General features: G+C 45.9%; 2 protein-coding genes across 3 annotated transcripts; both read right to left on the bottom strand.

Moving 5' to 3' along the window:
• Window positions 1–35639: 35639 nt before the first annotated feature.
• Window positions 35640–49350, bottom strand: FBXO4 (F-box protein 4). 2 transcript variants are annotated; one of them, XM_084833149.1, is made up of 7 exons: window positions 48964–49350; window positions 47884–48119; window positions 46418–46629; window positions 42298–42370; window positions 40593–40762; window positions 40326–40501; window positions 35640–38174 (listed from the first exon to the last, which is right to left on the bottom strand). In XM_084833149.1, exons 1-7 carry the CDS (start codon window positions 49117–49119, stop codon window positions 38085–38087), a joined length of 1113 nt encoding a protein of 370 aa, XP_084689275.1. In that variant the 5' UTR covers window positions 49120–49350; the 3' UTR covers window positions 35640–38084. The 2 variants fall into 2 exon arrangements, with proteins under 2 accessions (XP_084689275.1, XP_084689276.1); XM_084833150.1 differs by having other exon boundaries at window positions 48238–49040.
• A 5933-nt stretch (window positions 49351–55283) lies between these two features.
• On the bottom strand, window positions 55284–70787 carry RIMOC1 (RAB7A interacting MON1-CCZ1 complex subunit 1). The gene is made up of 6 exons (XM_084833148.1): window positions 70638–70787; window positions 68757–68863; window positions 66401–66547; window positions 64561–64692; window positions 63204–63318; window positions 55284–55751 (listed from the first exon to the last, which is right to left on the bottom strand). The coding sequence occupies exons 1-6, from the start codon at window positions 70729–70731 to the stop codon at window positions 55465–55467; spliced, it is 882 nt and encodes a 293-aa protein (XP_084689274.1). The 5' UTR covers window positions 70732–70787; the 3' UTR covers window positions 55284–55464.
• Window positions 70788–71256: the final 469 nt, after the last annotated feature.

Below are 71256 nucleotides of genomic sequence, written 5' to 3'. Positions count from 1 at the left end.
AATATTTAGGGATGGACGAAAGGGACTTACCTTGTCCCGCAGCTTGCTTCGCGGTGGGGGGGAGGCGCTTCGGTTCTCCCCCCGAAGTTCAGGTGAGGCGGGGAGGCGCCCCGCCTCGCCCGGCCGAAATTCAGGCCGGGGGGGGAGGCGCCCAATCCCTCGCTGGCGAAATTCAGGCCGGGGAGGAGCGCCCCGTCTCCCTGGCCGCGAAAATAAAAGTAAAAACAAAACAAAAAACACACACCCGTGATAGGCTACGTAACGATTTGCGTAGCCTATCACGGCTAGATTTCCAAAGTCAGCCGTGATAGGCTACGTAAATCGTCACGTAGCCTATCATGGGTGACTTTGGGGGAAAAAAAAAAAAAAGCACGTACGCAAATGGCGGTGCCCCATGGGCGCCGCCATTTGCGTTCCTTATTAGCATTCCCTTATTTTCGCCGTAGTCTACGTAAATATTTACGTAGACTAGACATGCCAAAATAAGGAACGCAAATGGCGGCGCCCATGGGGCACCGCCATTTGCATACGCGCTTCCCCCCCCCCAAAGTCACCCGTGATAGGCTACGTGACGATTTACGTAGCCTATCACGGCTGACTTTGGAAATCTAGCCGTGATAGGCTACGTAAATTGTCACATAGCCTATCACGGGTGTGCGTGTGTGTGTTTTTTTTACTTTTTTATTTTGCAATGGCAGCGGTGGCAGCTGGTCGGGAGACCAGCCGCCGCCCCCACCCCCGCCGAAATGCCGCCGAAATGCCGCCGGGACCCGCCACCGAGAGGGACATTCGCCAAAGGTAAGTCCCAATCTGGGGGGGGCGAGGGGCCGGCGGAGAATTTCCCCAACACTTTTGGGGGGCCAAATGCGTCGGCACTCGGCCTCCCGAAGATTCGTGGAGAAATTCTCCGCCATCCCTAAAAATATTATCTAATTAGAATAATCCTGGTGGGATTTTTGTATCAATAGATATACCTGATCTAAGTTTTTCGACATTACTTCTGTAAGTAAAGTCACGTTTTTGATTTTTATTCCTGGATGTTAATGGAGGTATAAGACCTATTGTGAAGTCAGCTGGCTGGATCAATACATTGATCTTCTACCCAACTCCCAATCTTACAATAATGTAAAGTTGCTGTATGCTAAATGACGCCACTGAGAGGGCGCACAGGTTATGTGGCCATAGTCTTCCCTACTGTGGTGAGATGAAATATATTGTATTTCTATTTAAGGGTGCATTCCTATGCATGTTTAGACAGAAAAAAGTCCTACAACTCCCAGCGTTCCCCAGCCAGCACTGGCTGGGGAATGCTGGGAATTGTAGGACGTTTTTCTGTCTAAACATGCAAGGGATTGTGCTCTATGTTATAGAAATTATTTTAAAGTTTGCATTTATATATTTAAGTTAGCACATGCACATTTTATGCAAATCTCAGTCTTCTTTTTGGTGCATTTCTGCATTTTTGACAATGCAGCAGCCAGCCTGTCCGTCCCTCCATTGCAGCAGCTGTGTAAAGCCAACTGCCTGATGTGGGCAACATCAAATACCTGCCACTGGTTCAGCTAGACCAACCTCTCCCAACCTGGTGCTCTCCAGATGTGTTGGACTACAATTGCCAGCATCCTGAACCAGCATGGTGGGCTGGGGGTGATGGTCACTGTAGTCCAACCCATCGGGGGCCACTAAGTTGGGAGAGGCTGAACTAGACTGACCCCAGCTTCCAACCACAAAGGCCAAGGGAGTGTACAGTCAGGGCTAGAAATATTGAAACAAGGATCTTGGCAGTTGGCCTCTGTACACCACCACATTGAAGTTGAAAGGAAACACACCCAGATGGGAGTGAAGTCAGGACTTTCAGCTGTAATTCAAGGGGTGTGACAAAAGTGGGGCACTAACCATTCCGGAAGTACAGCCAGTGGCATACACACACACACCCATCGTTGGTGGCTCATAAGTAATGGAACGAATGGCTGACAAGCAGCTGCATGGCCAGGTGTGGCCTGTTTCCTGGGTGCCCCATGACCAATCAAGCAGATAAAAGGCCTGGAGGTGGTTCTGAGTGTTACATTTGCATTTGGTAGCTGTTCACTGGAACTCCCAACATGAGGCCCAAAGTGATGTCCATGCAAGTGAAGGAAGCCATCATTAGGCTGAGGAAGCAAAATAGACCCATCAGAGAGATAGCAAAAACATTGGAAGTGGCCAACACAACAGTTTGGAACATCCTGAAAAAGAAGGAATTAACTGGCAAGCTCAGCAACAGCAAAAGGCCTGGAAGACCACGGAAGAAAACTAAAGGGGATGACCGCAGAATTCTGCTCATGGTGAAGAGGAACCCTTTCACAACATTTAGCCAGGTCAAGAATGCTCTTGCGGAGGTAGGCATGTCATTGTCAACATCTACAGTCAAGAGACGGCTTTATGAATGTAAATACAGAGGCTTCACAACAAAGTGCAAACCACTGGTAACACTCAAGAACAGACAGGCCAGATTAGCCTTTGCCAGCAAACACCTAAAAAAGCCTGCCCAGTTCTGGAATAAGATTCTTTGGACTGATGAAACCAAGATTAACTTGTACCAGAATGATGGGAAGAAAAAAGTATGGAGAAGGAAAGGAACGGCTCATGATCCAAAGCATACCACATCATCTGTCAAACATGATGGAGGCAGTGTTATGGCATGGGCATGTATGGCTGCCAATGGAACCGGGTCACTTGATGACCTGACTGCTGATAAAAGCAGCACGATGAATTCTGAAGTGTATAGGGCTATACTTTCTGCTCAGATTCAGGCGAATGCTGCCAAACTGATAGGATGCCGCTTCATATTGCAGATGGATAATGACCCAAAACATACAGCAAAAGCTACCCAAGAGTTTCTCCAGGCAAAGAAGGGGAATGTTCTTCAATGGCCAAGTCAGTCACCTGATCTCAACCCAATAGAGCATGCCCTTCACTTCCTGAAGACAAGAATGAAGGCAGAAAGACCCACAAACAAGCAGCAGCTGAAGGCAGCTGCAGGAGGAAAGGCCTGGCAAAGCATCTTGAGGGACAAAACTCAGCATTTGGTCATGTCCATGGGTTCCAGACTTCAGGCAGTCATTGACTGCAAAGGATTTTCATCCAGGTATTAAAGGTGATCCTTAAGTTTGAAATGATGTTGGTTTGTTCCATTACTTATGAGCCACCAATGATGGGTGTGTGTGTATGCCACTGGCTGTACTTCCTGAATGGTTAGTGCCCCACTTTTGTCAAACCGCTTGAATTACAGCTGAAAATCCTGACTTAGCTCCCATCTAGGTGTGTTTCCTTTCAACTTCAATGTGGTGGTGTGCAGAGGCCAACTGCCAAAACAGTTATCCTTGTTCCAATATTTTTGGCCCTGACTGTATGTAGCCCAGCATTTCAAAAAAACAGCTTCTTCTCATGGGTCCATTCACGTCATGGTTTTAAGTTTTAAATTGTAAGATGTTGTGATGGAATGATTGCATTTTGTGAGCTACTATGGAAAGTATAAAAATCTAAAAATAAATCTGACAGCGGCTTACTGAGCTTGTCGTCATCTTCTTATTACTTAAGTGAAAATGATGCTATATGGCCTTTTCTAAGTCAACAAGCGGTTTCATTTTCCAGTCCCCTTTTAAAAGACATAGTGTTTGCTTTTTAGATTAGAGCAGTAGTGTAGTGGCAAATTCAGAAGTGTAGGGCCCCTTTGTGACAGTCTCAGCCACGCCACCTTCTAAGATTGTACAACCTTGTAAGATATACAGCCTTTAACTGGGATCCAAAAACAGTGCAGCTGAGAGTAAGGAAGTGGTATTTCCATTGGATGTCTGAGAAAAAATGCAGGGGTGTTAATCTTTTTCACTCACTCACACACAAACATTTTAGGTTTTCAAAATATGATACTCTATGGAAGTTTCACCCTCTCAACTCAACCCTCATGGACAGATCCCTTCTCATTTAAACAGCTCCCTTGCACACTCCCTTAGCGCCCCAACATTGCCCATTAGCCTTTCCTAAACTCCTTCATTATATCTCTCCCATCCTGCAACAGAAATGTCCACGCACCCAGCTCTATTGAGCCACGCATACACACACACAAACACACCTTCTTTCTTCTCTCCCCACAATTGATTTTTTTCTGTTTCCCTTCCCTCCACTAGGGTTTGTTTGCCCAGCTACGTGCCAACCTTGTACCAAAAAGTGTAGCTCGCAGAGCAGGTTGCATTTGGCAGTTCTGCTTCTTGTAGAAATTAATGTTCAAGAATTAACAGTGCAATTCAATGGGTGTTTATTTCAAATTAAATTTACAGAGATCTTGGGAAGGCAGCTAAGGCTGCAGTCCTACACACTCTTACCTGGGGAAAGCCCAAGTGACAATTGAACATAGTGGGACTGACTTCTGAGTAAACATGCATAGGATTGTGCGATAAATCCTAAACACTGGCACAAACCAGCCACCTGCCCTGCCCCATAAGTAAATAATGGTGGCAGTGCCGCTGCCCCCCCCCCCGCTGCTGCTGTGGCCAGCAGCAGCAGCCTTGAATGAGTGGCTGGTGTTGCAGGAGATGAGGGCAGTGCGGGGCACACAGGCACGGAACAGGGACGGGCAGAGAAGTCAAGAGCTGAGGAGAAGGGGGGGCAGAGGAGGCTGCAGAGCTCCCTCAGGCGTTTGCTCCCTTTGTCTGGCTGGCTCTGTGTAGTAGATGAGAGGCAGCTGAGAGGGAGCTGCCCGCACTCCCTCTGCTCCCTCCTCCTTCCCTAGCAGGCTGTGACCTGGCTAGGGGCTGCCTTCACATACAGTGCCGGAGCAAAGCCCCGGTGCAACCCACCACCACTACACCACTGGATTAGAGATGTCCCATTAATCTGACCTGACTTTGTTTTATCATCAGTGCCAGTGCAGTCTCATTGTGGAATGGGACATCCCAGGATATCTGTTCTTGCAATTTAGATTTATGACACTAAATTTCATCTAATAAATATGCATCTGGCTCTACGCTACACATGCTGATACCACAATTTATTTGCTCATCTTTAAGAGCACCAAATGTTAGGTGATCAGGGGGAAGGGGGCGGCGTCAGAGGAAAGGGGTCAAGGTCTTCTGGGGAACCTCAGAGTGCCGGATTGCGACACCAGGAGCCAATCTACATGGCCGATTTAATGTGGAGGGAGAACACATCAGGGTTGTTTGTGACAGATGATGCTGTTGCCGTCGCCAATCTGCAGCCAACCAGCAGCTTCCCTCTTGAAAGGGCACATTTTTGGAAAATCCATTTAGTCAGTCTGTATTTTTACTTAAAGCAGCTCCCGGGCGGTTCTGCTGCAGTGTGCCCCATCCCTGGCATTAAATCCTGGGTCTGCCTCTGTGACATGGCTGTGACCTGGCAGTAAGGTGGGGCCACCCCTCCCCCCTTCACTCTTTTTCCCCACTGGCAGTAGGGCGCATAGTCGGCAGGCTGTGTTTCCCATTCAGAATACTGCACTTGCGCATTTTTGAGGAGTCTGGATAGTGAAGTAGTTGCTTTCACCAGTCAGAGTAACTAGCCTGCCTTTCCCATTAATGAAAGCACTACAGTGAGGTTTTAGAATTATGCAGTTGTTGCTTTCGCCGGTCAGAGTAACTGCCTTTCCCACTCATGAAAGCACTACTGTGAGGTTTCAGAATTACGGAGTTGTTGCTTTCGCCAGTCAGAGTAACTAGCCTGCCTTTCCAATTCATAAAAGCGCTACAATGCTGTTTCTAGCCTTCACAATTGCACAGTAGTAGCTTTCGTGATCCACAGTATGCAGCCTTATTTCAAAGCGCAATGGCAGGGGGGAGCCCGGACAGGGGCAGGAAACAAGCCTCTCTCATAGCCTGAGCAGCACCTCTCATCAAGGGGGAGAGGCAGCTTATTGGGGACACACACATACACACTGAGCTTGCTTTCAGCACTTACTGCCCTGCCCTAGTCAGCCCCCAGTCAGTTAAGTTTGAATATGATCCTCCTGGTATGAAATTGAGCAACAACTATACTGAAAATGTGGAGTGGGGTGAAGGTTTGTAGTATATAAAATTCCAGGCATGGAAAGGGAATGCAGACAGAGCAAGGCTGTGATCCTCTGATCTCTTCCCAGGGAGTAAGTCCTGCTGAATACAATGGGACTTGCTCCCAAGTAAAGAGGCATGGGATGACACTTCACGGCTGCAAAACCCGGGCACACTGCCTCCCTTGAATGGCGTGAGGTTTACTTCTGAGTAGACACACACATAGGACTGAGCCTCAGGGATTAAATGTGTATAGAGGGGCTCCTGGTGCCCCTTCTGGCTACCCCTTCTCCTTCTGCTCCATGATCACGTCTGATCGTGGAAGCTAAGCAGGGTCAGCCCTGGTTAGTACTTGGATGGGAGACCGCCTGGGAATTAGGCTTCCTGTAATGAGCAGGGGGTTGCACTTGATGGTCTTGTAGGCCCCTTCAACCCTATGATTCTATGCCCCCTCGCCTTCCCATCTGTGTATTCTTTATTGTGCATGACATATTGCGAATAGATAGCCCGCGGACAGACGTCCTGCACAGAGGGAAAGGGCTGGAGCTGCCTCTCTCTGCTAGCCTCCACTTCCCCAGCCCCAAACTCTTGTTTCTGCAGGAAAGCTTCCTCCCACCCCCTGCCCCCGCACACACACACACACAGGAGGGAGTGTGGACAGGGGTGAGGAACACGCCTCTCTCATTCACTGAGCAGGGTTAATGGGGTCGATGATGTTTAGTTTTACTCCACCCACTGGAATGAGACGTGCTTTCATGTGACCTGTGAAAATGGGTTTTTAGGTGCTGTATACCCCACTTTTCCTGCTTCATGTGCTCCTAACGGACCAAAGCCATTTCAAGAAAATCCGGATATAACCAGAAAGTGCTTCTCATTCTGTTTCCATGTAGATCCCCCCTCCCGCAAGGCAGGCTGGATTTGGCTCTCAGATCTGAGGCTCTGAACCCCTGGTCTATACTATTTAAAAAGGCATCCACATAGCATACATCACCATATTTTGAATGAATTCCATACGTACAGTGATTATGTGGCCTTTGTCAGGTAACTGGTAAAACATTTATCTAGACAGTTGTGTCACTGCAGCAAAACAAATATACTACCTTTGGGTTGTTAAATCTAGATTGGATTAAGTGTGCTAATAACAAAAGGATGAGGATTTTATTCTTATTTTCGTATCCATGCTTCTGCACTGCTTCTCAGCAATTAGATCTCTGCTTTTATTGTTCATCAATATTTTCTATTACTCTTGCTGACGAAAGATAAACAAACCACTTCAGTTTATTTTGCCTTTAGCAGTTACATGAAAATGTGTTTACTTCTAAAGAGCTGAATTTAAGTAATTTGTGACTTGGGAACATTTCATTCTTACTGAGATGGTGTCAGGCAGCCTCAGCAGTCTAAACAATATTTTTCTCTCTGTTTTGAGTTGATATTCTTTACCCAAGAGATAAACAACTACACTTTCTTATATGCTGAAGAGGAGTGATGCACAGTTAAAGTGCAAGTTGATTTTGCTGTGGACCGAAGGTCATAGTGAGCCAGAAAAGAATCCACCAAAAGGGAATAAACCACACTACTTTACAATAAGGTTTAAACAAGATAAATACATATAGGTACATCATACCCCCCAAACACGCTCCAACCCAATTTAAAAGGATGAAAAACATAGCAGCAGCAGCAGCAGCAACAAATCTAAAATTAGTACATTGCTCTGATTCATTTTATGTGCTTGCGAGGATGTAAGCACCAAACTTCTTTTTGGGAATATTGCAACTTCATCTGCAAGTTTCTGGAAGGGGGCAATGTTTCAGTTAGTTAATTCATGGGAATTTGGGCATAGCAGGATCTCTATATAGCCTACAATGTGGTTTCCTGTGATATCTTCCTTTTGCTCCTCCCCTTCCTCTTCTCCACCCCCGACCTCCACCACTGCTATAAGCGCATGTGTTCGCTCTCACTCCTGCCACTGTAATGGAACACAAAATGGACTGAACAAACTATTGAAACCCTACGTTGTACCTAGATTGTATATACAAGAATATTTGTGAGTAATCTGGTTTCTTTTCTTCACTGAAGAAGGGTGTGGTCTCCCTTCCTTGTTCTAAAGTAGCTTCTATGTGCATGTGGGACTGGTAAACACTAATGTTATTTTGCCTTTGTTTGTTTTTCTCTACTAATTGCCTTTCTAACAGGAGGCATCATTAATAAATAATCCCATTACTGGAAACAGTGACCACAGTGCTATCAGATTTAATATATATTTAAGTGGAAAATTGCCAAGGAAGTCCAGAACAGTCACATTTGACTTCAGAAGAGGAAACTTCTCTAGAATGAGGGAACTGGTGAAAAGGAATTTGAAAGGGGGAGTCAAGAGGGTAAAATCCTTTCGAAATGTTTGGAGGTTACTCAAAACCACAATAATAGAAGCTCAGCTAAAATGTATACCACAGGTCAGGAAAGGTATTACCTAGTCCAAAAGGTCACTGGCATGGTTAACGAGCAGTGTCAAGGATGTTATTAGAGAAAAGAGGGCTTCCTTCAGAAAATGCAAGCCTTGCCCAAAGAAGGAAAACAAAAGGGAGCACGAGCTTGCACAAAGGAGATGCAAGCATAAGAGATGCAAAAAAGCATTTTGAGGAACGTATCACTAACAACATCAAGGCTAATAATGAAGAATTATTTAAATATATCAGAAGCAGGAAACCAGCTAGGGAAGCAGTTGGACCTTTGGAGGCAGTTGGACCTTTGACAAAGTTAAAGGAGTACTAAAGGAGGATAAGGAGATTGCAGAGGAGCTGAATGAATTCTTCTCATCTGTCTTCACTGCTGAAGATATAGGACAGATACCTGTGCTTGAACTGATGTTTTCAGGAAGGGAGTCTGAAGAACTGAAGCAAATAGTGGCAACAAAAGATAAAGTTCTCAACCTTACTGATAAATTGAAACCAAATAAATCACCAGGCCCAGATGGTATCCATCCTACACTTCTCAAAGACGTCAAATATGAAATTGCTGATTTTCTAACCAAAAGATGCAACATGTCCCTAAGATCAGCCTCTATATCAGAGGACTGGAAGATGGCCAATGTAATACCAATTTCCAAAAAGGGATCCAGGGGAGATCTGGGAAATTACAGGCCAGTTAGTGTAATGTCTGTTCCCGGTAAATTGGTTGAAGGCATTATTAAACATAAAATCAGTAAGCATATAGAAGGACAAGCCCTGCTGAAAAAGAATCAACACAGCTTCTGCAAAGGTAAGTCCTGTCTCACTAACCTTTTAGACTTCTTTGAGAGTGTCAGTAAACATGTAGACAGGGGTGATCTGGTAGACATCATTTACTTGGATTTCCAAAAGGCTTTTGACAAAGACCCTCACCAAAGGCTCCTGAGCAAATTTAGCAGTCTTAGCAGGTCCTCTTATGGATTAGTAACTGGTTAAAGAACAGAAAGCACAGACTAGGAATAAATGGTAAAATCTCCCAATGGAGGAATATAAACAGTGGGGTCCCACAGGTCGCAAAGTGATGCATGTTGGGGCAAAAAAAAACCCCCAGCATCAAGTATAAACTGAGGATCTGAGCTAGTGGTGACTGACCAAGAAAGAAATCTTGGGGTTATGGTAGACAGCTTGATGAAAATATCAACCCAGTGTGTGGCTGCTGTGAAAAAGGGAAATTCCATTTTAGGCATAATTAGGAAAGGAACTGAAAATAAAATTGCCAAGATCATACTCCACTTTGCTAAGGTGTGACCACACTTAGAATACTGTGTACAGTTTTGATCACTGCACCTAAAAAAGGACATTGTAGAGTTGGGAAAAGTGTAGAAAAGGGCAACTAAAATGATCAAGGGGCTGGAGCCAGCTCCCCTATGAGGGAAGGTTGCCACAGCTGGGATCATTTAGCTTGGAAAAAAGGTGAGTGAGGGGAGACATAACTGAGGTGTACAAAGTTATGCATGGTGTGGAGAAAGTCAATATGGAGACATTTTTCTCCCTCTCTCATAATACTAGAACCCGGGGTCATTCCATCAAGCTGATTGGTGGGAGATTCAGGACAGATAAAAGGAATAACATCTTCACTCAGCACATTGTTAAACTATGGAATTCGTTACCACAAGACGTAGTGATGGCCGCTGTGGAGTTGCTGCCCGGGTTCCGACTTTTCCCCAGCCTCTACCTCTGAAACTGAGAAACAAACCCCTCAGGAAATGACTGCTTTCACTTTGGGACTGCTGTACCCACTGTCCCACAAGCTTCAGCCCTTATACTCTCTCTGGGTTTCAGAGAAAATCAATATGCTTAATTGGGTCTCTCAACTATGGATGTACGAAAGTCACTTACCTTTTCGAAGGGTGACATTCGCGGTGGGGGGGAGGCGCTCCGTCCCTCCCCCTGAAATTCTCCCCTGCCAGCTCTGCTCCGCGGCAACTCCAGAGAGCCGCCGGCCAGGGCTGCCCACAGCCGGACATCTGGCCGCTGGGCAGCCTGCACCGGGACGCAAATGGCGGCCGCCGTAGCCGCCGCCATTTGCGTCCCTGTATTTTGCCGTGATAGCCTACGTAAATATTTACGTAGCCTATCACAGCAAAAAAAAAAGGGAACGCAAATGGCGGCGGCTACGGCGGCCGCCATTTGCATTCCCTTTTTTTTGCCGTGATAGGCTATGTAGTGGCCGCCATTTGCGCCCCTGTCTTTTGCTGTAATAGGCTACGTAAATATTTACGTAGCCTATCACGGCAAAAAAAAGGGAACATAAATGGTGGACGCCGTAGCCGCCGCCATTTGCGTTCCCTTTTTTTTTTTTTGCCGTGATAGGCTACGTAAATACTTATGTAGCCTATCACGGCCTCCGCAGGGATGCAAATGGCATCCCTGCATTAGCCATGATAGGCTACGTAAGTATTAATGTAGCCTATCACGATTATAATGAAGAAGCAAATGGCGGCTACAGATGTGGCTGCCATTCGCAAAGCAGCGCAAACGGCAGCAAGTAAGTGCTCTGTTCCGCGCGCCTTTTGCGGGGTGGGGGGGCGAGGGGCTTTGTTCCACCACAGATTTCAGGGGGCCGAATGCACTGGCATTCGGCCTCACCGAGATCCATGGCAGAATTCTCTTACATCCCTACTCTCAACCCACTACAGGAGAAGTAACCAGGAAATAGATATAAGAAAGGCAGTGGAAAATCAAACAACACATGGGAATTTGGATTTTTAAAAAAACAATAAAGATTTATTTAAAACATGAAATTTATAAGTTATCGTTATTAATCAATGCTTGTCCCTAACTTCTCTACCCCTACTAAAACCCACCACACAAAATCAACTACCTCGATGTTGCTTCTTCAATCCCTAAGGCCCTAACTGACTCCTAACTCTCCTTTCACTCTTTATATAACCTCAGAATCCTCACACACACTCAGGCGCCTCCCACCTTTCACTTACTTTCTGGCATAACTATTTAACTTACCTGAGTTAAATTTAACAATATAAAAACATACATAACAAAACAGGCAGATGTTACAGCCATCTGGATGGCTTTGAAAGGGGATTAGACAAATTCCTGGAGGAGAAGGCTATCAATGGCTACTAGTCCTGATGGCTATAAGCTATCTCCAGTGTCAGAGGCAATATGCCTATAGACACCAGTTGCTGGGGAAGATGGGTGGGAGGGTACTGTTGCACTCATGTCCTGCTTGTGGGTTTCCCACAGGCAGCTAGTTGGCCATTGTGTGAACAGAATGCTGGACTAGATGAAGCCTTGGTCTGATCCAGCATGGCTTTTATTCATTCATTCATTTATTTAAAAATTTGTATCCCTATACAAATCTGTATAGGGATAAAACATTTGTATCTCTATACAGCCCTATATCATTAAGATCTCAGGGTGGCATACAGATAAAATCAATTTAAACAGTATAAAACAATAAACGATTTAAACAGCTAAAAGCATATTAAACCATTAAACAAGCTAATTTAAAAATTTAAAAATCTAAAACAATAAAACAGTTAAAACAGTGTGCAATTTAGGGAATTCAATAAGCCCTCAAAGATTACAAAGAATTTGGTAAACAGCCATGTTTTAACTTGGCTTGGCACCGAAATGAAACCAATGTCTGTGCCAATTGGGCCTCCAAGAGAAGGGCATCATTCCCCAACTGGGGAAGGCCCTCTCCCATGTCTCACCGTAGTGTATGTCTCACACTGATGGGACACAGAGAAGGGCCTCTCCAACAGATGTCAATCCTCAGGCAGGTATATATAGGGAGAGGCGCATCCTCAAACATCGAGGTCCCAAGCTGCTTAGGGCTTTAAATGTCATCACCAGCACCTTGCATTCTGACCGGAAGCATATTGGCAGCCAGTGAATTCCTGTAAAACTGGTGTTATATGATCTTTACGATTATATATGTTCTTAACTTCATAGAAGTGACGGCAAAATCAGCAACCCTATGGATACATTCCTGCCCCTGGCCAGCAAAACACTGTTTATGTCTTCAAGAATTGTTCAAGTCTGTCCTAACAGTTCTTCTCTAATTTCACTTTTTAAGAGATAATGGAGATAAATCCTCAACAACTCTCTAGCTCTTCTTGTTGCGCACTCAAAGAGTACATCAAAATGATAAACCCCTGAGAACTGGCTCTGGAGGAACATAACATAGGAAGAGGGTGAATCTGACAACACATTTCCAGTGCGTCCCCTCCTCAACCCTGGAGCTGGCTTAGAGAATGAAAAGGAAGGTGGCAGTTATCAGAGACACATTGCCTCCCTTCTGCCTGGATGGTTCGAAGAGGGGGAGGAAAAACACTTTTTTAAAAAAGAAAAGCATAAATACAATAAAGTTCCCTTCTCTTCTTTGCAAAACCAGTTATACGATTTAGGGCGGGGCAGGGCGGGGGGAGTGGTGGTGGTATTGGTGGTGAGGCAATGCTTTTCTGATGTTGCTTCCCCAGCCTAGGAGTTTGCTTTAGGAGGGGAGAAGGAAGTAGGCTGTTGTTTCTCCTATGCTCAACAAAACAGAGAAAGGTGTGGTGAGTAGGATGAAGCCAGAACATTTAGGGAGCAGAGCTGCTGGATTAATGAAGGGATGAAGTGGATGCAGGAGACAGGGATGAAGTAATCAAAAGGAACGAGGATGAGAAGGGGAAAAGCTGGCTCCTTCTCCCTCTTCCCCACCCCCCAAACACTCAGTTGATGAAATGTTCTGGTCTTCATAAAAAAAACAGTTCTGGGTTCCCATCCCTCTGTCACAGTCAAGCAACACATTCTGCTGTGATCAAGAATGGGGTCCCAGGGGCTGCTCAACCAATAAGAGAGGCTCCCTCCCCACAATCCCCCCTTTCTCCTTTCCCCTGAAAGTCCAGATGCACCTGCATTTCAGGAGCAAGCCTCATTGAGCAAACTGGGAGTTACTTCTGAGTAGACACACACATGCTTGTGCTGGGAAAGAGGGTGTCACAGGGATGGAAAACCAGCCCCCTTTCTAACCACAGGATCTCTGTAACGAAGGTGTGAAGTAGGTACTTCCTAAAGCAATAAACCAAGCCATGGAGAATCGCAGGTTTGGTAAAGCGCTTTACAGGCTTCAGGGAATCAGTGCTTTAAACTCTGTGTTCAATACAGGGAGATCTTGGTAAATTCTGATGTAGGCATTCAGAGGGCAAGCCTCATTCAGCACAATGGGACTTACTTCTGAGGAGACACTAATGGGTTTGTTATGGAAAGAGAGCACTAAACACAAAGACGGGAAGCCAGCCCCCATTGTAACTTGATGCTCTGCAGGATCTCTATAACTAAGGGTCAAAATAGTTACTTCCTAAGGCAATAAACCAAATAACAGAGAATCAGAGCCTCGAGATCACGCTTTACGGCACTTAGGTGATTGGGCTTTAAACTGTGCCATTTCAATTGAGGGGGATCTGATGTGGGCATTCAGTGAACAAGCCTCACTGAGCACAATGGGAGTTACTTCTGAGTAGACACTATTTGGTTTGTGCAGAGATGGGAAACACAAGGGAAACACCCCTTGACCAGGGTCATGATGAAAGGCACATCCCCATGCCTTTCATCATGAAAGGTCTAGCATACCCAAAGTAAATGCAGGGATTGGGGCACACAGCAACTATACAGGGGAGAACCTGACTTAAGGAAAAGAATCGGACTTTAAGCAGTCTCAGGAAATCTGGCTTTTCCTGATAAGCTCTGGGGTGGCTGCTGGATGCCCATGATGTCATGTATCCCTAAAGACCTCACTACGCAGCCACCTTGGAGTAAATCGCTCATGGAGACACCTCCCCCCGCCCCAGTATCCACGAGGATGCCCTATTTTAAAGCAGGCAAGCAGAATTAACATACAATATTCTAGATGTGGCTATCTTCAATAACAGCCTCTGAAAGGCCATTGACTTCATGGTAGCCACATTGCCATCAGTGAAAATCCTCTGGAGTAAGTGAAGACTAAGAGCAGTGACCATTGACACAGTACAAGATCTTTGCTAAAAATACATCAAACTGGGAAAGGCTGTCTGCAGCCTTTTATCTTGCTGCAAGTACCTTTTCGACATCATCAAAGGAGGCTTCAAACAGAAGATTGCTTTCTGAGGTTAGCACAAAACGTGTGTGTGCGCGCACTCGTGCGTACAGGGTGGAGAGGGGAGTCTTAAGGAAAAAAGAACCAGTAACAGCCAAGATCATTAATCTTTTTTTTATCCCAGTTCCTGGACATAAGCCAATAGTTTCGGAGAGATTTCCTCCTATTTCTTTTTCCTCCCTGGTGAGTGAAGTATCATTTAAGGTCAATGACTGTTAGCCATGAAAGCTAAACAGCAGCTTCTATATTTGGAGACAATCTGCTGATTTTATTACTTTTCAATTACTTATTGGGGTTGGCATCAAGGGTAGGCATAGTTGGGCACTTGTCGAGGGCACACACCCCAGAGGGGCCCACTGACAGTCCCCCGAGTTGCTCCTCCTCACCATTGCAACCTGCTTGTTCACCTGCCTCTCACTCTGGCCCAGGCAAGAGTGGTGGTGACAAGGAGGAGCAGGAGATGCCTAGTTGCTCACTGGCTGTCTGCCTGTCAAGCAAGCAAATAGCAGCAATGATAAGGGGATGAACAGCAATAGCAGCTGGTGACAATAGCGATGAGATGGTAGACTTACTGAGGCAGGGGGCCCATTGAAGGTGGCTTGCCCAAAGACCTTCAAAGACCTGGACTGAATCTACACATAGCAGTTATACTGTTATCATAACTATTGATGTCCACTGGTGTCATGTGTACCAATAGTTATGATAACGGTATAAATGCTATGTGTAGATTCAGCCCTGGAGAAGAAAGCTATCAACCGCTACTAGTCCTGATGCCTCTGTGCTACCTCCAGTATCAGAGGCAGTGAGCCTATGTACACCAGTTGCTGGGGAACAAGGGAGGGAGGGTGCTGTTGCATTCAAGTCCTGCTTGTGGGTTTCCCAGGGGCAACCAGCTGGCCACTGTGTGAGCAGAGTGCTGGACTCTGTTGGCCGTTGGTCTGATCCAGCAGGGCTCTTCTTATGTTCATAACCTGGAGCTGGCCCTGTTAAGTATTTATTTTTATTTATTTTATTTATTGCAATTTGAGGCTGCCCAGTAACTGGACAGTTGACTGGGCAGCGTACAGGTAAATTAAAAACACAAAGTACAAACAACAAACAATGACAAAAACAGCACATAATAAAACCAAGATTAAAAAAGAAGAAAAATGTACAAACGGTGCTGCACATAAAACCGGCAACAAAATAAAACAATACAAAGACCTAAATGTGCTAAAAACGGTCCTTTATCTAAAAGTAGTTCTTATCTATTGCTGAGGAAAAGCAACAGAGGATGATCGCTACCTTTGTGTCCTGATGGTCACAGTTCCAAGGTATCTGGCTGGCTGTTGCTAGGAAAAGAATACTGGCCTACCTACTACATGAGCTTTGGTCTGATCCTGCAAGAAAATTGTTAGGATGAATTACCAGCACAAGCAAAATCTACAAAACGGTGTTTGGACTAGTGAAGTGGCAGTCATATTTGTCACTGGACACAGATTCCTATTCCAAGGAGATGTTGGAAAGTATTATAGGACAAGGAAAAGGACAGGACTCCTGTACCTTTAAGAACTGGGTAGTCATGAAAAGTTTGGCAGTTGTGCCTTGTCAGGTAGGAGTAAGAAAAGCTGAACCTGTTGAAATGGTCTTCTCAGTGCAAATCTTCACATTACAGGAGCCCAAGTCCTCCTTTGCCTCGGCTTTGCTGGCTTCACAGGTTTAGAAGCAATGCAACTTACTGCTGCTGAAAAGTCTGTATGTCAACTAACAGCTCAGTCCTACACACGTCTACTTAAAAGTAAGTTCCACTGAGTTAATTGCAACTTACTCACATGTAGTGTGTCTAGGATTATAGCCTCAGTTTTATACCTCTTGAAGATGCTAAGGCTAGTAAGATCATACTTAGTATGATGCCTCCAGTTAGAAAGGCAATTAGCAGAGAAAAAACAGAAGGCAAAATAGAATGAGCATTTACCTGTTCCACTTGCACAATGGCTATCTTAGAATAATAAAAGGAGACCGCACCCTGCTTAAGTGAAGGAAAGAGAACAGTTTTACTAACAAATATTCTTGCATATACAATGCAGGTAGGGCGTAGAGTTTCAAAAGAGTCTGTTAAAACCATTTTGTGTTTCCATTACACCAGCAGGAGAGAGAGAGCAAACACATGCACTCCCAGCAATGGAGGAGATAGAGAAGGGAGAAGGGAAGGAAAGGGAGGACCAAAAGGAAGAAATAATAGGAAACCACACAGTAGGCTATAGAGATCCTAAGGCTAGCTGTGGTAAAAATTCCCATGAATTAACTAACTGCAACACTGCCCCCTTCCAGTAACTTGCAGACAAGGTTGCAATATTCCCAACACATACAATTTACAATGCACAGTAGAATAACTTCATTCCCCACTTATTCTAGTGGCCACTATTTTCAAGGAAGGGGAAGAGAGAGAGAGAGAGAGAGAGAGAGAAGAATTAAAGAGGCTTGCTTAGGGTACTTCCTAAATGAGGTATCCTATCACGAACAATCAAATTGTGCAGCCATTCCACCTTTTCCTCCATAACTGTTTTTTCTGGTAAGGAAAAAGATGGAAAAAGCAGTGGGAAAATATGGAGGGTTACCAGATGTAGACAGTGATGTCTGACTCCCCCCCCCATAAAAATCTGTGAACCTCATCTGGAAACACCTGTAAAGGGCACACAACTTACTGTGTATGACTGATGATTCATAGGGCCTCAGATGACCCAGGGTTCACCCCTAGGAGAGCTGACCCCCCCCCCCAACACTGCCTTTCAGTGCTGAGGAAAAGTTCCACCATCTGAAATCTGTATGTTGGGTGGCAGTTAAAAGCACAGAAACTTTGCTAAAGGAAAATGTTGGCCACCCTAGTGGACTTGTCCTTCAGTTTTCACAGTTATGTGAACCATGGCGAGGGCTAACGTACACTCATATAAGGTGGGCGGCGGGCTGCCTTTTAAAAACCCTTCCCTTCTTGCTTTGCATGTAATAGCCATTCTAAGTGGCAAGCAACCCCGGCTGTCAGAGGTGTTCAAAATGTGGCCGCAAATGATCTTATGGGGGGAGGGGGAGATGGCTGCCTGTCTGGCTACCAACCCGTTGCTCCACAGCATTTGCGGGCACACTTTGAATGATAGTGTGTTGCTTGCTGAAGCAGCTAGACTCTCTAGCCACTTGGAGCTTTATAGGTAGCCTACAGAAAGGCTACATGTAAAGTAGCCTTCCCCAACCTGGTGCCCTCAATATGGGTTGGACTACAACTTTAAAAATGGCAACTCCTTGCAACAAGAGTCGGTGCATATCCAGGGCTCAGGACTGGTGGCAGTGGGGTGGCGGCAGCGGTAATGGTGGTGGCAGCGACGATGGCAGTGACTCCTGCTCCTTATGGCTCAGGTAAGGAGCTGGAGGCGCTGGTGTGGCTGGGGTGCCGAAGCTCACTGAAGGGCTTTGGAGAGCCCCCAACCCACTTTGGAGAGCCCCCAACCCACTTTGGGTCGCTTTGTGCCCCCTTCGCTTCAGTAGGAGGCTGAAGCAGCCTGAAGCAACCTGCTTCAACTCGGGCCTTGGGCTGAAGCGGTTGTTGTTGTTGTTCAGTCGTGTCCGACTCTTCGTGACCCCATGGACTATAGCAAGCCAGGCCTTCCTGTCCTGCGCTCTCTCCCGGAGCGTGCTCAAGTCCATATTCATTGCATCAGTGATGCTATCTAGCCATCTCATCCTCTGCTGTCCCCTTCTCCTTTTGCCTTCAGTCTTTCCCAGCATCAGGGTCTTTTCCAGAGAGTTTTCTCTTCGCATTAGGTGGCCAAAATATTTGAGCTTCAGCTTCAGTATCTGTCCTTCCAATGAGCACTCAGGGTTGATTTCCTTTAGGATTGACTGATTTGACCTCCTTGCAGTCCAGGGGACTCGTAAGAGTCTTCTCCAGCACCACAGTTCGAAAGCATCAATTCTTTGGTGCTCAGCCTTCCTTATAGTCCAGCTCTCACAGCCATATGTTACTACTGGGAAAACCATAGCTTTGATTAGATGGACCTTTGTTGGCAAGGTGATGTCTCTGCTTCTTACTATGCTGTCTAGGTTTGCCATAGCTTTCCTCCCAAGGAGCAAGCGTCTTTTAATTTCATGGCTACAGTCACTGTCTGTGGTGATCTTGGAGCCCAAGAAAATAAAATCTGTCACTGCTTCCATTTCTTCCCCTTCCATATGCCAGGAAGTGATGGGACCAGATGCCATTATCTTTGTTTTTTTAATGTTGAGTTTCAAACCAGCTTTTGCACTCTCCTCTTTCACCCTCAACAAGAGGCTCTTTAGATCCTCTTTGCTTTCTGCCATAAGGGTGGTATCATCTGTGTATCTGAGGTTGTTGATAATTCTCCCAGCAATCTTAATTCCGACCTCTGATTCATCCAACCCAGCATTTCTCATGATGTACTCTGCATATAAGTTAAATAAGCAGGGCGACAATATGCAGCCTTGTCGTACTCCTTTCCCAATTTTGAACCACTCAGTTGTTCCATGTCTGGTTCTTACTGTTGCTTCTTGACCCTCGTACAGGTTTCTCAGGAGGCAGGTAAGGTGGTCTGGTACCCCCATCTCTTTCAGAATTTTCCACAGTTTGTTGTGATCCACCCAATCAAAGGCTTAGCATAGTCAATGAAGCAGAAATAGACGTTTTTTCTGGAATTCTCTTGCTTTCTCTATGATCCAGCGAAAGTTGGCGATTTGATCTCTAGTTCCTCTGCCTCTTCAAAACCCAGCTTGTACTTCCGGTAGTTCTCGGTTCGCATACTGCTGAAGCCTAGCTTGTAGGATTTTGAGGATAACCTTGCTGGCATGTGAAATAAATTATGAAAGCCATAAGCTATGCTGTGCAGGGCCACCCAAGACGGATAGGTCATGGCGGAGAGTTCTGACAAAATGTGGTCCACTGGAGAAGGAAATGGCAACCCACTCCAGTATTCTTGCCAAGAAAACCCCATGGAACGTATCACAAGGCTAAATTTCACATGCCAGCAAGGTTATGCTGAAGCGGTACACAGTCCTAATATATTTCCAATACTGCTGCTATAACATCACACCCCAAATCTTCAAAATAAAAGCATTGCTTGCTTGCTTCCTCTGGCTAAGATCAAGAATTGGATGTAGGATTGCCAATTGACCGGGAACAATGGGCTGGCCTCCTCCTGTGCCTTTAAAAGCAGCTTGATGTGTAGAACACTTCAAGCACAGAGATAATCATTATCACCTGCTTAAAAGGCCAGTTAATTTTTTTTCTTTTGTATTTTATGTATGTATATTTTTCTGGTAACTATATATCAACCCACCTCCCATACAATTTATCTGTTTTTCTAAAAGTAAAAAACAGTCCTACACACCAAGAGAGAGGAGTAGGTCATCATACACAATCATTTCTTATTTCTGTGCTAAGGAAGGTCAACCTGACATGAAATTCACTTTGTAATTCTGTCTGTTTATATCAATCAAAATCCATCCTTGAGGGTTTCTAGAACTCCTGTAAATCCCTTCAACGCCAGACTACAAGAAAAAATGAGTAGAAAGTAGAATGAGAAGATACTCTTGTTCTATTTGTCTTTGTTTAAAAGTTTTGCATTGTGTGAGGTGGCTGAGCAGCTCCCAAACATTCAGCAAATAACCTAGGAAACATCTGTCATTTGTGGTGGATTGTTTTATAATCTATTCCCCAGGAAGACACTGCATGTGAGGTGTCAAGTGTGTTTGATTGGCAGCAGTAGCAGACATTATTGCAGAATGGTAGTGTTTCTTCTAGTTTGGCCTTTTGTTTTGGGTTGTTGTTTTTTGCACACTGCTAATAGGTTTCTTTTGCCTGATGCCTTGTTCTGACGAATTCCCCTGCAATATATGTTACAATTTCCTTGAGCCCAACATGTGTAAAAGAGCCAGTGTAGTGGTTAGAGTTTTGGACTGGGACTCAGGAGACCCGGGTTCTAGTCCCCATTCGGCCATGAAGCTCACTGCATGACAGCCAGTCACTGACTCTCAGCCTAACCTACCTCACAGGATTGTGGTGAGGATAAAATGGGGAGGAGGATCATGCAGGCCACCCTGGTCTCCTTGGAGGAAAGGTGGGATATAAAGGTAACTAATAAATACAATCTAGGAACTCACCCACACAGGAAGCTCTATCAGGCTGATGAAAATTGCCCAGGAGTGCTTGGAGTGTGCCTAGCCAATCAGTAGTTGGATAGTTTTGCACCTGACTGAAACCCAGAGCAGATTCACTGCCCCACTGACATTGGAGCTACCAGCCTCCACAGCCTGTGTGATCAGGGCTGCCAGTGATGGGAAAAGTCTTACGTGCATAAAGGACGCTCCTCTTTATAGATGTTGTCCACCACACGTGGAACACCAGAGGGCAGGCAGTGCAGGGCAGTTCAGCTCAGCCCTTTCCATGTGATTGCAATTGTGTGTGTGTGTGGGGGGCACACCTGAGTAGGAGTGCATGTGAAAACTGAAAGAAAAAAAATACTGTTGGAACTAATTGCATCTTGTACAGCACTCCTGAATATGGGAGTCTTCCTCGCTTCGCTCTCCATCATAAATATAAAACAGAAAGAGTAAAATCCAACATAAAACTTACATAGAGCAGAACCATTGAAATGAATGGGACCTAAGTTAGTCATGTTAGTTAAAGTTCATGGCCGAGCCAGAACAAATTCCTTGCTGATCATGAGTAGGCAATGTGGTGCCTTCCAGATGTTTTGGACTGCAACTCCCATCATCCTTGACCATTAAGACATAAGAAGAGCCATGCTGGATCAGACAAATTGTCCATCTGGTCCAGCATTCTGTTCACACAGTGGCTGACCAGCTTCAACAGGAAACCCACAAGCAAGACATGAGTGCAACAGCACCCTCCCACCCATGTTCCCCAGCAACTGGTGTACATAAGCTTACTGCCTCTAATACTGGAGGCAGTATTGGCCTTGGCCATGCTCTCTGAGTCTTATAGGTTTTTTAGTCCAGAAAGTCTGGTTGCCTACACCTGCTTGTTATTGTTGCCTGGGGTGTTGGCTGTATTGCCCTGACCTCCAGCCAGCAAAACATTGGCCTGTCTAGGAGTATTGGGGAGAGCAGGGAGAACTAGGTTAATGGTCTGTATCTTGACAAAATGTGTGGATTAAGTACCAGGGGTTGAATTCAACCCTCATGTAAGCAGAAGTCTGCTTGCAGAACTGGACTGGAGTTCCACTTGTATAACAGGGCATCCCCGTCCTCTCCTCTCCCCTGCAGCCCCCATACACCAAATCTGCTCCAGAGGGTTGTGGGACCATCCAGCAAAGATCTGGGTGCGTGTTTGAGGGGAAGCTGCAGGGAGGAGGGGGAAATCCATTCTACCAGCGGTTCCCTTCTGCTGGTGGAATGACACAACTGGGTACAACTGAAAGACAGGAAGAGCAAATCCCTCCATGGAGGCCAGTAAGTAAAGCATTGTTCAAAAACCCAAAGTATGGAAATTATTCCTGGTTTGGGGATTATGTTTTCACTGAGCAGTGCCACTGTTGATGTAGCTGCCTCCATGTGAGAGGCTTGGGGCAATTACCAGATCCCATCTCCCTGATCTTTAGCTTTCTATGTGCAGACAATAATTTATATAGAGACAAATATCCAGTCTAGGAGACCTCCCCTGCCCACCCCACTGTGGTGAAGTGGAACTACCAAGGTTTTCACTTCGGTGGAACAAGACCCTAGAAAAATACTAATGGGTGAATTTAGCCTGAGAGAGTATGAACAACTGTGCCTTGATTTTGTTACCTTGGACACAGCTGTGGCTCAGAATTAATTTGATAAGAGAAACTCAAACACACTGGCTGTGCGTGGCTGAGAAACCCATCAAGGTCTCTCCACTAGTCTAATATGTGGTGGGCGCAATTTCTGAAACGTTTTATTCAATAGCTGATACGGAATGTTATTTCCTGCCCACACAATGTTTTTGACATTGTAGAGTGTGGTGTTTTTTTTTTGTATTTAATGTTGTTGACTAGATAGTGTATTTTAAGTAATTACTCCTAACCATTTCACTTTTTAAAAAAGGCTTCTATTTGCTCAATGGACCATATTTTGTTTGAATGCTTCACTAATTCTCTGTCCTTGATTTTTCTTTCTAAATTGCAAATGACCTTTGCCGGGAGAGGGAGAGGGAAAGTGTGACCCTGTTGATTCTCCTGGACCTCTCGGCAGCTTTCAGCACTATTGACCATGATATCCTTCTGGATAGGTTGTCTGGGTTGGGAGTTGGAGGCACTGCACTGCAGTGGTTTCTCTCCTGCTTGGATGGCCAATTCCAGAACGTGGAGCTGGGGGATAATTGCTCTGTGCCTTAGCAGCTATGGGGTTCAGTGGGGCTCTATTTTGTCCCCCATGCTGTTCAACATCTACATGAAACTGCTGCGGGAGGTTATCTGGGGGTGTGGGCTGAGGTGTCATTAATATATGAATGACATATAGTTTTATCTCTCTGTTACATCAAATCCAGGTGAGGCAGTGGCTGTTCTGTTACAGCAACATCTGGATCACTGATGAGGGACATGATGAACTTGCCAACACATGGTACTCCCGTGATTTCTGCCTCTATATTCTGGTATTTTGCAGACCTGATTTATAACAGCTTTTTTCCTTATTGCTTTGTCACAGTGGTAGCGTTTTTGTTGTAGAGAAACAGTGTGCTCTTTTCACTTGTATCACTGGGAGTGGCTTCAGAATGGGGTTGGCAACCTTTCTTCTCTGCTTTCACTTTTCACCTTGGGTGGGGGGAGTGGCTCTGTGGGGAGGAAATAGGTGTTTGTCCTCTACTGACCAGCTGAATGGTCAGCCATTCATTTTTTTTAAAACAAAAACAAAAATTGAACTTTTCAGTGGTCATGGATACAATTCTTCAGCTGTGAATAACTGCACATTTTTTAAATTCAATTATCTGCAAAAATGGTCCTGCAGAGCTATGTGGCTGTGCACAAAAAGATAATTTTGCAGTCCCACATGCAGCAGGGGGGGAAACCTTGGAGGAGGAGGATCAGTTTCAGAGGTGGATGGAAACTTTGTTCAGCCTTCCTCATCATCTTTTCCCCATCCTCTCTCTCTCTCTCTCTCTCTTTCCACCTTGTTCAATCAAATGGAGAGTGAAATCAATGCCCCCCCCCTTCATTCTTTGAAGAAAATTACATTTAAAGTATCTTTTCAAGCTTTCCGGATTACCTTGCCCTCTCTTTCAGTCCCTTCCCTCAAAAAAACTACCAGGGCCCAATCCACATGGAAATGGCATGAGAAGCACTTTCTGATTATATCCAGATTTTCATGAAATCACCTTGGTCCATCAGCCACACATGAAGCAAGAAAAGTGGAGTATACACTACCTAAAAGCCTGCTTTCCTGGGTCACATAGCACTTGAAATTTCAGCATTGGGTGGGCAGAGTCCAGAGAGTAGAACATCATCAACCCCATAGGAGCTGCTCAGTGAATGAGAGAGCCTTGTTCCCTGCCCCTGTCCATGCTCCCCTGCTGAGGGAACTTTAATGGAAGTGCTGAATTAAGCCCCTATAATTTACCCCCCACCTGTCCCCTCTCATCCACCACTGGGATATTGTGAATGCTTGAAACAGCGCTACTGCACTATTCTGAATGGGAAATACAGGCTATAAACCGTGAATGGATAAAGCAATGACTCCACTATTGTGAATGCTTGAAACAGCGCTACTGCACTATTCTGAATGGGAAATACAGGCTATAAACCGTGAATGGATAAAGCAATGACTCCACTATTGTGAATGCCTGAAACAGTGCTACTGCACTATTCTGAATGGGAAATACAGGCTACATACTGTGAATGAGGAAAGCAGCTACTCTGATATTGTGAATGCCTGAAACAGTGCAACTGCGATACTGTGAATGGGAAAAAGAGGCTAGATATTGTGAATAGGGAAAAAGAGGGAAGGGGGTAGACCCACCCCTTAACCACGTCACTGCCAGGTCACAGGAATAGGCACACCCATGTGCCTAATGTGGAGGGACAGGGCATACTGCAGCAGAATAATGTGGGAGCTACGTTTAAGGAAAAAAGACGCACTAAAAGGACTTTCTGAAAATGCGCCATTTCCAGAGGGAAGCTGCGGGGTTGCTGCAGATTGGCAACAACATCTTCTGTCGCGAATGATCCTGATGTGCTGTCACTCCGCACTAAATCAGCTGTGTGGATTGGGCCACCCAGGAAGCTGACAATACAATCATATACATGTCAACTCAGACATAAGTCACATTGACTTATGTGTGGACAATGCTTTTTAGCAGAGAGAGGAAGCAAGTGTAGTGTCGACTCTGCGAGAAAGGGGAGGGGAAAAAATACCTCAGCATTAATGGCTGTTGCTGCTGCACCCAAGCTGCAGCAAAAGTGAGCAAGGTGCCTGGAAGTGAGGAGCTGTGGTAGCCGTAGCAACACACATCAAGCTCCCAGAGTGGTGGGACAAGGGTGGGGGGATGGGGCAATGGACACAGGGGAACAGAAGAAACTGGTGGCAGTGTTAAAAACAACAGCAGCCCTCTACCAGATAAAGCTATGCGCGGCTGTGCAGGTACGCGTGTGTTAAACAATTTTTTAAAAAAATCCTTGGGGCAGCAGGACTTATCTTACAACTATGTCCCACTTCTCATGCAATGAAAGCACTATAAAGCGGCATGTTACATGAAATGACATTAGAAACCGATAAAACTCTGCTCGTGTGGTCCTGAAAACATGGCCGCCTATTTCTCCTGCAACTGCAGCACTACATATTGCTTTGTGGTGCAGGAAGACATTGTAAGAACAAAAGATACTGTGCAGTATTTATTGACATGTGCCCACAGAGAAGCAGTGGCATCATCAAAAAAATGCTAACACAGCAATGCCTCTGAAACAGGCAATTTTCACCAATTTCCCCTCTGCTGCCCCCCCCCCCATTTTAGACCATCCTCCCAATTCTCTGGAGCAGATTTTCAGGGGTGGAAACAGCACGGGGGGGGGTGAGAATCAGAAAAAATCCCCCCCCCACATTTGATGAGAGCATCCCATGAGAAGAACTTCATTGAGAGCCAGCGTGGTGTAGTGGTGAAAGTGCTGGACTGGGAGCCGGGATCTCCGGGTTCTAGTCCCCACTCAGCCATGGGAGCTCACTGGGTGACTTTGGGCCAGTCACAGACTCTCAGCCCAACCTACCTCACAGGGTTGTTGTTGTGAGGATAAAATGGAGAGGAGGAGGAGAATGTAAGCCGCCTTGGGTTCCTTGCAAGAGGAAAAAAAGGCGGGGTATAAATGCAATCAATCAATCATTGAAGGAATGCTCCTGCTGATGGAGCACTAGGGATACAAGCTAACAGGTTTAAGGTGAGAGAGAGGAAAGCAAAGCAAAACAAAACACAAAAGTCAAGAGAAGGTAATGAGAGTATTAATAAGGATTTTAGTAGCACTGGAAGATAAGAGAGGACAAATTTTTGAAATCTTCTAGAGAACCATCATCAAACCAGTATCGGGGAAATGTGATACATTATCAGGAGAAGGTGCAACATGAACTCTTCTCACATGGACCAGGGCCTCTAATGTTATATTTGTGGCGTGGGTCCCTTCCATGACACACTAGTAAGGTGATAAGTACGCTTATGCATAGCTGTGACTGTGAAAGCCTACATATCTGGAGTGGTTTAAATCTACTTAATTTCAGGTTCTGTGCAGACTACAGAGAAATGTCAGCCTCTTTACTTCATACCAGTCCCTGCTATCTAGTGTGTGCCTACACCCCACTCCCGCCGCCCCATCTATATATTCCCTGGAAATCAACACTTACTGAAATGAGAAGAGGGTCAAACCATCCATCCAACGTAATTATGGAAACCAAATAATTTGCTTCCAATGCCATTTGCTCTTGGCACTACCTGATGGAGAGACCAGTTCATGTCATGTACATTATATTGGTCCTCTTACTATCATTATGCACCTGGGTAACAATTCCCATGAACACAACAGCTTTTGTCAGTAATTGCTTTTTTTAATTGTAACGTTCTCTTTCCTTGTTCTGGCTCATACAGGCAATATACTCTTTAACCAGAACTTCTCATCAAAGCACAAATCGCTAAAGTACAATCTAGTAATCTCTCGTGTTGACTTCAGTAAATAATGTTAAACATTTAGCACAATGGGTTGTATCCAATGTTAGTCTAACTTAAATCTCATTCATTTCAATGGGTCTGCTCCGAATAGGACTAACATTGGCTACAATCCAATATTTGTACTAATATAGGTTCTTTTCACATGCATACCCAGCGAACCTCTGCAAAGGTCAAGGGTGGGCACCCTATGGCTCCCCAGCTGTTGTAGGACTGTAACTCCCATAAGCCCTAGCCAGCATAGCAAGTGGTGAGCCATGCTGGGAGATGCAGTCCAACAACATTTGGAGAGCCACAAGTTCCCCAGCCCCTGCCATAGCTGCTCTGGGAGCCTGGGGTGGGGGGTGGGCTGAAGAGTGGAGCAAAATTATTTAAATGAATGAATAAATGAGCAGTCATTTATTCAGGGAGGGCCAGTTGTGTTGGTCTTGTCCAACTAGTTGGCATTCCACCAATGGGTAGGGCGCCATTTGCTTGGGACTGTCCCCAACCGATTGATTTTGGCTCCGCCCACATGATTTTGATAGGCACGCACACTTGAGTGGCATGGAATTGTACCCTAGAGAAGCAATTCTCATACACGTAGTTGTGTATTTACACATAGTTGTGTGTTTAGGTAACTTCCATGCGGTGCTTGGCCTAATTTCGTGCAACCACAGAGTGAGAGAAAGAAATACATGGATGGGGCGGCACAGAGAGATTGGCAGAGCGAGTGAACGTGTGCATTATCTAATCCTGCAGTGTTGCAAACCCTGCTCATTTTTTACTCTGACCCCACACACCACTAACAGGCAGCCCCCAACAGATTGCCCTTGAGGTATTGTGGCCCTTGACAGAAAACAGGCCTTCTGCGTATAAGGACTTAGCTGTGATAGTGAACTAAGGCAGTAGTCAGGCCCATCATCAAGGGTAGGCATAGCTGGGCAGCAGCTGAGGGCTCACACCCCAGTAGGGGCCCACTGAGAAGAGGCCCCTGGACTTGCTCCTCTTCTTCACCATTGCAGCCTGCTTGTTCACCTGCCTCTCACTCTGGCCCAGGCAACGGTGATCGTGCTGAGGAGCAGCAGCAGATGCCCCTGCCTACTCGCTGGCTGGCTCTCTGCTTGTCAAGCAAGCAAGTGGTCGCCATGATGAGAAAGAGGAGGAGGAGGAACAACAGCAGCTGGTGACAATGGTGGTGAGAAGGGAGACTCCCTGAGGGAGGGGGCCCATTAAAGAGGGGTGTCTTGCCAAAGGGCCCACAAAAAACCTGGGGCCAGTGCTGGCAGTGGTATTCCAGGCTAGGCAGAGATCACTGGTCCATCCTACTATAGGAGTAAACTTGGACTAATACTTCCAAGTATCACTCCAAGGATATTGCCTTCACATCCATCTGTCCCCTGAAGGCCAACTTCTAGTCACCTGAAATTGTACTACTCAAAAGAAGCACCATACCTCTTTGGGGCATTCAAACCAGAACATTTTGCGAACCTAAGTCCCCATAAGCACCCCCTCTCAACTCATCTTCGTGGTCTTCGCTCGTTCTCATTCCTTCCACCTGGACAAAATACTTTAGTCATGGAAACATCCCTTCCATAACACCTCTCCGTCCTCCAACTCTTACTTCTCTTTGCCCCACTAACCCCGTTTATAATTCCCTCACTTTCATGCTCCTAACCCATATATAGCCCAGCAACCATTAATTAACCCATGATCTGCCATTCACCATGTGAATCAGGTCAGTAAATAATGGTTACCTTTCTATGTTTCTGCTTTTTTCCAACCAGAAAGTGACTCACCACAACAGCAAAGCGAGAGAGGACAGAGAGTAGAGGAAGTAAAACAAATGTTTGTTTTTATTAAACAAGCCTGTTGAGACAGTTCCTGAACGATTCTTAATTGGAAGCAAACATTTCTTGCAACACTCGGTCTTTGGACATGCCAAAATTCCATGCTCTGGTGCTGGTGATAGTCTATTATCAGTACTGGGCTTTATCCCCTAAAACAGAGGTGTCTTATCCAAAGCTTTGCTTAAAAAAACAAAAACAAATTTTGTTTAAATGTATACAACATATTATAAACTCATCACATAAAAATATAAATACAATGCACATTCACGGAAAACACTTGATCATAGCAAATTTAAAGTGGGCACACAGCAGCTGAACCACGGGAGAGCCAAATTAAAGGGGGAAAAAACTGAGTAAAAGGAGTCTGCAAAAATGCGGCTTCCCCACAAGTCACCTCTAGGGTGGCTGCAGACTGGCCACTATGTCATGTGCCACAAAGGACCTCCAAATGGTCCCAATCCTCAGCAAATCACCCATGAAGACAGGCTCCAGGTCAGGTACACTGCAGAGGATGCTACAGTGATACCCAGCACCTTCGTTTCTCCAGATGGACTCTAGGGGCCTGTCTTCATGGGCGATTTGCTGCAGATTGTGACTCTTTGGAGGTTCTTTGTAGCACATGATGTCATGGCCAGTCTGCAGCCTCCTTGTTGGCTGGAATGGGACGACATTGTACTGGTGGGATGCTCTCATGGGGAGCCTTCAGATGCTGTTGGGGATGATGTGGTAGCCAGGGGCAGTCTGGACAGGGGCAGGAAACAAGCCTCTGTCATTGGTTGAGCAGCACCTGCCAGGTTGATAATGTTCAGTTCTACTCCCCCCACCCAAACCGGAAGTATGTTGCTTTCAAGCACAGTGTGACCCGTGAAAAGCGGATTTTTAAGGTACTGCACACTCAGCTTTTCTTGCTTCGTGTGTCCCTGACGAACCAAAGCTGATTCTGTGAAAATCCGGGTAACAGGCCAGTGCGCTTCTCATTCCATTGCTGTGAAGATCCCCCCAGGTTGTGCCACATGGGCCCAGAGGCACACCGGGAAAACCAACATGCCAGGTGTGACTGCAGCTTTTCTAACCCGCAGCGCAGCCAAACCCTTTCAAAGTTAAAAAAGAGAAAGAGACAAGGTGGTGGTGCTGCCAGTTAAGGCGGGAGGACGTGACTAAGAGGAAAGAGCCAAGAGTGGCAGGGAGGGAAGGGGAAGAGAAAAAACAAAGAGGGGTGCCCTACTCAGGCTTTCTGTTGCTGCCTACACTAAACATGTGAGGGGGGGTGCTCTAGTCCATCCCACTCCTCAGGTATTTCCATTGCCACTGTACTCATGGAAGGCAACTTTCTGAAGAGAGCTTCCTGTATCTGTGGAGGCTCTTCACCCGATCGAGAACCCTGGTTTTCTACAATTCTCAATAGTGTGGAGAGCCTCTGAAAGACTTTTAAAAAATCCAGTAATTCTAGATAAGGTACAAGGCCAAATCTGCTTAGCTGCAGCAGTGCTTTCTACTAGGGTTGTGCACAGACCGCCCAATTCGCTCTGGATGCTGATTGGGACCTTCTGAATCGGGTCTGCTTCACTTCGGACCGATCTGATTTGCTTCGGATTTGGACCTGAAGCAAGATTCGGATATCCAAATTATTTGGATTTTACATTTTCTCATTGACTCACATTAGAAAACAGAAAAGGCCAGAACCTTTTCAGTTTAAGATAAATACATGACATTTGGGGACCTCACAGCCCCCATGGAGATGATTCAATCTGCCAAATTTCAGACAGTTTGGCCCTGTAGTTTTTGTGCTAGGCATAGATAAAATGTGCTTTTTCCAGCAAAATCTCTCAAAGCAAAGAGCTATAACTTTTCACTGGTTCCACAGAAGTGCATGAAATCTGGGCAACTGGCAGCCGCAATGCAAGTTATTGAATCTCCAAACGTCAAGACAGTTTGGCCCAGTAGTTTTTGTTCTAGGCACAGGTAAAATGTGCTGTTCTCAGAAACTCAAACCAAAGGTAATAAACTTAGGGTACAATCCTGTCGGGATAGGTGGCTGCCTCCGAACTCGGAGGGGACCACCTATCCAATGCAGGGTAGAAGCGTGGAGGGGATCATCCCCTCCACGCTTCAGCCACCCTGCATTTGTGGCTAGACAGCTAGACATTTGCTGTCTAGCCGTGGGAAGGCGAAGCAGGGGAAGCGGCCACCAGATGACACATAGGATGTGTTGTACTGGCATTTCCACCTTCCCTGCCCCGGAACGCCCCCAGGAACGCCCAGTTTTGACCGCTCTGCGCTCCTCTTCCGAGGGCTGTTCCAAGCTGCCTGCGAGGCAGCACGCAGGAGGGGAAAGTCGGTTCTTGGGGACCGAGGTTGGTTCCTGGAAGCGCAGGCTCCGGGGTTGGTTCCCGGAAACCAATGTATCCTATGGCCATCTAGCTGCTGGCTAGCAGCCACAGGATTGCTCCCTAGAAGTTAGGTGTTTAAGAAATGATTAGGAGGAGGTCACTATCCCTAATCTCTGGTGCAGGTTTTTTTTTTGAAGTGCAAAATAACCCCTCTCCCCTAGTACTTTCCTATGCAGCTTCACAATGGATGACCTCAGGCTCTCTTTGGGTGAATGGAATACACATCACCTAGGAAAACAGTAATGGCAGAGTAGGAGAAGGAGAGGCACCTACGGGAAGGGGCGCTGGCCTTTTTTCTTTTCTTTTTTTTAAAGAAAGAGTTGAAAATGGGAAGGGAAGGAATTGAGAAGGGGGGGGGGTGAGCCAAAGAACAAGGCAAGGAAAGTAGCATTAGACTAGTACCTACTACCTACAAGCTAAGGGTGTGTGTGTGTGTGTGTGTGTGAGTGAGAGAGAGAGAGAGAGAGAGAGTGTAAGTGTGAGGGAATACACTGTAAAGAATAACAGAAAAGAGATCTGGGGGGTATTTTTTAATGAAAGATAAGAGTTGAAATGGGAAGGGAGGGAATACAGGAATTGGGAAGGGCAGTGGGGGAGGGGGGCAAAGAACAAGGCAAAGGAGCGAATGTACTTAAAATTTTTTTTTTGAAAATAAAGAATCTAGTAGAAAATAAAGGGAAGACTAATGGGAATAGCTGAATTGAGAAGGGCTGGGTGGGAAAGAAGAATGACAAGTGAAGCTGCAGCAGAACGCACACACTGCACAGATCTAGCTAGCCAACTCTCGCTCACAGAGGAACGAAAGCAGACTGATCTCCTATTATATACAGCATCCCCCCCAACTCCACTACTGTCACTGATTGGAGACTGCTAGCTTAAATTCAAGCCTAACCTGGGAACTAGAATTGCCATTCGCCAAGGCTCACCATTTCCCCCCTCCCCCTTGCCCCCTTCCCTGGACTTTCACAAGTTGATACATTTTAGAGACTGGCTGCCTGGGCTTCAGAACCGCTTCAGAGTAGCTCCGAATCTTCAAGGTGCATCGAGGTGCTTTGGTGGCAAGCTACTTCACTTTGGCTCACCTTGGGGCTATTCTGACCTGCTTTGGAGCTCAATGAAGCCCCCCCAATTTGCTTCGGGTTTCGGATTCGGCACCGAAGCGAACAGCCCTACTTCCTACATCATGTCCCTTCAGGCTATACCATTTCTGATTAATGTCAGATCGAAATGACACTTAGGGGGCAATCCTATGCAGATATGCGGCTGCCTCCGAACTTGGAGGTGTCCACCTATCCAATGCAGGGCAGGAGAAGCAAAGAGGGGATCGTTCCCTCCGCGCTTCTCCTGCCCTGCATTTTTGGCTAGACAGCCGATTTCAGCTGTCTGGCCTTGGGAGGGCGGAGCGGGGGAGGAGGCTGCCGGATGGCATGTAGGATGTGTTGTACCGGCATTTCCGCCCCCACCCCCACCCCAGAACGCCCTATTTTGGCTGCTCTGCACTCCTCTTCCAAGCACGGAGCTTAGGGCTCTTCTGCACTGCCTGTGAGGCAGCGCAGAAGTGGGGGGGAAGGTCGGTTCTCCAGGAACCGACCTTGGAGCATGGGCTCCGAGGTCAGTTCCCAGAAAACCAGATATCCTATGGCCATCTAGCCGCTGACTAGCAGCCATAGGATTGCTCCCTTAGTGGCTAATAATTAGCTAACTCTCCTATAAATGTGTTATCTTCTTGAACCAAGTATTTGCTTATTCATTGTTTTGTAGGAGCCAAGAATCTCTGTTCTTATTTTATTTATTTATTTCATTTCTATACCGCCCAATAGCCGAAGCTCTCTGGGCGGTTCACAAAAATTAAAACCAAACACACAATAAAACAATTTAAAATATATAGAACATTAAAACCACAATATAACAATACAACCACAATAAAAATGTTCTTAATGAACATTTTTGTGAAGTCATTAGTTTTTGCAGTTTTAGTAATCTCCTGAATTTGATGAACAAGAATTTGTGAACTAGCCCTTTTGCCAAGGCTGGGTCATGGGCAGCAGTCAAAGGTGAGCTAGAAGTAGGGTGGGGCACTTATAAGTCACCTCCCCCCACCCAAAAAACAGGAAATGCATCACCAAAAGAGCAAACCAATTTTCATACAATATGCATATGCTAACACACACATATATATATATGTGTGTGTGTGTGTGTGTGTGTGTGCGCGCGCGCGCGCAAATTTTAAAATAATCGCTATAATTTTTAATAGAAATACATCTCACCATACTGTGGAAGATCTGACCAGGTGACCTGTGTGTCTGCTTGCTCAGTCTGCTGCCCTGGTTATAACTGTTGATGGACAACAGTTCTTAATCTTTAAACTGGAATTGAACAGGGAAGTCTTTCAAATAGAAGACACCTTCAAACAGAGGACGATTCTCTGTAAAAGAGCTCACCTGGCCACCCTAGCTTATAGCCGTGGGACAAAGGCAATAGCCACAACCAAAGAGGAAGTCCAAACCAGAAGCCAGGCCCAAAGAACAACCAAAGAGCTGGTGGTCAGGAAGGCTTTGTTGCTCAAGCAAAGCTCAGCTGGAACAGGAAGCCCTCTTATATTACGTCCTGTCCGGGAGAATCGAATGGACAGCCTGGATGGGCGGAATCAGTTCTGGGTCTGAGGTTATTTATTAAGAAACTGCCCCTTGCTGTATGATATGGTCACAGCCTTCATTTCTTTGATTCACCACACAGGACAGCTGTCTACAGATCCCAGCATCTCCAGGCACTCTTGTACATACCAGAGCACAAAATCTATGTGTGCCACACACCACTTCAAATGTAAAGGGTATGAGCAAATAGAATTGGAGGCATGTCTCTTTAAAGATTTAAGCAATGGACCATAGCTTCCAAGGTTGTGTTTTTTTAAAAAAAAAGACACACCCAATGTTACCCCCACCCCAGTTTCCCTCACATTCTAGGTGCATGCAAATTAACAGTGAAGAGGGATTTCATTTCCTAGGGAAGTTAGCAGCTCTGCTGTTCTGGAGATGTTTTAATAAAAAAGTATCAGATTGTTCTAAAATCCATTACTAGTCTAGGATTCTGTACTTCAGTTCTATGAAACAAAGGTGACATCTGGTGGCTGGTAAGCAGACCCGCGCTGCAAATACACAACTTCCTTGGGTATAAATCTATACATTTATGAACTCAATTGACCCTTTTTCTGAATAAACATGCATAGGATTGCAGGGTTATGCACAAAGAGAGAGGTTCTAAGGGTGCAATCCTATGCAAGTTTAGACAGAAAAAAGTCCTACAAGTCCTACAGCTAGGCAGCATAGCTGGCTAGGGAATGCTGGGTGTTTTAGGACTTTTTTCTGTCTAAACATGCATACGATTGCACCCTAAATTACTACATCTAAATTATGTGCTTAACATTTTGTGTAGTACCAAGGGGAAAGGATTATTGTTAAAAAAACAAAGATAGCTGAGCTGGACCATGAAGGAGAAAAAAATCCAAAATCCACAGGCAATACATTTATCAGAACCAACCAAGGTGCCATGGAAGAATGTGCAAGCTTTCAAGTTCTCCAGAAGTCTTCATCAGACATTGCCTAACTGGATTTTTTTCTCATGGACCAGCAGGGCTATCTTATTTTTTATGAACCTTGGAGAATACAGTATTTATCCATTCAGGACAGAATCTACTACCACAGGAAGATTATTTCCTACCACCTGAAAAGGGACTTTTCAGTTTGAGGGCTCCTCCAACCACTAGGCAACATTACACAATTGGGCTTCAATTGACTTTTTACCTAGTGGATCACCTGAAATTAATATCTGGCTTTGCTAACATAGAGACTGCCATGTTTCACTTTACTTCTGCTCTCTGCCTACCCAGGAACTTGTGTATTTCACCCAAGGCAAGAGACAGGTTCTTGATCCATACAGTGAAAAACATTAAATATCCCCATTTTCAAATAATTCACAAACACATTCATACAGAGATAATGAAAACAAATCTCCATGTTAAAGGTTCAGTGGTTCACAAAAACTCAAGTAATGTGCCCATGAAATGCATTCATAATACTAAAACTTAATTAAACTGTTTTACTGTAAGACAACAAGTTGTATACCTACAAATATGAAGAGACTAATCTGAAAGGGAACAGTTTATACGAATATTCAGTTACAGGAGAGATACTCACCTGCCAATGCTGAACAGCAGCCAACAGATTTTAGTGGGTTATCTTCAGCCTTTAAAGGTAGAACTATTTGTTTTAAACAAATCGAAATGGGTTCCTTTCTAAACATGTAGTTTAGAACAATCTAAACTACATGCTTTGATGTAGTCCTAATAACAATCTCCTGACTATTGCCTTATGTTTGGACTTTGGAATGATAATCATTGGAGAGAATGAAGAAACATTTGAGAAGGCATTTCGAGAAGTCCTTGGGTTTTAGGCAGCTGATGGTCCTTTTTGGAAAATAATTGAAAGAAGTGTGGTCAGTTTTTAGTTGCTTACAGGTCCACATCACATGTGCTGGAAGGACAACTATCTACCATGGAAACAGTACTACCTGGCCAAATATGTGAACTGAATCTTAGGCTTATGGAAGCCAGATGACATTTTTTTTTATTTTGTTTTTTCAAAAAGGGCATTTTGCTCCTTTTTTGTTTTACTGGGGTCTGGGTGTTTGACTCTTAGCTTATTTTTTGTTGTTTTTGTCCTTACTGTCTCATCGAAAGCTGGTCCCAAACAGCGAGGAAGTAGGCTTCAAATGAACAGGTAAATAAAGCAAACATTGGCATTGATTACCATTATTTGAAATAGGATTGATGTTTACACACTGTTCCATCAACTTGCTGCCTACTCTTCCAACGCCACACTGCAGATGTATATTACTTCTGCAACCCAGAGGACAATGGCATATCTACACATCAGCTTTCCAATGCAGCAAGGGCAAGGGACGTGTGCCCCCTCCCCAATGTTGTTGGACTTCATCTCCCATCAGCCCCTAGCCAGCATGGCCAATGGCCAGAGATTATGGGAGATGAAGCCCAACAACATCAGGTGGGCCACAGGCTTCCCAACTCTGCTCTACAGGCTTGGTAGAGGCTACAGGCTTCAACATTCCTGATAAAAGCTTCTCCCCGGTACATCCCTACCCAGACAGTGAAAAGATGGTCGTGCACAGCTCACACTCGTTTTCCCCACAAGTATCCCATAAGCTTTGCGGATAAGCAGGGAATTCTGGTCTGTATGCCTTAGCACCACTGAATAAGCACAGTTGGTCACTGAAATAAAACACAAAGATGGTGAATGCAGGAAAACTCTGACCGGGTTTAGATGAGCTGCGGTGCCAGGTGGCGCCATGATGCATACCCAACACCCCACTCGGGGGTTGTTGTGTCATGTAAACCCGGAGAATGTGGGTTAAACAACCCTCACGTAGTCCTAAAATAGAGCTTGGGTTATGCAAGGGTTGCTTAACCCTTGCATAACCCATGCTTGCTGGGTTCACATGACACGACAACTCCCAAGTGGGGGTTCCATTCAAAATGTTGTCCACACGTGCCCCGCAGCCACCCACGATGGGCTGTCGTATCATGCAAACAGCCCCACCAAGTCATAACTTACTGCAGTGGACAAACAATCTTATGAGGGAGTTGGTTAATTTTTAACATGGCCACTTATAGTAAGGAAAATTTATCTTTGCCAGGTGGGCAGACACTTTAGATGACCAGTTTTCCCACATGGTTGTATGTCTACTATGGTAATCTATCACTTGGTAAAGGATCATCTGTATCCTTCCCAACCACTACAGTACATTTAATTATCAGTCTGTTATATTATCCTAGAAGTCCCACTGAGCATGTGCATTACGGCCCAGAATTCTCAGATGAAAACCTTGATACTCCAGTACTGAATACTGCCATAAGCAGCCTAATCACAGAGTTGGAAGGGACCCTTTAGGCCATCCAGTCCACCCCCCTGCTCAGTACAGGATTCCAGTTCAAAGCACCCCGGACAGATGACTGTCCAGTCTCTGCTTATCTCCAATACCTCCAGTGACAGAGAGCCCACCACCTCCCTAGGCAGCTGCTCTGACCGTTGTGAGGTTTTCTCTGATGCTCAACCAAAATCCGCTTAAGCCTGTTATTTTGTGTCCTACAGTTTTGGATGACAGAGAACAGGTTGCGTCCCTCTTTCGTGTGACAACCCTTTAGGTTCTTGAAAAGTGCTACCATATCCCCCCAGTCAGTCTTCTCAAGGCTGAATATATCCAGTCTCTTCTCAGAGGACTTAGTTTCTAGTCCCCTGATCATCTTTGTTGCCCTCCTCTGAACTTGTTCCAATTTATCTGAATCCTTCTTAAAATGTGGTATCCAGAACTGGACACAATATTCAAGGTGAGGTTGGACCAGTGCAGAGTACAGCGGTACTATTGCTTCCCTTGATTTTGATACTATATTTACATTCATGCAACCTAACATTGCATTTGCCTGTTTTGCAGCCACATCACGCTGCTTACTCATGTTCAGCTTGTGATTGACTACAACTCCAAGATCCTTTTCACAGGTACTATTGCCATGCCAGGTATCCCCCATCTTATACCTGTGCTTTTGATTTATTTTAATTCTACCCAAGTCTGGTGTTGCCACCTGATACCCTTTAGTATTCCCCCCCCCAGAACTCAGCACTGGATAACAAAATGTTAGTTTTCCCACAATGCCCTGAGTGACGCTCTGTCTGGGGCCCTGTGGGAAATTAAAATGGCAGCCACCCAGCACTGACCAAAGAAGGGCCGCTACTGGGGTAAGCCCGCCAAGGGAGAGGGGCAACTGGAATAGGCTGACCAGAGGGCATAATACCAAGGCCCCCACTCAAGGATGGAGCTGGCCCTGATTCTGCCCCCCTTTTACGCATTTTTCAGTCTACATTTCAAAAAGCATAGAGTACAATAGAATAAGTCCTTTTTAATAACAGTCATTTCTTCTGAGATTGTATCAAATCAGGAGGAAAATGGTGCCCACATCAAGTATTGCATGTAGTTAGGGCATTTAATTATTGGCCCTCTTAACCATGCCTGATTATTGGGCGTTTTTATGTCCAGTTTGTTCCAGTAGCCACTGAATTCCATCCAACAGTCCGGCTAATGTGGCAGCTTCAGTGTCCTGAACCTGTAAAACCAAAGGGAACATAAGGGTTTCTCCCTGTAGTTTGCCCCCAGCAGGATATGTTATCTAACATGGCTAACAACCATCACTAGATCTATCCTCTATGAATTTGTCCAACCCTTTAAAAAATAAAAATCAAAGCTAGCAACCCACACTACCACATCTTGTAACAGTTACATAACTTAGGCCCCAATCCTATGCATGTTTAGACAGAAAAAAATCCTACAACTCCCAGCATGCCCCAGCCATGCTTGCTGGGGCATGCTGGGAACTGTAGGACTTTTTTTTCTGTCTAAACATGCACGGGATTGCATCCTTAGCCTGTAATCCTGTATTCACTCATCTGGGAGAAAGCCCCAATGAATGTAATCAGACTTGTATCTGAGTGAACCTTCAAATTGGGCTCATTCTGGCGCCAGGTGAAGACCATTTTTGTTTTTCCAGGCGTTTTAGTTGTTTTTTATCTGGTATTGTATTTTAAATTTCTGCACTGCAGCTTGCTTCTGTTTGGTTATAATTTTATTTTCATATTGTAGTTTTAAACTTTTATATTTTATTTTATCGTATTTTATTGTCTTGTATAGTTTTAATTGCTGTGAACCACCTAGAGAGCTTTGGCTATTGGGCACTACGAACATGTAATAAATAAATACAGAGGGGTGGCCACCTCTGCCCTGAGGGCAAAATGCAAGACTTCCATGCCTCTTAATTCAGAATCTCCAGACTCTCCCCAGGCCATGCCACTCACTGGCCTGACTTTGGGCCATTGATATTATTTACTTTGCCCCGCTCTGCCCCCCAACTACAATGCTGATGGAGGGAACCTTGCACAAGTTGGAGGAAGAAGAATGCCCGGAGGCAAATGTTTTCCCTTCTCAATGTGTACTGAACAGGTAAGTCACTCTGCCCACTCATCCTTCTGGGCCCGTCCACTTTTGGCTCTGGCCATACCTACTGCTAGAATGTGGACTCTGACACATTTCAACCTGGCAGATCGCCTTCCCCGATACAGACCTGTGTGATCATTAACATCACTGGAGGAGGTCTTGCTGGTTGCACCACAACCTGCAGACTGCCATCTCACAGCAACCAGGAAACGGGCCTTCTCTGTGGTGGTGCCAAGTTTATGGAGCGATCTCCCCCAAGTCTCCAGGAGGCGCCAACTATAACATGTTTTAGGCGCCAGTTAAAGACCTATTTCTTTACTGAAGCCTTCCCTGAGGGAGTGTACTGCCCAGGCTTTTTGTTTGTAATTATGTGTTGTAGTGGTTTTAAATTGGTTTTCATGTTTTGTCAGGAATGAATCCGAGCATGTGGAGATATTTAGCAGCTCAGATTCAGAATGGGAGCAGCTAAAACAGGGCGAGGCTCTTTCTGTAGTGAGCTCAGATAGGGCAAGGCCTCCTTCTCAAGACCTTGGCACACAGATGGCTCAGCCTGAACAGCCCCCCCCCCCATGAGAACCCAGGTTTGGGGGGAGGAAGAGAGTGAGGGGCATGACTTGAGCGATGCTAGGGTCCATCGCAGAGCAAAGGGGGAAATGTTAGAGGCAGAGCTCAGACGCTCCACCAGGTTGGCTATGCGTGAAAGCCCACGTAAGAGGGAGCCACCGTAAGGGAGGGGCATCCCTCCTAAGCTAGTCTGGCCAAGAAGTTCTTGTTCAGACTGCTGGCAACTTCTCTAACTTCCACTTCAGCTCCTCTATTGATATTCGTAATTGTGTGGAGTAGCTGCTTCCACTGTAGTCTGAGAATTTCCTAGAATTTGCATTTGTAAGGAAGCTGGTCATTAACTAATCAAGTAGCGAGCCTGAAGCCCGATATCCTGGAGTGTGTTGATTGTGAAGGGGGAGGATGAAGGAACATGACCATTTTTATTAATATTTTATATAATGTTTTTATAATTATGTGTTTTAATGCGTATCATGATGCATTTTAATGTTTTCAATTTTCTTGTAAACTGCTTAGAAATATTTTTAAATATGGACAGCGGTATATAAATCTATTAAATAAATCTGAGGTAATGCAGACCTTGACGGAAAAGTGGTTCCTTACTCCTGATGTATAGAATTGTCCTGCTAGCTTCCTGAAGCTTATGTCAGTCAGTTTCACAATGCAAAGGTCAGGGAAAAGATTTAAAAAGAAAGAAAGGTACCATCCACGGTTGGCCAAGCAGATTTAGTTGCAGCTGATGTGCCATGTAAACGCAAGGAATCCTTTCAATCCCAGCAGAGGAAATGCAGGACAGAATAAGCAGAGGCCTCCCCGAAGGTCCGAGGGTTGGATCAAGCATCGCCGCCATCCGAGCAAATTCAATTTGACGGCTGTGTCCTACAAAGAGAGACCCTTGTTTCAGTATCTTCTACCAGCTGCACCAGGGAACATCCTTTGAGAAGTGTCAGCATCATTTAGAAGCCCTTACTTTTATGAGCCTCCGCATCTGCAACATAGATGAACCCATCAATTAGCCCGCACATATTTTTGATGTGTTCAATCAGACTGTATTGTGTTGTCCCATCTACACTGTTCTCTTCATGGAACATCTTGTTGATGGGATTGGTGTCTGCTTCTTTTGCTCTGAGTCTTTCCTTGCTGGAAAGAAAGGAAAGAACCAGTTTCTTCAGGATATTTGAGAAAGCATCTTCTCCCTTACCATCCTGCCTGGTCACTGAGGTCATCAGATAAGCCACTCCTGGTGGTCCTGTGTGGACCTGCAGTCCTTTTTTAAGACTACTCAAGAGTAGATCCCTCGGTGTATTTGCTCCCTCTCTGTGGAACTCCCTATCGCTTGAAGTCACACAGGCACTGACATGGTTTTGTTTTCAGCACCAGCTGAAGACATTTTTAGGGTGCAATCCTATGGGGATAGTGGGCCGCCTTCGACCTTGGAGGCAGCTGACTATCCAGTGCAGGATGGGCGGAGCATAGAGTGAATCCTCTCCTCTGCGCGCCAGCCGCCCTGCATCTGCGGCTAGGCAGCTGATTGTGGCTGTCTCGCTGGGGTGCGTCCAAACGGGGAGTGTGGCCCCCCCTTTGCCTGCTCCGCTGCTGCTCTTATGAGTGTAGAGACGGGGATGAACCGTGCTGCCTACAAGGCAGCAGGGGAGGGGGTGGGGAGTGAGTTTTCTGGGAACCAAAACTCCTATGGCCATCTAGACACTTTCTAGTGGCCGGAGGATTGGGTCCTTATTTGAACAAGCCTTCCCTGCCTGACCAGCCAGAGTTTTATTGGCATAATTTGATTTTAAATATTTTAATTCTGTATTTTGATTCCTTTTTCTTCTTTCTATTGTTCACTGGTTGGGAATCTTATTAGATACAGGATAGTATATAAATGCAATAAATAAATAAATAAAGTGCAGGAAGGAAATAAGACAGAGAAACTGCTCTGAATTTAAGGAATTGAGGACTAGAGCCTTAGGAGGAACAATATGGCCATCTGTTTACATCTAGGCCAGGCTGCAAGCTATGCAAGTAAGGGAGCAATCCTACGGCCACTAGACAGTGGCTAGATGGCCATAGGATATCGTGTTAACTGGGAAATGACCTTGGAGCTTGTGCTCCGAGGTTGGTTCCTGGAGAACTGACCTCCCCCGGTTCCGTGCTGCCTTGGAGGCAGCGCAGAACAGCCCTGTCCTCCGTGCTCACAAGAGTAGTGCGGAGCGACTGAAAAGGGGCATGGCTGGGGGTGTTCCGGGGTGGGCGGAAAAGCCTGTACAACACACTGGATGTGTTGTACAGCAGCCTCCTTCCCCGCTCCGTCCTCCCACGGCTAGACAGCTGCAATCAGCTGTCTAGCCAAATATGCAGGGCAGGAGAAGCGTGGCGGGAACGATCCCCTCTGTACTTCTCCTGCCCTGCTTTGGATAGGCGGTCACCTCCGAGTTCGGAGGTGGCCACCTATCTGAATAGGATTGTGCCCTAAATCAATAATTCACTTGTTCATTTGGGTCTTGGGGAATTGCCATTTGAAAAACATAACCCGAAATCCTTGCTGGGTGCACAGAATGAAACAGGCAGTGTTTTGGACTGGGTCTTGTGGCTTCCTTAATAGGAACTTTCACAGACAGAGCCCTACATGAAACAGGCTTTGCCTCCCCCTGCAAAAACCACCAAACAATCCTTACCTGGTTTTAGAATACAGTGTCAGAATATTGAATTTCTGGCCATTCAAATGAAATGTGACTCCTGATCCTATCCCTGTTTGAGATAAAAAAAAAATAAAAGATCTGTTTTTTGAGGTAAGTTTAAATCTGACATGCCCCGGGGTGGGGGTGGGGATCATAAATGGAATACATACATCATCTAAATGAGTACATCTATTAATAAGTGAGGATCCATTTGTGTCCTTACAAAGGCCAGGATACAAAAAACCACACAACTACTTTAGTGTTACCAAGGAATTGCCTTGTGTATCTCAGGGCTAAACTACATACAATGTTAAATGTGTAGCTGATCCTACGTTGTTGTTTTTTACATCAGTGTAAGCGGGGGTTAAACCTTCCCATCCAGCCGCTTACCCGCTCTTCTCCAAATCCCGCCCCCCATGTGGGGGCGAGGGGCTAAAGAAAGAAAAAACGTGCATTGGTGCTAAATGAAGCCCCCCCCCCTTTAGCCCCAATTTGGGGGAGGGTGAATTTAGGGAGGGAATTGCTGGGTGGGAAGGTTTAACCCCTATTACCCACACATGGTAGTCCCAATCTGGATTGGGGCCCCACACGCTTACACTAAAGTAAAAGAAGTTAGGATCATCTATATGCTATGCATTTAATGTAGCATGTAGTTTAGCCCACAAAGAAACCATTTATCAAATTAGTTAGATTAATTAATTTTAAAACCCTTAGGGCTCAACCCTATGCATGTTTAGACAGAAATAAGGACGGCTGGGGGATGCTGGGAATTGTACGATTTATTTCTGTCTAAACAAGCATGGGATTCCATCCTTACTGTAGTAAAAAGGTGCCACCAGTTAACAGAGCAGAAGAGGTTATATAGCTCATAAGTACTTATAAAAACTGCAGATGGTAAGCACTCTCTTAAATGAGGCATATAAAGGAGGGAATGCCTCTTCAAAAAGGATGCTTGCCACAACAGTTCCTCACATCACCTAAAATTGAATAAAGTATGCTTCTTGCTTCAGAGCTATTGATTTTACTTGTATGCATGGCCGGCTGGGGAATGCTGGGAGTTGTAGGCCTTTTCTCTGTCTAAACATGCATAGGATTGCGCCCTTAATCAGGTAAAACTTTTAAGGGAGCAATCCTTTGGCTGCTGAACAGTGTCTGGGGAGCCATAGGATTTTTCAGACTCCTGGATCCAAGGTCAGAGACAGTGTTCTGACCTCAGATGCAGGAGTCTGAGCTCCAACCCCCTCTGCCTCACAGCTGGCATGGAGAAAACCATGTTGGCTGCCTCTCTGAGGTTGCAAAAATGACCCTGGAGAGGAGGGAAAGGGGGCAGTTCTGTGGTTGAGGAAAGGACTGGGGAGGCTGGCTTACAAAGAATCCTCCGGCCTCCGCAGCCTCCTTCCCTCCCGCTCCGCAGAGTCCCAACTAGATCAGCGAAAAAGCAAAACGCACACAGGAGCAGTGCAAAAGCAAAGACTGACTCCACGCTCCTCCTGCTTGGTAGAGAATGCCTATCAGGCTCCGGCTTCGGAGGCTGCCCGGCATTTCGATAGGATTGCGCCCTAAAGCATGGCCAGCTGGAGCATGCTGGGAGTTGTAGGCCTTTTTTGTCTCAATATGCATAGGACTGCATCCTGGCTCTAAAAATGTTGGGAACTTTTTTGAGATGAGGAGGAGGTTATACTATCAACGTTAAAATCTGCCATGGCACTGAGCGCACTTGAATGCACAGATGCACTCAATGTTTCATTTCTAAGAATGAAAGGTGCTGCAGGCGGCTCAAGGTGGACTGGAAGTTGAATCCCTGCCCTAAGAGTTCTTCTCCCCAGTACTTGGCATGAAGAGGCTGGGTGTTATTGCTCGATGGGCAAAGAAAAGCGTTCTTACAAGAGAGGCAGTCTAGTATATCGTTCAAAAGCATGAGCTGGGAAATCCCAAGTTCAAATCCCAGCTCTGCATTACGTCCTAGAACAGCACATCTGACTAAGACATGCTTTAGGAGGGTTTGTGGTAGAGCACATGCTTTGCAAGTCAAAGGTCCCAAGTCAGATTCCTGGCAGCCTTGTAAATAAGCCAACAACAGTTACTAGCCTGCCATATATACACACACACACACACATATATACACACACACACACACACACACACACACACACACCGTGTTTCAAAATGATGGACCAAATTTCAAAGCAGTGTATCACCTGCATGAAGAGCCGGTACCAATTGCAACCAGTATGGCCTCATGATTAAGTGTTGTCTTAACACACGCCAGACAGTCGTATCAGAGATCGCAAGTTCTCGGCTGGCACGATGAGTAGGCTTGCGCGAGCTACGCTGAAAACTCTCTTGAATTCTTCTCAGGTTTTCCTCTGAGGTGCGTGGTCGCCCTGTGCTCTTCCCCTTACATAAACAGCCTGTTTCCTCAAATTATCGGTACCAACGACGAATGCTCTTTGGCACTGGCGGATCAATGCCAAAACGCCGCTGAAACGCACGCTGCACCGCAATTGCGGATTCAGTCTTGCTGAACTGCAGAACGCGAAGCGCCTTGTGTTGCGGGGTTGCCATTTTGCGAATGACTGAGGTGAGGGGCTGTTTGTGCGCTGAGAGAGGCATCTAGCGGTAATCTTTTGAAACTCTATGCCCCACCCTTGCAAGTGGCAAGAGTTTCATTCATGGGTGGTTCGTGGTTACAAAGATATAGCGATTTCAAATTGGGTCCATCTTTTTGAAACACCCTGTATATTTGCTAGCCTGCTAAAAGGCCAGAAGCTTGTTGTGCTATGCTGACCACAAAGGAGAGGAAGCTCCCTCCTTGGTAGCCAGCTTAGAATGCAAGATACTAGCCTCTTAGTAGGATAGTAGTTTTTTTTTTAAAGGACCTTCTACGCTATGTGGTAGAAGAAGAGGGACAGAGCTGAAAGACGGGCTTCTCTTCCTCCGTATCACCATGGAAACTAAGCAGAACGGCAGAGGAGGAAGTGAGAGATCAATCCTTCCTCAGCTAGTTCACTCATCTGCCTGCATGGAATTCTATGCATTCGCCTGCATGGAATATCCGGCCACCGCCTAGGGCTTTAAATTAATTAATTAATTTCTAACATTTATATGCCACCCTTCATCAAGGGATGCCAGGATGGTGTCAATACCACTCAAACAAACAAACAACCAAATGGAACATAAAAACCATACAATTATACATTAAAAGACAATCAAAAACAACAACTTTTCAATCAATGAGTCAAACAAAAACACAACAATCGGTTTAAAAATAAATTAAATTTAAAATGGTAAAATGTTAAGGCAGAATTTTTTTAAAAAAATTGGCACCGCAAAGAAAAGAATATTGGCACCAATTGTATCTCCTTTGGGAGGGCATTCCAAAGTTGGGGTGCCACCACAGAGAAGGCCATCTCCTTTGTATATGCATAGTGTATGAGCATTTCTACATGAGGCTTTTAGTGCACGCTCGTGACTGGTCACTCACGGAACTTTGTGAGTCCTTTACATGATGTCGTCAACCTCCAGGGTGTCTCCCATACTTTCTGACCTTTATCCCAGTTTTAAAATATTGAGGATAATGCAGTAATAAATGTTAGTCCTCTTTAATGGCCGTGTGAGATTGCACAGTTGTGCTATAACACAGCACTATCTAGTGGCTGTATACTGAAACATATAGAATTTGCACACAAAGATAGTCCTGGAAAAAAAAGCATGTAGGAGCTGATCTTAATCTCACAAAGAATCCGGAAGCAACAGCTCCGGTAAGTTGCAGGATAAAAAGCCTGGTGCAGAGATGCCCTATGTCTACCACTGATAGTATTCAGAGAAGAGACTCCTCTGAAGATTTTAATGCATGGGCAGAATACTATGGGAGAAGCCAGTCCTTCAGTTATTTGGGCCCCAAGCCATTTAAGGCTTTAAAGGTGATGACCAGCACCTTGAATTGGGCTCAGTAGGAAATTGCGAGACAATGTAATTCTAGGTGAGTTGTTAAACAGAAGGTTGAGTTAAAGGATCTTCTGCAGTATGCCCAGAAAAGACCAGGTTCATATGTTCAACACTGTTCTTTTTCTTTGCTTGCTTAGTAAAAACAACCACAAAGGGAAAATTATATTACCGTGTATTTGTCTAGAAGGTATACCAGCTAGTGGCAAAAGTTCCGGACTAGTCATCATTTTGTGCACCAAAGATTCATCCAGATCTTCCAAACCTGGCCCAAACATAGCAAAGCGAGGCTCTGCCTGCGTTATCAGCGACTGTAAAAAGGAAGCCATGGCTCCATAAGTGGATTTCGGACATCTTTTGCGACAGGAGCAGCACTTCTTATACCTTTGTAAATAGTAACAAATGTAATAATAAAACCCGACTGGCGAGTTATAAAAGTGTGGTACATATTTTCTAGCATGATCTATAGACTTGTTAAGTTGAAGGTCTCCACAGACAGCATGGGAAAGTACTCAGTGCTGTAACTCGCTGAAGCTAAGTACAAATGGACTAGATACCCACAAGGATGGGAAAACACTGGGAGTCCATTATAAATGTCCGGGCCCAATTCAAAGTGCTGGTATTAACATTCAACACCCTGAATGCTGGTGTTAACATTCAACACCCTGTCCAGACCCTAAGACTGTCTTCAGGGATCCTTCTCCAGGAGCCCCTGCCAAAGGAAGTGAGGTGGGTGGCTACCAGGAAGAGGGCCTTTTCTGCTGTGGAATTCCGACTGTGGAATGAGCTCCCTAGAGAGGCTTGCCTGGAACCTATGTTGTATGCCTTTCGGTGCCAGGTGAAGACCTTTTTACTTTCCCAGCATTTTAGCACTATAGTCTTTTAGCTCTGCTGTTTTAAATCTGTATTTTAAATCTCTGCATTGCTGCTAGGTTTTATTCTGATTGTACTTTTATATTGTTGTTTTCAGCTTTCATATTTTATATTGTTTTATGCTGTACTTGTGGTTTTAATTTTGTGAACTGCCCAGAGAGCTTCAGCTATTGGGCGGTACAGAAATGAAATAAATAGATAAATAATGACTGGTCTGAGCTTTCCGAGGAAGAGTGGGATATATATTAAACCAAGGGCCACTACGAGGCTGCAGCCCCTGCCTCCCAAGATAAACATCAAGGCAAGGGGGAGACCAACCTGGCCCATACATCAGTCAGATAGGGAGTAGCTGCAGGGCGCTTGTTTTGCCCTTCCTTGCCAGAAAAAAAACACCTAAAAGAACTTTAAAACTAAGAACCGGTGCCTGAGTTTTGTTTTTTTCCTCCTGCCTCCCAATTCCTTTTGTGCCGTGTCTCTTAGACTGTTAGCCTGAGGGCAGCAACTGTCTTATTATTAATCTTTGCAGGCTGCTTTGGGAGCCTTTTTTGGCTGAAGAACAGGGTAAAACTGCTATAAATAAATAGAAATGCTCAGATTTAAAATGACTTAACGCAGGGGTGAGGAACATATGCCCCTCCAGATGTTGTTGGACTGCAATTCCCATGATCCCTCACCATTGGCTATTAGCTTGGGATAATGGGAGTTGCCGTCCAACAACATCTGACAGACTACAAGTTGCCCACTTCTGTGTCAGAGAATACTTACACTGCCATGTAGTCGCACTGGGCACTGCTATGCAGCTCAGCAAAAGATCTATTAAATATGTTTGGATCTGGGAGTGACTTCCAGTCAACAGAGTGCCATGAAGGGAGATCCCGAATGAGAAAATATCTCCACAGTAAGGGATCCTGGACTGTAAGCCTCCAGTACTGATTGGTGCTTCCCAAATTACTCAGATCTTTGGGTGTGAGGAAAGACATGACGTATAACTTCACATCAATCTGCAACAAAACAAAACCCCACAAATCAATCCCTAAGGAAGTTTTAGAATGCAAGAACCCAGTCAAAATTTCCCCTCCCCATGCATACATTTTTCTTCTTCTTTTGAAACAAACTTACTTTCAAACTTGTGCCAAGGTTATTTTAACTAGAAAGATCTGTTGGGTTCTGAAAAACATCCTCCTTCTCGACCTTTCCACAGTCCCCCACGTCAACCAACATTACTCTGGAGTTTGCATCCCCTCATCAGGACCAAACTATACAAGACGTTATTCACAGTGGAGGCTGGTGGCTCGGGTTCCCGTGGGTTGCGTTTCAGTCAGAACTCCAAAGGAGCCAGGCGAGGTGCTGAACCCATTTTGGGGACTGGGACCCCCACACCTTGGATAGCTCCTTTAGAGTTCGGACTGGTTCTGACGGAAAAACCCAGAGCACATTCACAGCCCCAATGAAATCCGAGCCACCAGACCACACCGGTTGTTCATAAGGAAGACTGGCCTTACTGCAAAGGCGGTGGGGGAGAGAATAGCAGGCAGGTAGGAAGCGACTTCAGCAGAATTCCCGCACGGGCCTCTGCTCCCCACCGCTGCCTCACCCGCCGCCTCTCCAAAGAGAAGCGGCCCGGGTAAGCGCGCTCGTCGGAACGCGCGAGTTGCGCAACTGCGACCTTCCCCGAGGCGTGCCGCGGGGCGACGAGCGGCGGCGCCGCCCCGCAGGCTGGTGCGCAACGAGAAGCAGCGGGGGAGGCGCCCGAGGGCCACTCTCCGGCGCTGACTTTTACAGCACGGCAGGAAGCGGCGCCCCGTCGGAATGCCGAGGCGGCCCGGGCGGCGGCGACGTGCTCACCGGCAGGGCTTCCAGGCCGCTGGGCGCCGGCGGCTCCTCCGCGCCGTCCGCCGCTGCCCGTGCGCCCCGAGGCCCCCACTGGCCCCGGAGGAGGCGGAGGCTGCGGCGCAGCGCAGACTCCAAGCGGCGCCAGTCCCCGCCGTCGCCCGCGGCCATCGCGCCGGGGAAAACCGCGCCGCTGCGTCTTGCTGCGCCGCTGGAACGACCCGCGGGCAGCGAAAGCGTGGCGCGTTGCGGCCTTTGGGGACCGGGTTCCTCCAGGGGACGCGCGCAAGATCGCTCCGGACGAGTCGGAAGCCGCCACCCAGCCAAGCGCTCCTCTCCCGGCTCGGCTCAGCTGGCTGCGCAGCGGCAAGGCAGCGGCGCTGGGGAAGCCAAGCCCGCTCCGCCGCGGTTCCGCCAGTCCCCTCCTTCCGGAGCGTCTTCCGTCAACGTCGCTCCGCCTAGCGCTCAGCCCGGGGCCAGGGGTACTTACCCTGGGGTTGGGCAACCTCGAGGCAGTTCTCTGTATTAATTAACCCGGCTGGGGAGGGGAGGTGTATAAAATCCCGAAGTCCCCGCATTTTAGGGTTGCGTGAACGTTGCAGGGGTCCGACGCAACCATCTTTCCATGGGTAGTATCCAGTGTTAGTCCTACGTAGAGTAGAATAAAAAAACGAAGAAGGAAGGCCCTATGCGCAAAAAACATCCCCAAAGGAAAAAATCCCAAAGCGCCATTGAGCATGGACGGCAATAATTACTTATTTGTTGTGCAGATCTCTGAAATACTCATGGACTATATGCAAATTATTTAAAATTTGTACAGATCACTAGAACGTGCGACGCATTTCGAGACATACGTAGTCACAGCTAACTTAAATCCCATAGGACTAAAATTGGATAGTACCCAAGGATTGTCTTTTTTAAACTACTCAACATAGAAACGCGTGGAACCCCTCTTTCTAACGCGGAGGCCGGCTGTGCTACTGGAGGTTTAGATTCTAAACTTAAGGAGAAAAAAACACATTCCAAAGTAGGATTTAAGGTCTCTGGGCAGTTTACCAAGATTAAAACCCATTAAAAATACATTATATGGTTTTATGTAAATGGTTTTACACTTTGTATAAATAGTACACACAGACAACATACATCTAAAAACAATATTAAACAACCATAAGACAAATCCAGGACCTGATTAAAAACTCATAATATGCTGCTGAATGCCTGAGTGAAGAGAAAGGTCTTAATCAGGCACTGAAGGATGACAATATTGGTGCCAGGCAGGCCTCATAGGGGATATAATTCCAAAATAGCGGGGCCACCACTCAGAAGGCTCCCTTGTTGCCACTTTCCAAGCCTCCCTCGGAGGAGGCACCTGGAGGAGGGCCAAAGGTGCTGAACGTTGCGTACTTAGCAAGATGTATTTATTAATCCTCAAAATGCTTTGCATTTGGCCCCCCAAGGTAAAATCTCTAGTTATTCTAATCATTTTATAGATGGGAAACAGAAGTTGCAGTCATGTGTGCACTTGCCTGGGAGCAAGCCCCATTAAACGTAGTGTGACTTACTCCGGAGTAAACATAGAACATAGGAAGCTGCCTTATAGTGAGTCAGACCCTGGGTCCATCGATCCCATTTTACACTTCTTTCTCTGCCCAGTGAAAAGTGGAAACACCCAGGCAAACTGCTCTTTCTCTAGCCGTGTTCCCCACACACTTTGTGATTCTATAAACCAGTATCCCCCCACCCCCAAAACACACCCATTTTAGCCACCTGTTTACAAAATGAAGTTATGTCCAGCCCAGCATGTCTTGCTATGGCTTCCCCTTCCCTGCAGCTGGCTTCTACTTGTTGCTTGCCCCCTATTGCCCAGTAAGCGGATGGGGCTGCATTGCAGAGCTGCGGGGAGGGGGGCCAGAGCACCTGCCTACCTGCAACAGTGGAGGACTTGCGATGCTTTAAAAGTACCTCCCAGGGGCTGCTGTATCTTCCTCGTTTTTTATATAAGCCTCCTCATTGAGGGTTCTTCATGTAATTTGCCACTGTTCCTCTTACTCCACCTCCCCTATCCTGGTGGCCTCTATATGTGTTGGACTACAACTCCCACCATCCCTAATCAGCAAGACCATGAGCCATGCTGGCTGAGGATGATGGAAGTTGTGCTGCAACACATTTGGAGGGCACCAGGTTGGAGGAAGCCTGCTGTAATTTATCCCTTTGTTCCGTCTCCTCCTCCTCTTCCACCAACACAAGGAGACCCTCCAAGGCATCGTCTCTGGTTCCTGGTCCACTAAGGTACTTGTTCTGTACTGCCAGTGGCAATGGAGGGCTGTAATTATGTGGACTGCATTTGTGACCCACAGCCAATGTGGATGTTACCACATCTCCAAAATGAATGTTCACTGAATTGCATAAATTTACACATGGCACAAGCAGACAGCCCACCAAAAGCCTGGGCGGAGGGGGAATTGCAGGACAGGTGACTGATTTGGCATTGGAGTGCCGGTCACACCCGTTTTGAGGGTGGGAGGAAATTACGGTCAACCCACTGGAGGCAGTGGAGTGGAGTCCTCTTTGGGAGGTGTATTTGCATGTCAGTAGGAGAGCGGTGGAATGGTACATAAGCAGTCTAAAAGAAGTTAAACAACAAAGACTCAAGGGGCTTTTACAGATATATAGATGTACTACCACAATTCCTAACAAGTTATAATTGCAGTTTTCACAGAGCAAGCCTTATGGAGACAGAAAAAGAGGAGGTTTCCTGTTTTCAGTAAAGCACATTACATTAATAGGGCACAATCCTATTGAGATAGATAGTTGCCTCTGACTTCAGAGAATGTCAGAGGCAACCGCCTATCCAATGCAGGGTGGCTGAAGCACTGAGGAGAGGATTCCCTCCTCAGAAGGCCGATTTTACCTTAGATGGCTGATTTTGGGCATCTAAGCGCAGCCTCGGGGAGGGGGCAGGAACAGGGCTGGAGACCACATAGGAAGCTGTGTAAAACAGCTTCCGTGGTCTCCTCCCCTCCCCGCCCCGCCCCCAGGAACACCCGCTTTTCTCCCTGTCTGTGCTCTGTGTTACAAGCACAGACAGGCAGCCACCAGGGTTCTCTCCACCCCAGCTACGAGGAGTGGAGTGGGGTGGGGAGCATGGTTTCCTGGCCATGAACTCGTAGCGCTGTTTATGAGCTCGGAGGTGGGAAACCGAAAAGTCCTATCTCCCCCACATGCTGTCTAGGGGACATAGGATTGCTCTTTCCGCTGCTTAGCAGCAGCCTTTTTTCCTGCAGAACACCAGTTTTATTTTGAGAACACATTTTAACACAGAAGCTTATTACATATAATCTGGCCCTTTCACCCTAGTCACATTTAAGATGCTTTTAGGATTTCCAGAGAAGTATGCTACTACAGTGCAAACCTGAATTAAATCTAGCAAGCTTTCCATTATTTTAATTGTCTACTATACCCATGTAAAATAGACTTCGTATCAATAATCTCCTTAATCCTATCAGCTGTATTCATGGGTTCCTGGGGATGGACATGGTGGGGGAATTAGCTTGCATTCTTGGTGAAGCCGCGCTCCAGGCCTAACAGTAGTTTTTGAGACTGTGGGACTTCCCAAGGCTTGAAGCGTACACACAGACAGAGAGAGGGGTGGAGGCTACAATTTGTACTAAGAAGCCTGAAAGCAATATACCTTTCCCTGGGCTGAAGCCCTTTCCTGCAGACAAGAATTAGCGAGCGTTGCGACTCCTGGAGCTGAGTGATTCCAGCGGGAAGGAGGCTAGCCCTTCAGTGATTTCACCATAGAGCCTTTCCTCTGGGAGGACAGACTTGAGTGATTTCAGCAGCAGTGTGGCACCTTATCCCAGGGTGGTGGTGATGGCAGTAAGGCACCTAGTGGTTTCAGAGCATGGCCTCATGCTTCTGGGAAGAGGGGGACGGGGGACTCTGGTTGCTCAAACCTGAGGGTTCTTCCACAGTTCAGAGAAAGGCTGTGACATCACAACTTTGATCAACTAGACAGTGCTCCTTTGCCCTGGAAATAGCAATACTGGCTATGGGATAAAGACTGAGCTGGCGTTTCATCCTGTATTACAAAAGAGGGTGCATGGCTGTACTTGCTGGAAACAAGAGCCCTGCTAGGTCTTTCTTAAGATCTACGTTCTGTTAACAAAAGATGACCTTACACTCTGTCTTAATGACAAGTGTCAAGCCTGGAGTGCCACAACAGGAGCACGTTGCAATTGACCAGGTACCTAACCAGATACCACTCTTGCTATCCAGTACATTCATGTTTTGCTCAGTTTTAACCCCACCCCACCTTTGCCTTTGGGCAATGCATTTTAGGAAGCCCATTAGAAATTGAAACCAAATTGCTTCATCTAGTCTTACATGATTGCTCTCACCCCCATTCTAGGGATGGCAGAAGAATCCGGGGGGGGGGGGGGGAGTGTCTGCTGAAGTTTGTCTTTGGTCTCCCAACAAATATCAGGGTAATTAAAGTACCCAATTAGTACTACATCATGCTTCCTTGTAATATCTGAAGTTTGCTTTTGGAAATCATCATCCCTATCTTCTCCTTGGTTGGGTGGTCAGTAGTAGAATCCAACCACAGTATTTTATTATTCCTTCTCCCACTTATTTTAACCCAGCTTTCAATAGGCCACCCTGTTCATTCTCTTGAATTTCTGGGCAGGTGTGTACATTTCTAACACACAGTGCACCTCCCCCCTCCTTTCTATGGCTTCTGTTCTTTTGGAACAAGTAATATCCTATGTTCCACTCATGGGAGTCATCCCACAAAGTCTGTTATATCTAGTAAGTCATATTTACCTTCTTGCATTGATAGTCCACGTTCATCCTGTTTATTTCTCATTTGCTGAGTATTAGCATAAAGGTATCAAAAACTCCAATGACCTCCCTGCATTTTTATTAAGAGAGTTAATAGGCCTCGCTACAGCTGCTCTCCCAGTTCCTGCCACAGTGCAGGAACCTTTTTATGTAGACCTTACCTCTGGGCTTCCATCTCCATCCCCCACAGGATTCTGTTTAAAGCCCCCCTCCCCACAAGCATAGGACTGACAACAACAAAACTGACAACAGCCTTTAGACTGACTTCAAAAAAACACCTTTCCAAAGCTGTTCAATGGCCATGGTAGATGTGGCCCTTGCTTATGCTTCTCAGGTCCAGCTCTTTATTCCACCAGGCCACACTGCTTCTCTGCTAGAAGTTGTTTCTAGATAGGGGAATGGGGTGTCAGAATTAAATGGCCTTGTAGATAAAGAACCCTCCACACTTTTTTAAAAAGGCGGTAAGCATCAGGCTAATCCAGGCCCCAATATGCACACGGATGTGTGGTGTATTTGTATTGGAAACAATACTTCACTCTTAAACAATAGCCGTCTTTTGCTTTCATTAATTAACAGTGTGATTCACTATTACAGGATCAGAGTAACCACCCTACATACTAACTGCAAACTCATTCTCCGAGGATAGGCCGTTATGTAGCAAAGCAGCATCCATGTACAAGAGAGAAATATCAGCAGGCTGAGCACCCCCTCCCTCAAGATTTACAGAAGTACAAATACAAACTCTCCAGAACTCCCTCTTCCTCCCAAAGGAGAGGTCCATATGGGGCTGTGCTCAGTGGTCACAGAACAAGAGTGTCTATTGTGGAGTAGGGGTGGAACAGAAAAGTAAAGGAGAGGGGGAATAGAATATCCCGGGAAAGGCAGGGCTGGCAGGCTGGAACCCTGAATAGGAGCACTTCACATACAGCAACATTTTATTGCAGTCCCCATTCGTGCTATGCTACATCAAGTAGAAATTCAGCAGTACCCTAAGTGTGGTGGCAAACCAGACATTCTTGCTAAAATACATATGCAGCCTGAACCCCGTGACTTGTGTATTACTGATTCCTGCTGCACCAGCTTCCTGGCGATGTTCTAGCCATGTACATACAGCCAGCTTTATTCCAAATAGCATAAATATTGCCCGCTGGTTCCACATGTTGTAACCAAATGGTTTCTGGATAGCGTGGATGGATTCACTTCCCACAACGTGGCTTCATTTTACTGGCTCAGTGAGTGATGGTAGGGCTTAGGACAGGCTTATCAGGGGACAAAAGCTACCCTAACTAGATGGATGCACAAGCCTAATGTCAAGTTGTTTCACAAATCACAAGGAATCCCAGCAGTCCCTCCTCTATTTTATCTTCACCCCTTTAAAAACAATGTTTCTGCTGAAATTTAGGCACACCTGAACCCCATGGACATCCTAAAATCCATGAAACCAAATCAGAACTGCTCCAGCAAAAAGTCACTGCTTGGAGTAGTTTCAAAGAATCACTGTGCAATTTAATTTAATTTAATTTTCTGTGCAATTTAAGTCAGGACATGCTCGGAAAGGTTCAATTTTTTTTTAACAGGTTCAAATGACACAATTACTTACTAAGGCATATTTTTTTTCAGTTTAATCATGCTCTGCTTTTGGAACATACATAATATGCTTTAAGTCAATTAGGCTGATAACTGTTTAAAATAGTCCAGTATGAGTTTTGCATTTTTTGTATCCCAGTCATGCAATCTTAAGGGTCCTTCACACGCAGCTATATATTTCAGCAACATTTTCTCTCCTGTCTCTCGAAAGTCCAGACCCTTGATGTGTGAGCTGCTGGATGGTTCACTACTCGATTCTGGATCTGTGCTTTGTCTTTCTTCCTTTTCTTTTGCACAGTATTTCAGTCCCCAGTAACACATTTCGCCACAGTACATCATAGCCAGTAGATGAGTATCACTAAATATACCTGCCAGAAGGGGAGAAACACAGTTGGGCAAATATTTTGATATGCAGAGGCCTTTTTCCTTTCGGAGTATTTCACCATCAATCAGCCCTTGAGTCTAACTGCAATTCGCTCTCTCCCTCTCTCTGGAGGAAAAGAGCCCTGGCTATGCCCTCAGCTCCCAGAGACCAGAAGCAAGGATGGGTGAATGAATCTGTTGAGTCTGTTTCCCGCCTCCCAGCTGAGCAGAGCAGAGCAAGCTGCTCCAGCTGGTCCAGGGACTACAGAAGCAAGCAAGCTCCCAGAGAGCGAGCGAACAGGGGGAGCAAACAGGAGTTGGCCAGGGGAGTTGCAGTGGTTGAAGAGACAAAGGAGACAGAGGCTAAGAGGTAAGTGGGCTGCAGGAAGCCCAGGGGGCTGCCCTTTATCCTTCTGAGTGGCTGTGAGCTCACCAGGTGCTTCTGAGAGCTCCAACTGAATTGGGAGGGGGGGGGGTGGCCTGAATACTCCCAGCAGCTGAGTGGGCAGGAAGCTTCAGTCTGTTTCCCACCTCCCAGCTGAGCAGAGCAGAGCAGAGCAAGCTGCTCCAGCTGGTCCAGGGACTACAGAAGCAAGCAAGCTCCCAGAGAGCGAACGACCAGAGTGAGTGAATAGGGGGAGCAAAGAGGAGTTGGCCAGGGGAGTTCAGCAGGGGAGGTCAAGGGGGAGGCCCCTAACATTTTTTTTCATTTTATTTTTTACCTAACTTTTTTCCATTTATTTGTCTTGTAACACACACTTTCACACCAGTGGGACTCTGCTTTTCACCTCTACTGAGTAGAGGAGCAGGCACAGGCTAGTCTAGAACAATCACAAAGCTAGACACAAAAAGGGAAAAGAGGCTATGGAAGGACAAGACTCTCCAGTGGTGGTGACCTGCAAGGTGTGTGCAATGTTTGTTTTCTTGCCTGAGAACAACATGGCCTACACCTGCAACAAGTGCAAGTTGATCACGCTGCTGGAAGAAAAAGTAGGTGGACTGGAGCGGCAACTGTCGACCCTCCGGGGAATAAGAGAACACGAAGAGTTCTTAGACAGAATGGGGGAACTACAGCAGCAAAGGGAAGACCAGAAGCTTGAAGAGCAACAGCAAGATGAGGCAGTGGGAAATGCTGAGGTGAAGAAAAATGGAGTAGAGGATACTCCTTGGAAAAGGGTGACAGTTAGGAGAAGAAGAACTAGATGCCACTCTGCGCCAGTGGAAGCAGTGGAGCTGTGGAACCGATTCCAGGTACTTGCAGATGAGACTGGAGGACAGCCTGCAGAGGAAGAATCACAGGGGAACCTACATGAGAGTGAGCAAGAGGCTGAAGGTCAGTCAAACAGAGGCGATGAAACCCAGGCCTATAACAAGAAGAAGAGAAGAGTGGTAGTAGTGGGAGACTCCTTGCTGCGTGGGATCAAGACCCAGGTATGTCGCGAAGACCCGTGGACTCGCCAGGTATGTTGTCTCCCAGGAGGACGAATTAGAGACGTGACTGAAAGGTTGCCTGCACTCATAAAGCCCACTGACAGGTATCCCTTTCTTCTCATCCATGTGGGAACAAATGATACTGCCAAGCAGAGCTACGAAGAAATCACGTCAGACTTTGAAGCTCTGGGAAGGAAACTCAAGAACTTTGGGGCCCAGATAGTTTTCTCATCCATACTTCCAGTAGTTAAAAGAGGGATAGAAAGGGAATGAAAAAATACTCCGGGTGAATGACTGGCTACGAAGGTGGTGCCGACGAGAGAGATTTGGATTCTGGGACCATGGGCTATACTTCCTGGAAGATGGTCTGTTGGCAAGGGACGGGTTGCACCTCAAAAAGGATGGGAAGAATGTGTTTGGCCACAGCATGAAGAACTTCATCAGGAGGGCTTTAAACTGAATCCTACGGGGAAGGGAGATGTAATGTTGGGGGTAACAATGGATGTAGGCACATGCACTGCAACAGAGAGAACAGCTCTGATAGCGCCCAATAATAGTCTTCAGACACATGTAGGAAGAAAGCCAGACTACGAAGCACATGGTCTTCGATGTCTATATACTAATGCCCAGAGTATGGGAAACAAACAGAACGAACTTGAACTCTTAATACAGGAGGGAAATTATGACTTGATAGGTATAACTGAGACTTGGTGGGATGACTCTCATGACTGGAATACAGCCATTGAAAGATATAACTTGTTCAAAAAGAAGAGGAGGAACAGAAAGGGAGGTGGGGTTGCTGTATGTGAAAAATACATATCTCTGCACAGAAATACAGGAGGATGAGCTTGGTAGCCCCATCGAGACCATCTGGATCAAAATAAATGGAGCAAAGAATAAAAGGAACCTGGTGGTCGGAGTCTACTACCAGCCACCCAACCAAGGAGAAGACGAGGATGAAACTTTTGAAAAGCAAATAGCCAATGTTTTAAGGAAGCATGATGTAGTAGTAATGGGGGACTTCAATTTCCCCAATATTTGTTGGGAGACAAATTCTGCAAAACATGGCCCCTCCAGGAAATTCCTGACTTGTGTGGCGGATAACTTCCTCCTACAGAAAGTAGAGGAAGGAACTAGAGGATCGGCTATCCTTGCCTTGATCCTAACCAACAGAGATGACTTAGTAGATAAAGTAGCAGTTAGAGGAACTCTGCGGGAAAGCGGCCATGTTGCACTTGAGTTCTTGGTTCTAAGGGAAGCAAAAGCCGAGTGTAGTCAAACACGTACCCTGGATTTTAGGAAAGCTGACTTTAATAAACTCAGAACAATGATCAGGAAGGTCCCATGGCAAGCGATTCTAACGAGAAAAGGAGTCCAAGATGGGTGGGAGTTTTTAAAAAAGGAAATTCTCAAGGCACAATCACAAACAATTCCAACAAGAAGAAACGGTGGAAGACAAGACAACAGAAGAAGCCAATGTGGCTTCACAAAAAGCTTAGGGATGACCTGAAAACAAAAAAGGACACATATAGGAAGTGGAAAGAAGGCCAAGTAACAAAGGAAGAGTACAGGCAGGTAGCACAGAATTGCAGGGATGGCGTCAGGAAGGCTAAAGCTGAGAACGAGCTGAGGTTAGCAAGGGATGCTAAAAACAACAAAAAGGCTTTCTTCAGCTGTGTGCCCAGTAAAAGGCAGAGGAAAGAAATGGTGGTTCAGCTATTAAATAAGGATGGCAAAACGATAGCAGATGACAAAGAAAAGGCAGAGGTGCTCAATTCCTACTTTGGCTCAGTCTTCTCCCAAAAGAGGGTCTATGACCCTCTGGCAAAGGTGAAGTGCAGACTGAAGGGGCAGAATTGCAGCTTGAGATCGATCGACATATGGTCAAGGAACACCTAATTACTTTGAATGAGTTCAAATCTCCAGGGCCAGATGAACTGCATCCTAGAGTAATAAAGGAACTGGCAGAAGAACTCTCAGAACCACTGTCTATTCTCTTGGAGAAATCATGGAGGACGGGGGAAGTGCCAGATGACTGGAGGAGGGCTCATGTTGTCCCTATCTTCAAAAAGGGTAAAAAGGAGGAACCTGGGAACTACAGACCAGTCAGTCTGACATCAGTCCCTGGGAAAATTCTGGAGCAGATGATCAAGCAATCCATCTGGAAGCACCTTGAAAACAATGCCATGATTACTCGAAGCCAACGTGGATTTGTCAAAAACAAGTCCTGCCAGATGAATCTGATCTCATTTTTTGATCAAGTAACCTCCCTTGTAGACCATGGGAATGCTGTAGACATCATATACCTCGACTTCAGCAAAGCTTTCGACAAAATGCCCCATGATATCCTGATGAGCAAACTAGCTCAAAGTGGGCTAGATGAAACAACGATCCGGTGGATCCACAATTGGTTACAGAATCGGACTCAAAGAGTGCTTATCAATGGGACCTTCTCAAACTGGGGAGAGGTAACAAGTGGGGTACTGCAGGGCTCAGTCCTGGGCCCAGTGCTCTTCAACATTTTTATTAATGACTTGGAGGAGGAGGTGCAGGGAATGCTGATCAAATTCACAGATGACACAAAATTGGGCGGGACAGCTAATACTTTGGAAGACAGAAACAAAATTCAAAGTGATCTGGATAGACTGGAGCGCTGGGCAGAAAACAACAGAATGACATTTAATAGGGATAAATGCCAAGTTCTGCACCTAGGAAAAAGAAACCAAATGCACAGTTACAAGATGGGGGATACGTGGCTCAACAACACTACAAGCGAGAAGGATCTTGGAATTGTTGTCGATCACAAGCTGAATATGAGCCAACCATGTGATGTGGCTGCAAAAAAGGCAAATGCCATTTTGGGCTGCATTAATAGAAGCATAGCTTACAAATCCTGGGAAGTAGTAGTTCCCCTCTACTCAGCACTGGTTAGGCCTCATCTGGAGTACTGTGTCCAGTTCTGGGCACCACACTTTCAGAAGGATGCAGACAAACTGGAGAGGGTTCGGAGGAGGGCAACAAAGATGATCAGAGGACTGGAAACAAAGCCCTATGAAGAGAGACTGAAAGAACTGGGCATATTTAGCCTTGAGAAGAGAAGACTGTGGGGAGATATGATAGCACTCTTCAAGTACTTGAAAGGTTGTCACAGAGAAGAAGGCCAGGATCTTTTCTTGATCATTCCAGCATGCAGGACACGGAATAATGGGCTCAAGTTACAGGAAGCCAGATTCCAGCTGAACATCAGGAAAAACTTCCTGACTGTTAGAGCAATACGACAATGGAACCAATTCCCTAGGGAGGTGGTGGGCTCTCCCACACTGGAGGCATTCAAGACGAGGCTGGACAGCCACCTGTCAGGGATGCTCTGACTTGGATTCCTGCATTGAGCAGGGGGTTGGACCCGATGGCCTTGTAGGCCCCTTCCAACCCTACTATTCTATGATTCTATGAATGATGTTCAAGGCTGCCAGAATGCTCCAAATATCGTCTCGCTTGAGATCGCTGCTCACTTTGTGGGAACAGGAAATGTATGGAAAGGGAGCAGTGATCAAATGGGAGATTTGCGCACGTCTCCCAAGATTTGCGCAAATCTCTCAAAATTTACTGTGAGATGAATGCGAGTATGTGTATGACGATTCGCAAACATTTTCAGTTTGTATATGGGGCTTTGAACAGGACATGCTCACATGTTCTTCAAGCAAAAAACGAAATTTGCATACATCCCTAAATAGAACAGACTGTATTTATCTCTATTTTTGTGTGTGGAATGTAATTGTAAATGGCTTTGACAGCCAATCTTGGGTGAAAATGATAAAATAATTAAATTAGTCTTCCCAGCTGAGACCACAGTGTTGGCCAGCAGTGGGCAACTTCTAGGCTTTTGGGGGCTACATTGCCCCCCAGGCCCCCACTGGTGGCCAACACCCACCAAGCCCTCAAAATTCAACTATGTGGCAGCAGGAAAAGGGGCTATATTGTTTTAAAATAGCCCCTTTTGCCATGGTGCTACCAATTTATAAAACTGGCACTTCCAAATTATAAAATAGATTTCCCAGCTGAGACCACACTGGAGGCCAGCGGTGGGCAACTTCTAAGCTTTTTGGGGCCGCATTGTCCCCTGGACCCCCACTGGGAGCCACACACCCACCAAGCCCCCCAAATTCAACAATGTGGAAAAAGGGGCTATATTGATTTAAAATAGCCCCTTTCTGCCACAGCACTGCCAATTTTTCCTTTTAAAATGGGGCCTTTCCCCCTGGCATGAGGGAGTTTCAGGTCAGTGAGGGCTCACAAAAACAGCCAGAGGGAGAGCATGTTGCCACCCCTGCTGTATGCAGAATCCAGCCAAAATTAAAAACAACCGAATTAGCCATATTTACAAATATATACTCAATTTTCATACTATGTTTGTGTTGCCCTGTTTGTTGTTGGAAGGACATCCTTTTGCACAAAGTGTAGAATGCTTGTTGAAAACCACAAAGAAAGTGTTGAGCTTGAAAAAACTACGGGGAGGGCAGCAGCAGATGTGTCAAAGCAGGGGAGGGAGAAGCATAAAGAGGGTCCCGGATGAGAATTTACGAGTGAAGCAACATCTGTCTTCAGAGAGGCTAAGAAGCATTTCTTCTGATCAAAGAAAAGAGCTGTGCACAGATGGTCCTCTCAAAATTCTCCACCTTTTTTGGGGGGCAGAAAAATTGGGGGGAACAATTTCACGGAATTATGTCAGGGTGAGGAAAAATTCTGAACAATTTCTCACAGGTAGGGCTCACCATTGGCAGGGGTTGTAGCACAGCTTCTTTCTTTTTTCATAAGAGCTTTTAGTTTTTTGTGCTGCCAGTGCAAGTGGCAAAAGTACCAACAGTGTTGGCAGACTGGCCCCCATGTTGCATCCACCACAATGCAGGTGTGAGCAGGGGACAGTGTTGTGTCTAGCTCCAGAGAACAGGTGAAGCTAGTGCTGGGCCAAAATCTGCCCTCGAATTTCCTGCAAATTTCCTTTCCCCATGAAAGAGGCTTCTATAATTCTGCCTCATTCTCAGGGTGTTTTATAATTTTTGTGTTTGGTGTTTTTGAGCTCACATAATCATGGTGAGGTAGCCAAGGGTGTTGTGTGTAATACAAAGAGAACACACAGACACACCTCTCCACTGCTGTGCAGCCTCCCAGGCTGCCCGCACTTCTTGATCCGGAAAAGCCCTATGGGAGGAATTACCTCATGATGCCTTCCCCTGGGCTTTAATTCAATTGTGGGAAGCTGAGGAGGCTACAGGCCAGAGAGATGATTGTACAATAAAAAACAGGATACTGCCTGGCTCCCTCCTAGGTAAGGTAAGCCCAAGAACCCCACACCCAAGCCATGAGAATTTCTCCCAAATTTTCTTCAGCACTGAGTTTCTTTTCAAAAGCAGTTCATTTTCTCTCAAACTGAAAGAGAATGGTAGAAAAAAAAGTGGGGATTTTTTTTGGCACAGCACTTTCAAAGAAGTTCCCAGGTTGGTTTTCCTTCAATTTCTGGCTTATTCATTTCACTGCTTGTGTGAACAGATTACAGGGATGGACTGAAAATAAGGAGACCAGAAGCAGCTAATGATAATGTGAAAATCAGATCTTGCACTCATAACTAAAAGAAAAACATGTGACAAAATAATCACAGCTGTGCCTGTTTACTGTGTGCTTTACCCACCAATGGCCATGCTGGCTGGGAATGATGGGTATTGTAGTCCAACACATCTGGAAGACACCTGCTTGGGAAAGGCTGGACTAAAGACTCACAAACTACTAATGTGACATGGAAAACTGAGATAAGAACTAGAAGCTTACTGCTGTATCCACTGGATCCATTTGCTTTTCTGTTAGGTTTGTCTGATGCAAAAGATGACAGACAACTAATGGGACATGCCCCCTCTGTTTTTGTAACAGAGTTGGGAATGCTTCCTTCCCACCCACTAGTCATGTTTCTTTTCCATAAATCCTTCAAACTAAAAGGAGAGGGATGGGGGAAAAGCACCACGCAGAAGATTTACCTTCATGGACCAGTCTAGCTGCGGCGGCATCCTGAGACAAGAATTCCTCATCTGGGTTATCCGAACATCTAAATTCAAGCATCTTCACCAAGTAATGGATTCCTTCATTAAGGAACTGAAGGAGAAGAGAGAACACTTAGGAGTACATGCTCTGTATCTTCACTATTTTTCAGGCAGGCGCCATTTTGGCTTCAGGCACTGCCACCCAGGCCACTTGGGGGCCTTTCCTGGGCTGTTGGAGGCCGCTCCATCTCCCGGTCAAGCAGTGATGCTGCACATCAAACTCAGCTGAATGCAGGCCCCAAGAGTTTCTCTGAAATTGAACTTGGCTCTTGCGCCACAACAGGTTCCCCACTCCTCGCCCATGCCAAGCCCTACATGCCAAAGATGCAGCTAGTGCTCCTCTGAGTTCTATGTCCGTGCTCACAAAGTCGATAAGAGAGATGATCATAAAGATGATTTCACTGGGGAGTTATAGCAGTAGTTCACAAAGACAGGTAATTGGATTTAAAACTGATTTACAAAAGGACAAAGAAGGCAAAGGAGTCCGTTGGGTAGAATCTCTCTATGCCAGTGCTACACTGGCAAACGGATAGCATGAGGACTCCAGTCCTCAACAATGGATGGGCGAGAAGGAAGGAATTACTACAGGGCAGAACTCTAGTAATCCCATATGTTCTGCATCCCACTGTACCCGTACAATACCTCTCCAGAGTCAATAGGAACAAGAAGTGCAGTATTTATACGATCCTAAACCCTCTAGGTTTACCAAGTTTGCAGAACTGTCAACTCATTTAGCACTGGACATATCATCTGGGGAGTTTTTACTGCTCAATTTCCACAAGCTTCAGGGTCAAACTACATGTTGCACTGATTATGTAGCACTTAGCTGACTCCCTCTCCTTCTTTAGGAACAAGAGCATGCAGCCCTGATCCAGATCAGGACGACTGCAAACTGGAAGGTTTAAAAGTTCCTCCCCCTGCACTTGCTTCCTGATCTCTCTGTCTTTCTCCCCCACCCTGTCAACATTGATGCCAAGTGAGTTTTTTTGTTTGTTTTTTAAACGGTGGCAGCGAAGATCAGGATACAAGAAGCTGTGGGGGGAGGTTCAACACTCTCCTCCCGGTGCATGGTGGTCCCATCAAGGCTGAAAGAAACTAGGAGAATGGCCAGCTGCACATTATATAATTAACGTAATGTGTAGTTTGACCATTATTCTGATTTGTTCCAGGGAATGCAGGCTGTAATCCTATACCTCCTTTACTTTACTTCCAAGCAGACATACATTTCTCACAGTTGCCTTTACAGGAGCAGCCTGTTTTATTGCAGCTGTTTTTTAAACCTAAGGGGCAGTACCTTTTTAAGCAAATTTGTCTTCTTCATTAACCATTCTTTCCTTCCTTTAACCGTGTGACAAAACATGTAGATCAAGGCTCCTCTTCTCCAATAAAGACATTCCAGCAATTCTGTACTAAGCACTGTGAATGGCTAAAAAAAAGAGGAAGAAAAAAGACCCGCCCATCAGTTACAACGCTTGGGCCTTGAATAAGAGAGATAAACATAACGTATTTGGGACCTACTGATAGTTTCATGCCTGCTAATGGGAATGCCTAATGGCATGAAGCAAATCAGATTTTTAAAATGGATGCATGCTATACTTACAGGGACTAGGTTCACAAGATACAGAAAGCCTGGTTGTTTCAAATGATTGTTCTTATAGAGCAGGAGTGGGGAACCATTTTTCTTTCACGGGCCACATTCCTTTGGGCATCATCTATCAGGGGCCCCATTGCAGGTGGTGGGACCAGAGCTGGAGGTGGGCAGGACCAGTGCTAAAAGCATGCAGGGCACACATTTTATCTCTCTCTCTGCCCTCCCCTTTCTCTCTCTTTCTGCTACTCCCCCTCCACACCCTGCCCCCACACTGCCACCTGCATAAAATGAGGACTAAGGCCAGCTGTTGGGCCACATGTTGCAAAATTCAAGACAAGGAGAATAGGAATGAGAAATTGAGGGAGGTCACTTGAGGATGGAACGGGTTTATTTTTGTTTGGATTTTTTTCTACTGCACATGAGATTTAAAAAAAAAAAAAAAAGCCTGTGAAGGTTTGAGGCCTAGGGAGGCAAAGGGAAAAACGGTCAGGCTTAGAGGCCTGGAGTTTTCTGCTGGGAGGGGGTAACCCTGAGAAGAGTAGTTTCATTTCTCTGGTTAAATGTCACTTTCATCTCTCCACTTAAGTTTCCTTTCTTCAGGTTTGAAGCAATACCTTTGGTTTTGAAGGAGGAGGGCATATAAAGACAGTGAGAGAGCCAGTAAGGGCCAGAAAGACTAGGCTGCAGCCACAGCGAGAGTGACATAGCCAGAGCCCGAAGTCTGAAGAGTGAGCAGGAAGAAGCAGCCTAGAAAAGTCTAAGGACAGCTAGGGTAAAGGAACTTGCATTTTGCAACTTTTGTTTTCTTTTAATGCCTTTTCTATCACTCAGCCCTTTGTGTAAATATCTTTAGTTGTAGCTTGTTTGCTTTAATTCACCACTAAACTGTTGTGGTTAAAGCCTGTGTCTAGAGTGTGAGTCACCCCATGTCTACAGCCTAAACCCCATGTTGTTATAGAAATTTCAGCTTTAATATGTCTAGTTTAGCTTAGGTTGTTCTATGTAGCTAAATTTTTGTGTGTGTTCTATGTACCTCTGTATAAAACTGCCATGTTGGCAAAGACACAGCGCCTTATCAGAGACTGAGGAATGTCAAGAATGTAGTATGCAAGAGTACGTGACTATCTCTCTGCTGTCTCTCTGCACATGCTTGAGTGTTGAGGGGTGTTGTTTGTGCCAGCTAGACAAAGAAGTTAGTAGAGAGCAGGCGTAAGACAGCCCCCAGAGACTGTGTATATAAGTCTCTGGATCACATTACTTGATTGTGACCTTTGTTGGAGCGTTAGCCCCAAAGGTTGCCTTATTCTGCAGAATAAAATCATGTTGGACCAGATCTCTGCCTCCTCTCGTTCTTGGTAAACAAATTGGAAAGTCTACCAGGGAAAGAACACAATTTTTGTAACAACGTTACTGAGAAGGCGAAGTTTAAAAGAAGGAAGGTGGGACTCGTAAGGAGGCAAGAGATCTTTAAGGAGTTGCTCAGGGGGTCCAGGTCATAGGCGAAACCCTGACAGAGCCATTGTGGCTCAGGTTTAGTACTCACTTCTTGGGAAGCACCACTTTCATTAACCAAGATTTCCGGCTCTGAAAGTACATGAATTAGATCCTCAACTTTCCACAATGAAGACTCTTCTGGAAATTCTTCATCGACAAGCTGGTTTTCTTCGAAGTATGTGATATCCAGCACAGCCTTTAGAAAGGTGGAAGAATACAAGTTCTGTAAATTGCAAAGTGCTTAGTCATGGCAAGACCTCACCTTGTCATGGCAAGACCTGCACTAAGCAAAGGTGGGTTTTAGGCCTGGGGCTGAGTGCAACCTTCTCTCCACTTCCCCTTCTTCCATACCCAAGGATTCCTAAAAACACAGTGCTAAGGATGGGTTTACTAAGCTCAACTATGGGCTGGACTCTGTTTGAATGAGGGCTCACAGGCCTGCATCCTGGACTCTTTTTTCCAAGACCTGGCCTGCATCTTGGAATATAGAAATAAGAAATAAAAGCGTCATCGAGAAGGTCCAAAATACCTCAACACTCAGTAACCACTACCTATCATATGCTTAGAATTATAGCTCAGGGCTTCCTAGATGCTTTCTGGGCCAGGGAGTCCTCCTGATATCCCTTTTTCAGTATTCTGAAATTAAGCACACTCTTGCAGATGCTTGTGTAATGGGCTGGTCATTCTCTGCACTGTCATGCCATTCTGATCAGATTCCTTGCACCAACTCATCAGCTTTAAGGCTCTTCTGGAAGAGGCCATAACTTAATGGTATAACACATGTTTTGTCTGCAGAAGGTCTCAAGTTCAGTCTCTGGTATCTCCAGTTAAAACAAGGATTAGATAGCAAGTGGTAAAAAAAAAACTCTGGAGAGCTGCTACCAGTCAGAGTGGACAGTCAGCCTTCCGCAAACTGGTGCTCTCCAGCTGCTCTGGGCTGCACCTTCTATCAGCCGTAGCCAGCATGGTCAACCATAAAGGATTATCAGAGTTGTAGTCCAAAAAAACCTAGAAGGTACCAGGCTGGAGAAGGCTGGGCTAGATCAACAAATTTTTGCATGGAATGGCACTAAATTGTGAATTAATGCACAGTTAATCTAAGAACTAATTGCAGGTTAACTGCGGGCTGTTTAACCCTCAATTAACCAATAATTGGTTCACACATCACAAATCAACCTATGATTGGGCTGATCAGAGGTTGATTATTCAAAGTGGAAGCAGCACGCACCCTGGCGAATTGTGGGTTAATTAACCCACAATTTGCCACTGTTGTTTGCGAACGGCATCATGGTCTGGCCTGATAAAAGGCAGCTTCCCTCTTGGTGCTAGCACTATGTGGCGGCAACGATTAGCGTTAGAAAGTATGGCTGTGTTTATCAACCACTTACTCAAGTCATACAGTCAGTTGGGGCAGTCTGGCGGGAAAGCAATCTGAACAAATCTAACAGTGATTATTGTTGCTATTTTAATTCCTGTGATTGTTTTTTTTAGAAAGATAACAGTCAACCCACAAAGTAAGTCAAAAACACAAGTGATCTATATCAGGGTCTCCAACCATTTTGGACCCCTGTGCATGTTTGGCATTTTGAAAAAGTGCCCTGGGTACCCCCTGGGTACCACCACAAATTAGCTGCTGTAGTGGGATGGAGGGCCAATCACAAAAATGTTAGTTGTGTCCGTGTGTAAGCATGAATGTGTACCCTGTGCATGTGCTACTCTCTCTCATCCCCTTCTCTCCCCCTGGCTCCTTCTTCCCTCTCTCTCTCCCAGTCCCCATGCAAGCAAGTAGAGCAATTTCTCAATTCTTTTACACAGGGCAAGAAAAAGTTCCCCTGCTGGAAATAGGCTGAAGGGCAAGGTAAGCCCTCCCAAGGACCTTGTTGCCCCAGTGGTCCTTGGTGGAGGGTGGACTTCGCCCTGCTCCAGGCATTTTTGGCAAGGAGGACTCCCCACCTGCACTATTGAATGGTGAAATTGCTCTGTTCACTTGCAGATCAAGGCAGAAAATGTGCACGTTAAGCAGCTTTAAGCAAATGAAGCCAACAGGAGCACAATTGCAACGACAAACCATCAAATTCATTTTTCAGTTCTGTCACCAAGTTTGACAACCTCAGCTCAATCAACAGATATCAATTGGCCAACGTAAATTGGTTCATGGACTGGGCTGTCCACACCTAAGTTTTATTCCCGGTGCCATTCATTTTTACTCCATTCCAGTTCAACACAGTTGACATCACGATTCAAGTCAATTGTAAAAGCATTCATTTCATACTCTGCAATTACTCTTTCAATAAGAAAATCTCTCTCATGCCCCAATGAGAGGATGGTTAGTAGGTTTTGACTTCAATGAGAAGCAAGCTTGGAATTGTAGCATAAGATGCTGAAAATGCATTACTGCACAATACCTGTGTATAAAGTTGCACAAGCCTGGGAAGTGTGGAATTTTCTCTGGGTTCCTCAGAAAGTTCGGTCAGACTTTCCAGTGTAGTGGAAGCCTGCATTAAGAAGTCATCTGTTGATGAGGGGAGACCAAAGACCTCATTAAAACAGAACTAAATTAACCATGCAACCAATATACTGCAGCATTCTTTCCATGCCCATCAGGAAAGTCTCTATCCCATAAACCCAGCAGTGGGGAAAAACAGTGGCAGCAGGCTATTGCCCTCATGTCCTGCTTGTGAGCTCCCCAGAGGCATCTGGTTGGCCACAGCAGGAAAGAGGATGCTGTACTAGATAGGTTGTCAGTCTGATCTAGCAGGACTCTTCTTATGTTCTTAAGGTGTGGGAGAAAGAATAGAAGGATGGAAGCTAGAGATCCATGAAGCAATGAATGAGAGCGAGGAGTAGAGAAAGGCAATTAATTCCTAAAAGGAGAGCTGCAGAGTCTTTGATCATCCTGAAACCTACACTTGCACAGGGTAGGCTTTGGTTCTACTTAGACTCAGAGCAGGGCTGGAGTCAAGAGTTGGCACTACAGGGCACTCGCTGATCCCCATACCCCAGCAAAGGGTCCACTGAGATCCCCAGAGCCCACTGGCCCTGTTCCTCTCCTCCTCCTCCCCACTGTTGCTGCTTGTCCACTTGCCCACTCCAAGTGTATGAGCTGCAGAAAGAGACAGGAGCAGCAGCAGCCTCCACTTACCTAACTTTCTCATTCTGGGCAGTGGTGCATTTGTTCCAATGGGTCACTTTTCAGCAACGTCAGTTGCAAGTGCAGGTTTCCCAATCCAGATCAGGACCACAGCAGAGGACAAAGGGTTAATGCCCCCTAACCCCAACCCAGTCCAGGTCCCCTGCACTTCTGAGTTTAAAAAACGGAAAAAGCAGACACACCACTAGCAGCTACATCTTTAAAGTCAAGCATGGCTTGACCCCATGAACAGAGCAAGAAATCTCACACCATGGCATAAGAAGAACCATGCTGCATCAGATGGTCCATCTAATCCAGCATTCCATACACAAAGCGGCCAACCAGCTGCACAAGGGAAACCCATAAGCAGGTTTGTTGTTGTTGTTGTTCAGTCGTTCAGTCGTGTCCGACTCTTCGTGACCCCATGGACCATAGCACGCCAGGCCTTCCTGTCCTGCGCTCTCTCCCGGAGCGTGCTCAAGTTCATATTCATTGCATCCGTGATGCTATCTAGCCATCTCATCCTCTGCCGTCCCCTTCTCCTTTTGCCTTCAGTCTTTCCCATAAGCAGGACATGAGTGCAAAAGCACCTCCCCAGCAACTGATGTACACAGGCATACTGCCTCCGATACTGGAGAGAACACATAGCCATCTGGACTAGTAGCCATTGATAGCCTTCTCCTCCAGGAATTTGTCCAGCCCCTTTTTAAAGCCATCCAAATTGGTGGACATCACTACAAATAGGCCACCGTGAGAGCACCAAGGAGGCAGATCCACCCAGTGCATCTTGCCCCAGCCCAGCCTTCCTCAAAGTGGTGCCCTCCAGATGTTATGAACTACAACTCCCATCGACCCCAGCCAGCATGGCCAGGGATAACAAGACTTGTAGTCCAAAACACTTGTCCGAAACCTGTTCCCTGGAATGGAAAACAGACTGGGGTTGGATCCAGTCTTGAGCTAGTTATGACTAACTTACACAACCCACTGATTTTAATGGGTCTACTGCAAGTATGGCTAAAACTGGATTCAACCCAAGGTCTGACCCAAAACTCCGAATGGGACGGATGCTTTGGGAGAGGGCAGCGCCGAGTTGGACCACTACCAATACGGGAGGCTACGGCAAGGCAGCGCACCGGGGCCGAGTGGCCCCTCTTACCGGCGGAGTCTTCGCCTTGTCTCCAGCGGTGCAGTCTCTCTTGGAGTCCCGCAAGCCGCTGCTGCAGGCAAGCAGCAAAACCAGCCCCAGCCATAAGGAACGCCGCCTCCGCACACTTCCTGGCGTCACGTGGCCTCCCCCGCTGGCTCTGTCACGTGACCACTCTCCCCGGCCCCTCCCCCGTCACGTGACGTGCCCTATCCGCGCAGGGGGTGTATAGAAGAGAGAAAAGCCTCCCGCTGCGGCGTCCCTAAATGGGGGCGGGGTAGCAGCCACAAGAGATAGGAAAAGGGTAGAGTGACAGCTCACCCTAGTTTCCGGGTCCCCCCCTTCTTTAGGAAGGAAACCCGAGTTGTCTCTCGAACTCAATGAAGAAATTCAGGATTGGATGGTCCTTGAGATAGCGTAGCAAAAAACCAGAAAGTTGCTGCGAAGACACGAGTTCTTCTGCTTCCCAGCATGGGTCTTACTTCTTGTGATTTTATTTTTTTTTTCGTTTTTAAAAATTTACAGTGCAATCCTATACATGGCTACTCAGAACTAAGTCCCACTGAGTTCAAAAGAACTTTCTTGCAGGTACGCGTATAGGATTGCAGGCGTGAAAGTGCAATGTATCTGC

This window comes from Heloderma suspectum, chromosome 2 (assembly GCF_057233095.1).
Source record: "Heloderma suspectum isolate Gila_16-S chromosome 2, 16-S_ref, whole genome shotgun sequence".
NCBI classification, from domain to species: Eukaryota; Metazoa; Chordata; class Lepidosauria; order Squamata; family Helodermatidae; genus Heloderma; species Heloderma suspectum.
This window is presented reverse-complemented; position numbering and strand designations above follow the sequence as displayed.

Excerpts from the sequence above, each read along its gene's own strand:
- FBXO4 (XM_084833149.1), bottom strand. The coding sequence starts at position 49,119 with ATGGCCGCGGGCGACGGCGGGGACTGGCGCCGCTTGGAGTCTGCGCTG. Across the intron at positions 46,630-47,883 it reads CAGTGCGACTACATGGCAGT|GTATAAGAAGTGCTGCTCCT; the intron begins GTAAGTATTCTC and ends CTATTTACAAAG. Across the intron at positions 42,371-46,417 it reads ACCTTCTAGACAAATACACG|GGATAGGATCAGGAGTCACA; the intron begins GTAATATAATTT and ends TATCTCAAACAG.
- RIMOC1 (XM_084833148.1), bottom strand. The coding sequence starts at position 70,731 with ATGGCTGGGGCTGGTTTTGCTGCTTGCCTGCAGCAGCGGCTTGCGGGA. Across the intron at positions 66,548-68,756 it reads TTGTGCAACTTTATACACAG|GCTGTGCTGGATATCACATA; the intron begins GTATTGTGCAGT and ends ACCTTTCTAAAG. Across the intron at positions 63,319-64,560 it reads AGACAAATTTGCTTAAAAAG|TTCCTTAATGAAGGAATCCA; the intron begins GTACTGCCCCTT and ends CTTCTCCTTCAG.